The following is a 60,948-nucleotide window of genomic DNA, read 5'->3' on the forward strand; positions in this document are numbered from 1 at the left end:
CCCCGCGACCCTGAAAAGGATAAGCGGTAGCGAATGGATGGATGAATTGAATTGAACGCCCTTCTGGCAGCTGCCAATAAATGTTGATTAGTGGGTCCGATAGCACAGCAACTATGTAGTATTTTGGCTAAGATAAACTCGGTTGGAGGGCAAAGGGCTGCAGCTTTGTTTTTGCCCTCCAGGTGCGCATGTCCTAGTAGCTCTGATGTCACGTAAAAACTATGGATGGTTATTGTAGCAAAAGTTATTATAGATAATATCTCCATTGAGTTATGATGGTCAACCAAACTGTGATGTGAACGTGTGAAAATGTGTGTGTACATTTCTTTTTTTATACCAGTCAGAACTCAAGTTGACTGGGGCCGGCCTGACAAAAAAACAATTTGCCAGCACTGCTGATGAGAAGTTCCCAAATGATGGAAATTGCAGACAATTTTTTGAGCTATACAGAACTCTCACACATGTGCATGTGTAATTCAAAAATATGGCTTTTGATTCAAATGGTGAAATGAGTCAGATGAGATGAGCTCATGTTGCGCAGCTTGCTTGTAAAAATGAAAAAAGATAGGTCCCACTGTTTCATTCAAAAAGAGGACACAAATGAAGAAAAAACAAAACAGGCAATGAAAACCAATCCAAAAAAACACCTAAAGACCTACACATGAAAATGGACATGTGAGGGAAGAGGCGGTAAGCAGATAAATTTGACCAGGAAAGGTGACAGGGAAAACTGCAAATACACTCACATGTTAATGAGAGTGTGCAAACAAAAGAGAGGGAAACCAAAGAATGAAGTCCGGAAATAAAATGCAAAATAACTCATAAGGAAAGGACCTTTCAAAATAAGACAGACTGTAATGATTTTTCGAAAGTTAATTAAAAGAGGCATGAGAAGCACAGCAGGAATCACAAGAAGATTCAATAGATACCAGGACACAGCAGTACCTGTGAGTCTAGCGCTTTATTTTTAGCAAAACATGCACCTGTTAAACAGTTAGGATCACACACAGGAACACAGTAGAAGCTGAAATGTTGCTGAATCAGATGGGAATGCATTTATGTTTGATCAACGAGAATTTTAAATTTATTAGACTAGATTATGTGCGTGTTGTCATTGAGCTGAATGTGCAGCCTCTGATGCGATTGGCTACATCAACTATGTGATCTAAGGTCACGGAGAGTGTTTAGGGTCTTTTCAACATTAGACACACTCACCCATGCCTCGAGGCATAAATCGATCAGTTCCCAGCTTGTGTCCAAGTCTGGTCAGCGGCCTATGCATCAGCCTTCATCATCCATGGCCATCCTGAGGTTGTTTATATAATCTTGGATAGTATCAGTGGTAAATAAAGTAAATTCGAATTGCAGGTTTTGCCACCAACTCTCCTGGCTTCATGTCAATTTTTTTTAAAACCCACCAGTGTTCCAAAAATGAAGAATATTAAGATTTATCTGTATTTATTCATAAATTAAAACATGCAGATATTCATCTTATGATCAAATGCTAATAATACACACACATTCTCATATTATTTTTCTCTATGCTGAATACCACATTTGCATTTACCTTGTAGGCTAGAAAAGTATAAATCCCTGGGAAAATCACATCAACAAACATTAACTGAAGTCACAAGTTAGCAAACATGAGGTCTAATCAGTGAAACAAGATTGAAAGTGTGGGTCAGAGCTCATTTGACCTGTACAAAAATAAACATTTCAAGTTGTCTTATCACAACAGGCATCTGCTGATGTTAATTATGCCTGGAAAAAAAGAGTACCTCTGAAGACTTGGGGTCAAGAATTGATGAGTTGATTTACATAAAGCTGGAAAGGGTTACAAAGTCATCTCAAAGTTTAGATATTGATCTGTCTACAGTGGGACAAACTGTAAAATCTATATATGGAGATGATTAAGTACTGTGGTCATTCACCTTAGAAGTGGATGACTCCAAAAGCACAACACAGAATGCTCAGTGAGATTTCAAGAAGAGAGAGAAAGACTTTCCAAAAAGATGTCAGTAGAGCAATATCAGCTCCCAGTCATGGATTTCTACTGTTTGCAATGCAATAGGATTAAATGGCACCTCAGTGATTTGTGATGCTTTCTGATACGCCTTCAATTTCTTCGATCTGTTATTCAAACTGGATTTTCAAAACAGGGGCTTTTTTTTCTCATCCATAACATTGAGCACATCTGAAGCTCATGAGAATGTGATTCAGCTGAAGATAAATGAAAAAATGACTTCTTTTTTAATAAAATCTTGCAAAGGCTAACATTAAAACGCATTCAGATCTGCACCCTCCATTCAAAACCACACTTTTAAACTAAATTTAGTCCAGTTTTACAACCTTAAAATCATTTTAGCTGCATGATAATCAGAAATATTCACATAATCTTCAAATTGATACCAAATGCAACAGAACTTTTTCCTTAAGGCAAAAAAAAAATAAAAAAAAAATAAAAACACGACAAATGATTGAGCTCTGAAGATTGGCTGATGTCTCTAAAGCTGCACACAGGTACATTTTATTGAAAAATATGATGACTAATGTACAGAAAATGTCTCAATGCAGGCAAACTGGTTGGCAGTTTGCTCACATTGTTACAAAGAAAGACAAATTATAGGTTTAATTCTGACCTGAGAATTGAACAATTTTCAGCAATTCTTGTCTGTTTCCTACACCGATTACAAATCAATCATAAAAGTTTGCATGTTAAAGACAGCCCTTTGGTATTGAACTATTATCTACACATACCGTAATGCTTTTTTGAAAGGTGAATTTGTCAAAGTGTACATTTATGTGCTTTTATACTGAATGCATGAATCAGGAAATAAAACAGTCTAACAAACCGGTAACTGACCCGCGAAAAGTTGGCTCTTCCTCCTGAACAGAAAACCCAGAGTTGCCCTTATCATGATTAATAGATTAATCATATGACCAGTCACAAACATGTCTACAAGCATGGACTGTGGACTGTGATTTGAAATTGCATGCATTTTGCAGTTGTGGAGAGAAATCTCTCCGGTGGATGTGTCACCTTAAATCAAAATTTTCCCTGCTAGAAACATTTTGTCCTGCTTAAACATCTATGCTATTTAAAATGCTGTATGCAGTATATTTTCTGATGGCCCTGACAAGGGCTGGAACCTATTGGTCAAGTAATAAAGTTGTTCTTCATATTACAAGTGTTTCTGCACCTTTCATCTCTTCAGATATTTCCTCTCCTCCATGCACCTTGAGCCTTTGCCAGAAAGCTTTATTCTGTTTCTGCAAACAAAAGAAAATGCCAACTGCATTAGGTATAGACTTATACGTATCGTGACCCCACCATTACAAAAGAATGTTTTGACTGTAATTATATTCCATTAAATTAAGGTGTTGCTAAAGATTAACAAGGGAACAAATATTAAAACATAATTCAAACCAGTAAATGTACTTAACTGTGTTTTTATAGTTCTATCACTATACTAATGGTTATAAACCAATGAAAAGATTTTCCCAGCAGGGGAAAAGGACAATGCATGAAGTTGATTCTAAAAATTATACATTTTTTATTGACACTTGTCAGGAGAAAGGTAATCTATAGACTCCCTTACTGTCTGTGCACCAGAATGACCTTAATCTTCCAAGAATGGTAACATTATTTTCAAGAGAAATGATTGGTCTGTCATGGTCCTGTACTGGTCAAGGTTTTTTTCCCCTGTGCTATTTATTAAGACTGCTCTCCTGCAGGCAGAGTCTCCTGTTCCCACTCTTCAGCCGCCTCACCTGTTCCTCAAGGCCATCACTAAAAGACCAGTGTAAGCATCCACTCTCCACCAGATTGTCTTCAATCTATAGTTTTCAGTCACGTCACTATTCTGGCAGGCAAAGCATCACTCCATTGTGATGGTCAATAGTGGAGAGGGGGTTGTATCTGTCTTGAGCCAAGACTACTTGGATCATTTATCTATAGAGCAAAAACAAAGATATGAAGAGAGACTACAAGTATTGGAGACTTGTAATCCATATTCTGCCTTTCATCTTTATTTGAATCCCTCAAAGTGGTGACGTCTTTTCAGTGATATCTAGCGGTGTCTTATAGAGAACCCCTCACCTTACACTGCCAGTTTGTGGCAAGTGAAAAACAAGCAATTATTCATCGTTAAAGGAAAAGAAAGTAGTACATAGCTAGCTTAAACGAACTACCACATGTAAATCTTGTGTTTTGTTGACTTGGACTTTTACAGTTTATGGCCAGGACAGTTCTGGCTGACAGCCAGGGTTGCTGTGGAGAAGCAGTGATTGGTGCAATTTGGCCTGTAAAGCAGGGTTAGGAGAGGTGTGTTCACAAGTTGGTGCCATATTAAAAGCCCTTCTGGCTGATGTCAATAAATGTTGGTTAATGTATCAATAGCACAGAAACTCCTCCTCTCCCTTGGCTTCCCTGCTTAGCCTCTTGTGTCCTTGTCTAGTCTCGTGTTTTTTGTATTACTTTTCCCTGGAACACTCTCTCACAGTCTGTTTTCTAAAACCCAAAGAGGAATTATGGATTTGATCAGCTGGTCCCTAAATGCAATTGACACCCTTTTCTCAACGAGAAGTCTGGGCTCGGGTGAGCCTGAGTGCTGAAGATATCTACCTATTCGGAACAATGATAACAGGGTTCTTGCTGATCTGAGCTGGCTTGGCCCTGACTTATCGAAGAATCAAGAAAGCGGAACCGGCTGCTCAAACCCCCACAAGGCTGCCCGCTGGGATTGAAACGATGGAACGAGGCGTGAGTTTCTCAAAATGGGCTCATTGAGTGCAGCACGGATAAGATCTTGGAGAAGCTTACGGCTGCCGTGAATACTCAGAACAAGACCTCTGAGTGCAAACTGGATTACATCTTGGAGGGGCTCGCTCAGAATAACACCTCTGAGCGCACACTGGATTACATCTTGGAGAAGCTCACTGCGGACGTGAGTTCTCAGAATCGGCTCTTTGAGCACAAGAATGACAACATCACGGAGCGTATGTTTGATAACATCATGGAGAAGCTCACGGCTCTCCAACGGGAGATTGAGAGACCAGTGTCGAACTGTTAGAACAGCTTTGAAATTCTCATGAGTTGTTCGCACTAAAGTAAAATCCACCATCACTTCATGCGGATACCCCTTCTGCGCCAGCTGCGGTCTCAAGGCTGGAGCTGAACAACAACACCCTGATAACGACTGTGTTTAGACTGTTCTTCCCATTCTATGCAAGGCCACCTCGGTTGGCTGGAAGACTGTTTACTTAGCCTGGCAGGGCGAAGGACACTGTCTCAGCTGAACTCTGGACACATAAACACACACACAAACACAGACATATATACACATGCAGATGTACACTCATCCCCCCTTCCCCTCCAAACGCCTTCGACGCTTATTCCCCTCCGATGCTGACGGTGGATCAAGGAGACCAGCGCTTATGCTGCAGGCCCGGATGCACTGTCTACACTGGCTGTCTCTCACCCTTTACCCACCCCTGTTGCTTGTCATGTGTTTCTTTGGTGTATTAAGAGTTTTTTTCATGTGCTTTGTGCAGAGGTGTTTTTTTCTGTTCTCAAACTGATCTCCCTGTTGGAGCTCAGTCTGGGGGGAGTTATTTTTTTCTCCTTATCTTTCCTCATGTTTTGCATTTTCCATTGTTATACCTCTCTGACCTGTCTTCCCCATGTGATGTTTGTGTCATGTATGTATGGTCAGAAGGGTGAGATGGTGCTGGCAAAGGTCGGCAGCCTTAACCCAATTTCCTTCGGGGGTCAACCTTCAGGATCAATAAAGTTTTATTGAATTGAATTGAATTGAATTGAATTGAATTGAATTGAAACTATGTGGCATTTTGGCTAAAGGGCAAAGGACCACAGTACTGTTTTGTCCTTCCATACCCCAGTAGCTCTGATGTCACATAAAAACTATTGATTGTTAAAAAACTGATTGGTAATCCAGCTGCTCTGTGGATCTTGTGTTTTCCATCTTTGGTTTCTTGTCTTCTTGTCTTCTTATTACCAACAAGACTCACTTACCCTGTCCTTGAAAGAACTGGGATCTTTGACCAGTCAAGCCCTTAGGTTCTCTCATGATTCTTCGAGTGAGAAAACACTCCAGTAATAATCCAGTGTCTGCTGCAAAACCTGCCTGGACTAATTTCCTTCTCCTGTCTCACAGAGTTACTCATCCAAACTGTGATTGCAGTTGCAAGTTTCTTCGTCATTCCTGGGTCTTTGCTGATTAATGAATGTAAGAAAACATGTGTTTTGTCTTGTGTTGGATTCTGCTTCAGAGTTCTCAGACTTCTTAAACTTAGACTTACCTTTAATGGTTATGCCATGACCAGACTCTTCTCCCAAACATAATGTGGCAGGTTAGAATTGCAGCATATGGCACTACGCCTCAGTAAAAAGTCCACCATCCCTACACTGACACCCTGAAACCGAAAGGACTGCAAAGAATAAAGGGTGACTGACTGACTGACTGACTGACTGACTGATAGACATTGCTGTGCCTAGAGTCACACTGCCAGTGGGTCTAAAAATCTCGGATAAGAGTCGAACTGAGCTGTTCTCGATCCAAAAGTTCTTCACATCAGACCAACTTCACCAGAAGTTGTGCACATTGTGTCACTGTCCAAATAATTCCTGTCACATATTATGTGCTGCCCTGTTCTGACAGACAGACGTAATCAAATCCAATTATTCCACTTCTCCCTTTGCTCCCCATTAGTGATCATCTCCCATTCTCCTCTCAATTTCCCTTCCTGCAACAAAACATTTGAATGACAATGGCATAGTCCAAACACCAGCGACAGACACAGTGCTCCTGCTCTTCTCCTATGCCTCTCTCACCCTCTCTCCTTTCCACACGTTCTCCTTTCTGAAATCGATAGAAAGGAAAACAAAATGACAGGGTTTCATATCACTGCTGTGATACCCCGAGACTACACAGGGAAATGACTATTTCCACACACAAAAGGCTCCATTACTGCCAGGTGACCTCTCGTCATTGTGTTCCTTAACCTCCGAGTTAGACACCCCAGAATCGGCACGTCGGTGTGTGTGTTGGCAGGCGTGTTTGTGTGTGTTTATGTGTGACTGAGCGATGTAATTGTGTCTGTACCAGAGCTCCTCATGCAGTGAGGAGGAATTCATCCTGTCATTCATCCTCAGGTTTTTTTTCCTCACCCTCTTTTTGCTGTCATGTTTGCAATGACTGCGTGGCCTTCTATTTTTAGTCGTAAGACTTCCAGCTTTAAAAAAAAAGGTGCCAGAGGCAGTGCTAATTATATTTTCCTTTGTCCATTGAAACATAGGTGCAATTATTTAGGAAAAAAACATCCTATTGGTAGTTAAGACACTTTATTCTGTATATCCACAATGGACAAATTATTGAAGTGCTTCCACAACCCACTGCCTCTGTGTGCATTAACATATAAACAAGTAATCTTGGTATCTGTGAATACACACAAAGATTTAATAGATGTATTGTAACAATACTGATTAATTCTTTTGCAGCATATTTTTCTTTCTGTTCCCCACATTTATCCCCATTTCTTCCTCTGTTACGGCTTCGCTATCTTTGTTTTTCTTCGATTGTCCTCCAAGTCTAAGTGGATTTATAATGTACATTAAGGACAGTATTAGCATCCACCCACTGTATATTATACATTCATATTCACATTATGCATGTTTAAAGTTTAAAAAATTCAAATAGTAAGTCAGAGTATGTTCAAGTAATCCCTGTGGGCCAAAAGCTCAGGCTTTCTGCTTATAACTCTTGGTCTTAACGCATGATGTAAAAGCAGCTATCCCAAATATGTAATCTCAAGTACACAGCTCTGCCTGAGATTACAGAAATCTCACCTACCTGTTGTTCATACCTCTGCATACGAGGGGCAGCCAATCAGAAGAAAGTTGGCATTAAAACATGTTGGAGGAGAGCTCAAACCAGTCTGTTTTATACACTAAAGATTATTAGAATGATCGTAAACTGTGAATCATAAAAAGCTATATTCATTATGTGACGTAGATTTCCTGGAAATTGTAACTACCCATCGGGGTTGCAGTGGCTGAGGAGATACCACAGGAAGATTTCTGCCAGATTGGTTCCACCTTCTAGGTTCCCACTCTAATGGAGATTGTTGATAATGGAGATGTCATGCACCAAGCTGCTGAAAGACTCAGTGTCAATAATAATACATGTGTTGTCAATTTGCTCATCAGAATTATCATGTTCTCAGTAAAAGAAATAACTGCAACACATTCATTGTTTAGAAACAGTTATTTCTCACGAAACTAGTGTCCCGTGGTGTTTGGAGCCAAAGCAAATAAGTGTAATTTCTCTGAAACAGGGGTGTCAGTAATGAGGTGAGGTAAAATACATTGTAGGCAATTCAACTGAGCCTGGTATTCTGATTAGAATTGGTTTAAAGCCCCAAAGAGGATTAAAAGCACTCCATATAAACACCTCAATCAGGCCAAAATCGACCAAGCAGATTCAGAGAGGTGAAATAAACATTTTCATAAACAATTTTCCAAAAATGGCAGCTTCAAAGTTGAACCGGTGCTTTGCAAAGAGCAAACTCTTAAAGACTGGAGAACAACACATGATGGTAGCTACTGTGCTGAAGAGACGATAGATAACCATAATCAGGTAGCTGATAGCTGTTAAAGACAAATGAATGACATTTTCATCACTATTTTGCATGTCACACTGTTACGATTAAATGTGCCGGATCACCTGTTTAAATGTAAACAGAATCTTCAATCAGAGGATTATAAATCAGAAGGAAAAATGATGTATGTGCGTTCACACTGTGTGCGTACTAGTACACTGTCTCTTTTCATGACAAAGGAAATCCCATCCAGCCATTGATTCATCATCCATCATCCATCCATTTTCTTGTGCTCATTAAATGCTAAAAAAAAGTCTAATAAGAGCAAATAAGTAACATGCAATACATTAATCCAGTGTACACTTTAACACATGAATTTACCCATTCTACAACAAGATTCCCTCTAATATAAATCCAGCTTTTTTTTCTTAGCTTCATCCCTTCCTCTTCCTTGAGATATTGCATCCTTCCTTCCCACCCTCTGCTCCTCCTCCTCCCTGTTGTCCATCTTTCCCTCTGTCCCTTTTCCCCACCACTGCCTATTCTTCTTGGCCTTCCACTTCTGCTTTTCCTTGGATTCTAATCCTGCTTCCACTACCTGCTTTCTCCTCCTCCGTCATACTCGCACCATTGTCCTCCTCTCTTATCCCTCTTTACCACCTTCTCTCATCCTCCACCTGGCTTAAGCTCAATCCATCAAAGAGCTTTAACGATAAAACGTGACCATTTTCCTACTCTTAAGTCTTCACTGTAATCTGTTTTCTTTAATGATACGTGTTTGTTAATTTGTTTGCGAACGCGGCGATGATAAACACGAGCAGCCTTTAAGTGTGCAGTTTTAGAAATGATGAAACTTTCTCCTGACATCTTGGGAGGCAAAAGAGGAATAATGATGCGGGGATGATATTTGTGAAAGTAGATGCACTCGGCTCTTGCTCGGAGCATGTTCATTCATTTACTATAACCATGCAGCGACTGAGTGACTCGGAATAGTAGTGTCGCTGCTAAGTGGAACAGAGAAGGGGAGCAGCTGGGCGAAATTCACCTGCCACTTCCAATGTGGATCAGAAATTGCACTCACACCAGCAAGTTCTTCTCCAGCAGTGGGAAGAAAAAAATTAAGGGAAACAGAAGGACAGAGCATGCTGTAGCCATACAAATCACAGACAGTAGATTGAATGGGGGCAGTGATGGAAATGGGAAATGGTCACATTCTTTGAGACCCGCTGTGTTTGATAGACAGCGTTTCATGGTCTGCTGAAGATGAAGCAATGGGTGTAACACACTGATTTACAGCAGCCGTAACACTGACAGAAGCCATAAGAGAAACTTAGTCTGCTGGAAGTAGTTTATTCTTTAAAATCGATGAATTACGAAGTAGAAGTGCAGTTTCATTATGTTCCAAATTGTTTAGCCAAACATCATGCAATATTTATTTGTATATTTTGAGAGAAATAAATGTTTTTACAATATATTTTATGAAAAAGTTAGTCAGGTTGGATGATCGGTGCCCAGCGTCCATAACTTTGACACTGACTTTGACTTTGTGCTTGCGTCCTCAGTGCCTGTGTGCACTTGGGTGCATGCAACAAAAACTTTGGTTTGAAAAAAGAATTTTCTATTCAGTTTGATACTACTAGAGAAAGCACACAGCAAGTGGTTGGATTTCCCAAAATGTACTGAAATTCTGAGTTTCCTAAATTCCAAAAACAAGCTGGATTTAGCTTCAGTTCCGCAGCAGATATTGTTTAAAGTAACAGTTGGCAGCAAAAACATGGAGATAAATCCACAATAAGCATTTTATTGTAAAAATTACATTTCCAAACTGATATTGTTTTAAAATACTCTCAATTTACTGTGTTATGATATATTTAGCTGTAGATCACTGTAATTTTAAAGTGTCACTTCCCCTGGCATTATCTGTTGGTAACCCACAGATGACTGAACAAGATTTTTTAATAATAGAATATTTGGTCTTGATTTTTGTTCTAGTTTCCAGGATTGTACTGTTGAAATGATTAGCAGTCATTATAATCGTTGTGCCACTGCATTTCCTCAGCACTGTTTGTGTCTTCTCAGCTGATTTCAGTGTTTGCCCCCAGTGTGCAGTGACGCTTTCCTTCGCAGGGAGGCAGTGCTGTGTTATTCACACATTGATGGGAGCTACAATCAGGCTGAAAAGAGCCTGCATCCCAAAGACTGACAACAGATTGCTAATATACAATATATAAACTCACAGATAATCACAAAGCTCCAAATTTTTACAGAGCACCTCCTCTCCATCTGTGACCGACCAGCCCTACTTTGCAACCTCTGAGCCCATCAACATGGCTGCTGAAGCGGTCCCAGTAGCTGGCCTTGTCAGCACAAGACTAGAAGTATAATGGCATGCTACAGGTGAAATATGCTGTATCTGAAGAAGAAAGTAGTTGATCTGCAGACTTATATCCCCGGCTGTTGTTTCTCTTCATGTGCAGAAAATAAAATCTGCAATATTGTAGATGAGGAATGTGGAGAGAAGATCAGAGAAGAACATCAGTAATTTCTTTTGGGAGACACAGGGAAAAAGAAAAGTTGGTATACTGGATAAGAACCTCATAGTATAAATGTTGTAAATATTGGGTCAAGCTACTGACAGAAAAACAGGTTGAAAAACAACAAATCAGACACAGAAAAATAGACAGCTGGTCAGTCATTCAGACAGACAGTTATACAGGAGGGACATGCTTCATCATACGCCGACAGAAAGTCAAGACAGCCATTATGCTTATACTGAAGAGCCCGTCGCTCAGTCGCTGACAGCAGTATATAATGCCACGCAGACAGAAACAATTCAGCAGGCCAACACACTGATCTCTGCACAAACTTGCAAGACAGGCAAGTAAACACTGTGCATCCCAGATCAGCTCATTTTAAAGGTGGCACAATCAGGCAAGCGGCAGCTGGGACTGGCCATCAGGGAGAAATGTGGGGCCGCGCTGCCCCAATATATCCATGCAACATTAATATTTCAAAATTGTTTTTCTGGGAATTTATAGTCTGGCTAGCTTGGGTTGTTGCCCTCCATCACACACAGTCACCTAAATGTAGCAGTGGAGGTTTGAGATTTTTGTGTAAGATAATGATTGTTTAGCAGTCACGAAAAGGAGACAATGGCATACATTAGTGTTAGACAGTGTCTGTCTGTCTGTCTATCTATCTATTAAAATGCAAGTTGATTCCATCCATGTTAATAAATCCTGCATTACAGCCAAACAAACTAAGAACAAACTATATGAAGATGTCATATAGGAGGAAGTATCACACAAGACTTGTGCTAAAATTCCCTGCAATCTATGTGTTGATTAGTGTATAACATATCTCCTCAACTAACGTCAAAAACAAAAGCAGTCAAAGCAACGGGGGACGTTTTTTCAAACTGACTGATTTGTCCAACTAATGAGTCAAAAATATTCAATTTGCTGTCGCATATAACAAAGAAAGGGGAAAAACAACTTTGGAAACTTAAAAAAGAGACGTTACGCTTAAAAATCAGTCCAGCATAAATAAATATCCAACAAAAGCATCCTGTTTGACGAACAGAGCGTCAGATAGTGTCAGCAGTCACCTCTCGGTGTAAACACTGACTGGACAACATAATCTACATGCAGTTGTGGTCAGTGCGGTTTCCAATAAAGGAGAAGCAGCTGTGCGCCGTGACGCCCGCGCGAAAACAGGGAGAGAAAGACAGAGGGGGTGGGGGGAGGAGAAGGAGAGATAGGGCGCGCGACAGATCTCATCTCTCAAAATCAGCCAGTTAGTATCACAAAACACAAGAAGCGCAGGTGATCTTCAAACGTTCCGCTGTTTGCCTCCACCTTCCAAACTGACTTTCGCACCAAACTTCCGTCAGACGTCCAGCATGAGCGGAGGCAAACACCATGGATGTGCCACATGAGGCGGACCGGAGAAACTGAAACCACCGCTCAAAGTTTGTCTGTAGAAATCACTGTGACTCCGACTAAACAAACAAACAACTTTATCCGTGTTTTTCTCAAAAACATCACTTGTCGCCTGCCACTTGGGATTGCTTGGATTCCGCGGTGTGTCTTTATATGTTCAGCTGGGGAGACGCGTAGCTTTTCGGCGTGGTCCGCTAAAAGGAAGGTGACATGCAGGTTCTCAGCTGGACCATAGTTCTCCTGAGCCAGTGGATCCTACGGAAGGTGAGTTAACTGTCATATCGAGAAAAGGGAATTAAATGTGTGTTGGTCCACGGAGATTTGGATGATTTCGTAGAGAATCGTCTTCCTTCTTCCTTTAGAGGTTTAGTTTCCTAGAGATCACTCACCTGAGAAAATGATGCAAGCAATAACCTTTTACTATTTCCTCGTAAGAAATCGCATTTTAACTGCGTAAATCCTCCAATTAGTCTAACTTGGCTTAAAGTTATATCTTCAAAACACCAGTTTAACCACGAAACAGACAACAACACGCCTGTTTGGAGGCTTAATTTTGCTTTATTTGACTGCAGAAAGGGTATGGTGACTTTTGCCCGTCTCCAAAAGGCGCAGATTTCTGCTGTCTGAGCATTTCCCCTATTAAGAAGCCCCCTCCTTATCTAGTTATCTATTTGTGCTCTTAGCAACTTCCTCTAATTTTCCTTCTGAAGTTAAACGCGCCCGTGGCTTCTTTTATTATCTCGTCATCGCTATGGCAAAGAGTTTGTGCGCCTAGTTTGGCTGCTGCAGCTGCAGCTGTGTGTGGATGAATATGCGCGTGCACGCACACGCGTGCTCAGTCGGCTGTGCACATTATATTAGAGTTTCTTCTTTTTTATTCTTTACACTGACTGTAATAATGCACAGACTTCCACACATGACAGAGTACAATACAGTACAACAGAATACAATAGAAGGCTGGCTGTCCCAGCAGATACACAGCATCTGTGCTCAGTGTGTCTTTGGCCTTAGCTAAATAACAGAGAATAAAAACATGACCTTTCACCATATTCTTCCTCTTCTCCCTTTTCCGTACCTGTGACTCCTTCATCTTCCTCTTCATCTTTTCTCAATTTAGTTTTTCTCCAGTTTAGATCTCTTTATCACTATAATACGCCGTTTAATGCGTCTGCAAATAGAGTTTTGGGGGGTTTTTTAAAATAAAAAACTGTGAAACTGTTTAATAATTCTTGAATTTTGACAAAACATTTTAATTTGCTTTTTTTTTTTTTAAAGTGAAGACTGTGAAGTCTTATTAACAAGCAAATGCTGCTTGATTTAAGTGACAAAGTGTATGAAAAGATGGCAGCTGGGCGAAAAACCTTGAGTTCCAACAGATTTGCCTCGTGGCCGACAATAACCAATATTCTCTCCAAGCAAAAAAACAAAAAGTGACTCAAAAATGACTTGTCTGTTTTGCAATTTTTTTAAAGACTTTTTGCTGCTGGCAGATTGGGGTTAGGTTGTATTGTGACAGGTAAAAGCCCCTGCACTTCTTTTGAAGATTGAATGCAAATCATTTCACCTGCCAAGTAGGACCGCTAAGGCTCATCGTGAGAGTGCCACTAGATTCAAGTATTAGGATTGACTTGGTAATAGATTGAATCAACCATGCTTTTCTGTAATGTGCCATTTGAAATTGTTGCGATAGAGATGAAGGAGGACAGAATCTTGTTTGTTTTCACCAACTATGCCGTGTAGATGATACAGTGATTTGGCTGGCATAATATGACAAGTTGCCTCCTTGGGAGCACTATTAGGTTGAGGGATTAAGGAGTGACGAGCTAAAGGAGGCAGTGAAGAAGTGAAGGCAGGTGAAAAATTGGGTAAACAGCGAGGAGGCATGAGGGAAAAGACAAGTCAGCAGAAGGAAAGAGAGGGCTACGCTAACCACACCTCTAACTTAATTTGACCACCTTTAATGGTCTATTAGAGTAACTTAAAGGGCTGTTTAAGTACACGTGTAAGTGCATAAGTGAGTTTGCAAGGGAAGACGGGGAGACAGAGCGAGAGAGAATCGGAATTCTCGCAGGATACCTTAAACTCATTTTATGGTTTTTGACAGCATTTAAAATGTAAAACCTATTTTGTAGATCATTTCCATAATATCTTTAAAATGAATTTACTTTAATGTATTTGAATGGGTGGTTTTCATATTCATGCAAAAAAAGAAGAAGAGAGAAACCTAATAAAACAGTTGGACTTCCTTCATAATATGTCCTCTGCTGCGATATTATAATTTTTTCCACCTTGTGCTTTGAAATGATAGCTACAGTAACAGTACTACAAAAGAAGGAAAGACGTGTGAAAAGCTTCTTTGCTGTTTTATGCTCCCTGTAGAAACAATAGCATTAGCCAGCATCTCAGCCTGACAAAATCCTCTTATCTCCCCCCATAAAACAACTAGCTATATACCCCAGGGATATTTCAGAAACTGAGTTGCTTTAATTTCATTATATATAGTCCTACTTCCTTTGCAATCATGTCTCATGTATTCTGCATAGCTTTGCGTTTCCATAGTCTCCGTAAACGTGTGTGAGAAATGCAGCCGAGTATGTTTCCATGCCTCAAGTGCGTGCCTACATATTATTCACTTATTCGCGCCATTGTGGGGGAAAAAATCTGGGCTATCAGAAACAGCAGGATCAGATGATTTTCCATCAGGGATTAAAGCAGGTGGTTGGTGGTTTCCTTCCCACTTGCTGTCTTTTTGCCCATCCTTCTGGCTGTCTGCGGATCATGTGAACTGTCAAGCAGACAGGAGCCACCACTGGCCTGTAATCTGCACAAATTATACTCTCCATTTACAAAGCGATTAGATATGTAATCTGATAAAACATGATGACTGAAGCAATCACATTACTGCTGTATGTGTTGCCTCTGAAATTATTCCCTGAGATCAAAGAATTAACCTACAAAAATAGCACAGATTCATACTGTATTTTAATTTTTTTTAATTTCAGTTCTAAGACAGTTTGCTTAAGGTCAACCAATGATCCATTTTATTTAATTTGATTTCTCCTTTTTCGACAGCACCATGCCCCATTTTTGACAAACCATTACTTGTGAAATGAGTCATCCCTTGCTTGATGCAGTGAACACCTCAGGCTTTGTATTAGCCTTAAGGAGAGGGAATTTAAATGTGCGAAGATTGATGTAAAATAAAACATTACATAGATTCTGCTTTGCATAAAACCACAATCATCATTGTTTAGTTGTTGGAGTGCACGTAAGACAGTAAATGCAAGCTTGATTGTATTTTGATCATTGAATTATTGCACTGTTTTTAAAATTTTGCAGAGGTAAAGTTGGGTACTAACAACCTTAAAATCCCACTAGTGTTATGAAAACTCTAGATGATCCACTTATAACAAATGGAGGCAAGCAGCAGGCAGAAAATCACTATAATGGTGCCAAAATTAAATTACAAACAAAGTGTACAACCCTCTGTTTGGCAGACAGCTCAGATACATGTGGAGTTGCAAGAAAGGAAGCATTATGTGTGAAATTATTGATAAGGCAATGGTATTATTTTTAAGATGCATGGAAAGAGAAAGCCAGAACATGCTGCAGATTCTGGAAAGAGCTGCTGCTCTTCTCACGGCTGAACAGGCCTTTGCGGGTGTTTGCTTCTTTCCCTGTCAGAGCTTTCAGTTTCTGTTTGACATGCAGATAGAAAAGATGACCCTGGGTCAGGCTTTCAGTTACCTTTCATGCACTGTGAATTTATTTTTCCAAAGTTTTATGTAGTTTAATCCAATTTTCTTTATATAATGCAAAAATTATAACAACAGCTACCTCGACGTGCTTGCAACCTTTGAAGCCAAAGCATAACACAATCTTTAATATAATATTCAACTCTCAATGCTGATAATTATTAGTTATAGGGAAATGGATGCAAACTGCATTTCGTTGCCTTGTACCTGTGACATGTGCAATGACAATAAAGTTGAATTCTATTCTATTCTATTCTATTCTATTCTATTCTATTCTATATGTTCAGTTGCTTAAGTAAGAGTTGTGATACTGACAACAGTCATGCATGCATGTAATGAGCTTCAAATAAAGTATTCACTAAAAGTGCTCATAAAAACGAAAAAGGATCCCAATCTTTTTTATATTATTCTACTAGATTATTGTTGCGCATGCATTAGTATTTAAGCAGGATTTTACTTTTGGCCAAACCAGTTTAATCTATACAATCAGTTAGTTTAATCAGTATCAGTTAATCCTATCTTTATTAACTGATCAGTTGTAGCCTCCAACTTTAAAGTAACTACAGCTGTAAGTTATTTATAATCAAGCAAGTTGCAAAAAATGGAAATACTACAGTGCAAGTGAATCACAGAACAGCCCTGAAGTGAAAATACTCAGTTATATATCATGTAATTCTGATTTTACTTCACAATTTCTATTTTTGTGTTGCTTCATGTAATGGTAGTGTCATCACAGCTGGTGAATTTGCATTCAAACTTTGTAATACAAGATTTCTAAGACTTAATTAATTTTGCTGGTTCTATATTTTCTGCCAGTTTTAATTCTGAGGATAAAAGTATGGTCATGCTGCTAGTAGTTGATGCTATTTCTAAACGCTCTAAGTTACCCAAGAATAAAAACACCAGGGGGAACTGATCCAGGTGAATTTCCTTAAATTCATATATACAACAAAAGCACGGGTCTTAAAAAGCCCAGGTTTTGTGTAAGTGTGAAAAAATCTAGTATGGAAGCTGTTGTTGATGTATATTGGGCTGTAAATGGCACGTCAGCTCATTTCCTTACTTCATTCTGCCAGTCTGAAGCAGAACATGCAAACAGACTTTTTCAGTTGAAGAGAAATATCAGGGAAGCAAAATTCAGGGTTCCCTTAAAGTTCTAAAAACTATTTTTAAATAAATTTTAAATATGAATATTTTGCATGTGTCAGTCCTCTTTTACATGTCCTGTTTTACACCTACTTAAAACCAAACTATATTTGTGTTACTTTGTGAATTAAACACATTTTCAAAATTCACAGTTTTTTTTAATAGTTATTAAACTCTCACTCTGATTGACACCATCATAGTACAATCTGTTCAACGATCAGTAACAAGGTAAAAAGGTTTAGTCATTAAGAGTGAAAAACTGTGAATACGTTGGAGTGCTATTTGAATGAAACGTGAAACAATTTTCCTTTTTGTTTAGTTGTTGCTCATTTTTTCTATTGTAGGTGAAACATTTAAAAAATTTTGCCTCATCATTATCAGTAAAATGATCAGTACCATGCAGTCGTGTATCACTTTACTGCATTGATGGTGCTAATTCTGTTAGCACTGTTAGCTTTTCTCTGCAGAAAAGAGAGAGGAAGAAAATAATATAGCATGTAGGTATTGGTAATTAAATACAAATAAAGCTAAACTTTAATTATTAATAAAGTGGAACACATTTTCAGTCATATTTTAACAAATTGATAAGTTAATAAATAAAAAAACAATTAAAAACACATAAAATGGGCTGAAAAATGTACATTTTATATGCTGCATCTTGAACCAAATGCTGGCGTATTAGGCTGACCGGTTTCCTTAAAGCTAAAAATACCAGCAAAGTGAAAATCCAGAACCCATCACCTGAAATATTTGAACGTTTATAAGACTAATTCATGCTGATGCAGTGACGTTAGTTGGGCTGTTTGTGTGTTCTTGTATCAAATTGAGGGCTTGTGCAACAACTGCACGTGTAAACTCGCTAAAATCATCGGTTCACCCTTTTAACAGTACCATCCCCTGTAAAGGATCAGATGAAATTTAACTTAACTCTTAGTGTTTATTCCATGTCTGCTGTTTTCTATAAATATTCCAGAAAAACAAAATTTTAATTAAATTAACTAGGACAAGCTACTTATAGTAAGAAACAAAAGCAGTTTTGCATGAAATAAGCCGGTTTCTCTGTTGAATTTTGCAAACTAGCCCGCAGCTGTCAGAGGAGTCTTGCTTTGGTTTAGACTGACTGGGCTGTGAGTGCCAGATGGTGGGCTTTCACATTACTGCAAATAACACTGGCAATCGGTTGAAGCTTTTATGTTGGAAAGAAACACATGGAAATCAGAGCGGCAGAAGCAGACAACTTGAATAAATTCCCCTTTTCGTGTCTCGTCTGGTCTCTATTGGTGCTTCAGGAAGCTCAAGTTAATAGAAAATGGTAAACACAATGTCTTTTGTTTGGTAACAGTTTAAAGCATCATGGGAGATATGGCAAAATGTGTTTTCATTGGTTTAATGTTTGGTGATTCATCTTTACTGGCTCAATGAAACATATCTTACTGTGTTCCTGTGTCAATCTGAATTCAGCAAATGAGAGTTTAATAACTGAAAAAGGCTTTAGTGCTGCTGATTGCATGTACAGTTTTCTCTTTCATAAAACACTAATGGGGAGTTTGGGGAGTTTATTCACTAATGATTCACATCATTCTTTTGTATATAACATCATAATCTGCAAATTAACACAGTTGTTAAAAATACTGTCCTTAAATTATAGAAACTGTGTTGTAGGGTGTATTTATGTAAAACACACACACACACACACACACACACACACACACACACACACACACACACACACACACACACACACACACACACACACAAGACCATTCAGTTACTAGTAAAAAAACATGAAGTTAAAATAGGTTGAAAAATGAAAATTAATAAAATGTTATTTATATTGCATATTTAAGGGAAAAATAGCAAAAATACTTTAAAACAAAGCTTAATAAGATGAGTTTTAGTTGGTTTTTAAATAGGCTGTCATTTTAAAATAAAATGCTATAGAGATGATTTTTGCTACCTCATAAATTTAATAGACACAGCAGGACACAAGCGGTTTTAATGTGTCAAATTACAAGTTCAGTGCAGTACATATACTTTACATATAGGTTAGACTGGCGCATCCATTGATTCAGAGTGGTATGTGTACTTGCATTCTAACTATATCCAAAATGAAGGTTGACATATAACATGGATTAGAGTAGCAAAGGCATTCCTTTATTCATTCAGACCCTGGTGAGACAAACACACAGCAAGCCAGTAAGTGTTCCAACCAACATGTCACAGTGTAAGCTTTAAAATTAGCACAAAACATCCCTGACCTGTTGCTGGAAAAGTGAGTTCTTGAGCTTCAGTGAAAACGCGGCCAAACAGAGAGAGGCAGAACACTGGGCTGCACATCAGACCATGCGACCCAGGTTTCACTGCCAGGATAATCTGGAAAAGAAGGCCTGTGGACAGCTGCTGCCTTAGCCTCAAGAGGGTCTCACGTCTCCCGGCCCAAGCTACCGTCCAGCCTCCGATGCTGATCTTTGTGTAACTGCCAGCTTGAGTGGTGGAGGATGTGGCAATAATGGAGATAGCTAGAGGTTTTTGGTATGAAACTGTGTTTCTTGTTCTATTTTCTGTCATTATCATTTTTGTTTTCTCACAGCCTTTTATAGTGGCTCAAAGTTTGTTTGGTCTGTATCTCTCGAGTGAAGGTGAGAAGGATGAGGGCAGAGCGGGCAAAGCACATATGGAGGTCCGGGTCAAGATAACCACACCTGAACTGTCTTGAACTGATCTCTAGGCACACTGCAGAACACACACTCACACAGCATTTTAATGCATCCCCGCCTATCTCAATGGAAGGTCTACCATTATTACAATAGTACTGTGTATGACTCACCAAGTCATATAGAGCAACAGTGGAAAATTGCTCCTCCAGAGGAGTTGGTTGGTAGCTTAGAAAAAAGGGGGTGGGGGTTCTGAGGAGCTGATAACATCAATTTGAAAATATGCCTCGTAATCTGTTGGCTGTAAATATGTGCGACACAGACGTGCATGCAATGAATGGACCTGCGATAAAATGAATTATCCCCAAACACTCGCATTTACAGCTGAGAGATGAAATTAAGGAATGCAGGGAATAAGGCTTCGTGATTGTTCCGTGTTGTCATCACCAACGTGGGCTTACACAAAGCTTATTTATCACACAGCAATTACCACTGAGGTGTTACAGCTATGATGGCAGGGAGGAGAAAATGAACACTTAGCTGACGCCGATAAAGGGACACTACAGCTGGGTGTGTCGTGACCCTGTAACGCATCTGCCAAGAGGGCAGACATCCATCACTGCGTGGTGTCCTGACCAGAGGAGAAGGGCAGCTGGAACTCCATCACTTTATCCATCACCTCCTTTTTTTCTAATGGCAACTTTAATTCAGAGTGAGACCCAAACGTTTGAGTGCATTCTTTTAAATATTCAGGTTGATTTATTTAGGAGTTGCTTTTTTTCTGGTGCACTTTAAACATGCTGTCTGGTCAGGTATATATTCTAATTATTTCGCAGTTTAAAACATCTCCCAGTTTTATGACGGGTTATAAAGACAAAGTCTTTGTTTGTCTTGCTTGTTTTTAGCCATGCTAGCAGTCAATCCACCACTTTGCTGCAAACTAAAATATCTCAGCAACTATTAGATGGATTGCTATGACATTTCGTACAGACATTTGTGGTCCCGATAGGATGTATCTTAAAGACTTTGTTGATCCCCTGACCTTTCTTTAAGCACTGTCATGAGGCTGACATTTTCCTCTTTAATGCAATATCTCAACTATAGGATGGATTACCATGAAAGACACACACTAATATCATTATAAAGATGAAATATTATCACTTTGGTGACTATATAACGTCCTTTAAAGCTCCACATCAGGTCAATAAGTTATTTTGATCAACGCTTTGAATTATGACCAGGTGAAACTAGTCCCAACTGTGTCTTGTATTTATAGTGAGAAAAAGCATGTTGCTAATATTCTAACATGGAAATAGTCAATATTTTAGCTTTGAAGCATCATAATCTTATTGTTGTATTTTATAAGTTAAACCCATAGATACAAAAGATGGATTTAAATCAGAAACGTTCTTTTTAATGGTCAGCAGGGGGCGACTCTACTGGTTGCAAAAAGATGCTTGGTTGTAAAGAAAGCTACAGGAAAACGACCCTTAGTTCTTTCAGTCAATGACCTCACTAAACGCTTTGCTGATGAGTTTATCAGTGATTGATGCATATTTTTGTTTGTTTGCTGTAATGTATTCTGCTGTTGTTTTTCCTGAATCTCCGCTGGGGTTTAGTTGTTGTTGCCCTCTTTTGCGTGACTTAATAAAATAAAGCAGCAGAGGGAGATTCTAGGTGAAGTGGTCAGCCCTACTTTGGATTGGTCTACTCGCGTTGCTCCACTTTGAGAGGTCCCCAGCCATCTTTGTGATGTGAGCAGCGTGTTAATCTCTCTCTCCCTCGCTCTCTTTTTCCTGGCTGCAAGGAGCAGAGTCGAGCTTTGGAAATAGATCACATCAGAAGGGACGCTTGGCTCCTGATGATGGGCACTGTGTTTGTTTCATACATGCATGATGAGTAGCTCAGCTCTCGGCGGGGGCCACCAGTTATGGCATAACGCTCAGCTCCCCCTGGGAGAAAACACATGCTGTGCTTCATACTTTTGCTATTTGATACAGCAGTGTGTGTTCACGTGTGTTTACTGGTGCGAGAAACAACCATGTGAACTGAACCCGAGCTCACACGGAGCAGTGAGACAACACGCAGAATCTTAAGACGATGACAGATTGTGCAAGTGTGTGTGTGTCATTGTGTGGCGGTTTGCATGCACAATTTCCAACTACCTTTATTAATACACTAAACAAGCACTTTAGTGGGAACACCTGTGCTGCATTATGCAATGACAGTTTACAATCAGGTCTTATACATTTTCAGAAACGTGATAATTCTAGGTTGTGCTTATTATTAAGGTCATAAAGGGTGGACGTGGACTTTCATTGAAAAGTATTGCGTATAGTTTGCTCCTCTTGCAATCTCTTGTGAAGTGAACAAAATATCTATATAATGCAGCTGAGTGCTCGCAAAGTGTGCACCTTATTTTTCCACCTTTTTTTATACATGTGCAAAATATTTGTTTATGAATATCACGCACCTGTAGCAGTTAGGTGGTATGATTGAGCCCTGGGTATTCACAGCATCTTATGATTAATAGTAACACACCTGGGGGAGATATATAGAATAGGATTTTGTAATGAAATATTAAAGCGTAATCCAAGCGACACCAAATATCATAACTCATGGTGCAGATGGCAGAGAATGCTCAGGGTCAGCTCAGTGTGAGGACCCTGCCTCACATGAGACCGTGGAGGAGGGATTCGTTTTTTATCATTTTTTAATATCGCAAGCACAGCTTGTAATGCATTAATTCAGACAAGCATTGAATTTATTGGAGAAGGGAGGGAGGATGAGATGGGGGAAAAAGACATAGGTAACCCAGCTGGATTGGTGACTCTTTTGGTAAGCCTCAGTATGCATCGAGACTCACAGTATCTTAATAAATAAAAGATCACGCAGCGGACATATGAAGGGTTTCATGTTATGTTTTTTAAGCAGATGTGTAATAATATAGTCTTGTCATCTTGCATTCTTTTTTTAGTCTGTGCAGGATTTCAGAAGCTACACAGGATGTATTATTCGATACACTTTCACGTTTTTGTTTGTTTTTTGTTCTTTGGGGTTTTTATTTTTATTTGTTTCCTGCACATTGTTCTCCCATGTCAAAACTTTCTTTATATATTGTTCCCTGGACTCAAGCTTAATGGAGAGTGGTCAGGAGATTTCAGTGGAGAAGCGAGCACTCCGCAAAGACCATTTGGTCACAGATCCCTCGCGCCTCGCACAGTCCATTTCCCTGTCTTTCGCTCTGGCTGTCTTTCATCTTACAGCTCTCTCACCTGCACCTGTCAAAACCTTCACAATTGAGCTTCTATCTTCCACTTCATTGTGCCATTTCTCCTCTTGCAAGCTCTTTCCACTTCCTTGTCTTCCCTGCTCCAACACCTTGATACTGGTCATGCCCGGCCTGCGACTAATTTTCCCAGTGTGTCTGATTAAAACGTAGCCATGGAAGAAATAAAATATGTCGAGAGAATTTCATAGTTTTGGCTTCCAGGTTCTCGTGTTCTGATATTTTTGTGCTAGGGAGACAAAATTTGGCCTTTACTTTTTCCTTTTTCCTCTCCTGGTGGTTTTTGGCTTCAGTCACCACTTTTTTCTCTGTGTGTTTCTGGATCGAGACGTGGCAGTTCTTGCTGCTGAATTATATAAAATCTCTGCTTGGTTTTTAGTTAATTAGCCCGAGCAACGAAGAAGCAGGGGGCACGGGGAGATTGATGGCAAGAGGAAAGAAATGGTCTGTGTGGAGGCGGCGAGGGTAGACTTTCCCTCCTTTAACTTAGTCCAAGTTGGCCCAAAGGAGGCTGCTGTGGAGGGAGTCTAGGTCAGGGGTAAAGAAGGAGAGGAGTGAAGAGCAAACTGAACTTGAGGCTGTGTGGGCAGAAGGAAACATCAGAAAAACATCTCACATCTTAACTGCCCTCACAAAATTGTAATATACTCCTTATGCAGAGCTTAACTGTCAGCATGTGTTGGAGGACCTTGACATGCATTTTACCACTCTGTGCTTTTAATGCTATTATAGGTTCTGAACGAGAGAACGATGCATAATGTAGCTCTGAGTGAGGAAGTAACCTCGTAGAACCAGTCAGCACATATTGTTCTCATAAAGCTTGTGGTATGTTTGTTTTCGCTATTAGCTGGGGTGCAACATTTTCTTGGTAAGAATAAAATCCACTTTTAAAAATGCCTGAGAGGAGAAATGCCTGACACAGTAGGCTGCGATTATTTCTTCATTAATCTGAAGTTAATTGCAGACATCTTGAATTTGTGTATCTGGAATGATCGCTAGATTTTTTTTTCCAGGAAAAATTGCATGGGCATCAGATTTATAGTGCGTGCCTTTTGACTTCTTTAGCGGTTCCTACACATTTTCATCCCAGGCTGTAATATATTGCTGTCCTGTCCCCTCTGTTATGTGCAAAATGTCCTTTGGCATTGATGCTTAGACACACAGCCCACTGCAATATTAGTGGCCAGAGATAATGGTTCTATTTTAGAGACCTGCAAAGTTCACCTTTGGATGTTGGAGGGAAGGTACTGGCATAAGTAGGAGGTTTGTCAACCAGGAAACAGATGTTTTTTATCATGTTTTAATGTGGTTTTTTTTTTATTTATATATATATATATATATATATATATATATATATATATATATATATATATATATATTTAAAATTTTTACCTTCTAATGTCACTCCATTTTTTTTCCTTTGTGCTTTGGCTTCCATTTGCCGGTTAGTTTTAGGCACTAAGAACTAATTGGTTGGGTTTGAGAAAAAAACTGGACCTCTTATGAATAAATGAACCACGCCGGCAGCTTTGACAAAACTGCTTTACTTTACAGAATAACAATGGACTGGTATTTCTAAAGCAGGGGTATTCAATCTAATTTAAGTAGATCCAGTCAGGCTTGGGTCCTGGTTGGTGTGCTGCCGGGGTTGTGGGCGGGTGGGTGCATGGGGGCCCGGCCCTGGAGCAGGGTGCCGCCGGTGCGTCGAGCCGCCTGGGGGGCTCTTCAACTGGTGGGGGGGGATGGTCACATCTTGCAGGAGCTTTCTTCTCTTCAGGAACTCTCTGCAGGAGGGGGAGATACAGGAGAGGTGGAGGAAGATCTCAGCCTGGGCGTTTACCGTCTTATGTAGTCTGGAAGATGTGTGGATGGTGGGGTGGGTGCAGTTTTCTCTGTGGTGGGGTTGGGTGGACTGTCCAGGGCTCTGTGGAGCCGGAGGGCGCTACTGCACTGGGCCCCGGTCTGATGGGCCTGGGCCCCCCTTCCCTGGCGGGTCGCGGAGGGTGGGAGTGCCTACTGGGGTCAGCGGGGGAGCTGGCCCCAGGGAGGGGTTACCTGCCCCTCCCTTCCTTCCCTCCCCATCTCCAGCTGCCTCCCTCTTCCCGCTCCTCCACAACCACCCACACATGCAGGGCCTTGGAGTAGGGGACAACTTAGACATTCACATTATTCACACTCTCATTACACATACATATAGGATCTTGGGGGTGGGCACAATCACGGAGTCCAAATTACCATCAGGGTGTATACCTCACCCCTGACGTCGTTGCCCACCTCTCAATTTTAAATACACTTAGTCATTGAGGGCTAGCAGGAGGGACTATGCGCTTACCTGCTGCTCCTTGGCAGGTAGCTCCATGCCCTCCTGGGTTTTAATTACACCTTAGAACACATATGCATCAACACTACAATGAGCGGGTGGAGGGAGGTTTGGAGTCTTCTCCCACTCCCATTCTCTGCGGCCTGCTGGAGCGGGAGGGCTAGTGGGAGGAGTTGGCCGTCCGACTGCGGTCTGGGGTGTGGGGCCTCCCTGCTGCTGCGGAGTCGGGGTGGTCTGCCTCTCCCCACCGCAGGGAAAAGGGTAACACCACCTGGGTCTGGGTGCAATTCCCCCCTCCAGGGGCAAGGGTACCTAGACCCGGTTTGTAGAGTACGCTTGGGGAGTGTGATTGTGTGTACAGCGTCTCTTTATGTCTGTCTCCACGTTGGTTGAGTGTGGAGTGAGTGCATATGAGAGCATGAGGGTGGGAATGGATGTTTGTGTCTGTGGGTGCCTGTATGTCTGTGTCTATATGTCAGGTTGGGTATCAGACGCCACCTCTCTGGGGACACCTCAGGCCCTCCAAGGTTTGGAGGCCTATCTCCACCCACCACCACTTCCCCTGCCGGTGGCGGACTCCCTCAGGTGTCGGTGTGTTGGTGGTTCTTTGTGTCTGGGGGTGGGCGTCCGGGTACACACCGGCTCACTCCTTGGCGGCCGCTTGTCGGGGCCTGGGGCCTGGGGCTCGCTCGGGCCCCTTTGGAGGTGGGGTGCCCCCGGCCTCTCGGCCTGGGGCTTGGTCACTCAGGCACAGCTGGGGGCCGGCGGAGCTCACGGGCGCGTCACTGCAACTCCCCCTGACTTCTGCTCCGCGGCTGCTGGGCGAGCCCTCATCTGGGACTCTCCTCAGCTCTTACTGGAACAGTGGCGCGGCTGCCCCTCTGTTGGTCTTCCATGGTCTCTTGTATTCTGGGGGCCTCTGGATGTCTGGAGTTTTGATCTCCTCCATACCCACTTCACACCCTGGAGGACGGGGCTGTGGCCCCCCCACACTCCCTAGCAGATCATTACATGGAGAAACCTTTGGAATGCAAGCATGCTGATCCACACAGGTACGCACACATGGGTATTCACAGACGCGGACTAAAGCTTTCTTGGCTGCTGCCTCAAAGCACATTGTGCGCTGTCTATCTTGCGTGCTGCACAATATCGTTTATTATTTAGTAAATATTGATATCTATGACTAGCTAGTTTATTGTGATGGTGCTTTGTTTTCTCTATTATTATGTTGCTCTTTGTTGTTTGCTGTCTCCTCTGTTTGTTTTTTTTGTTTGTTTTTTTTTTCTCCATACAGGTGACCCAGGAGTTCTTTTTTTTTTTCTCTCTCTTCCCCCCCCCCTCTCACCGTCTCTTCTCCCCTTTGGTTTTCTTTCTTTCTCTCCCCCTCTTTCTCTCATTCATTCCCCCTGTCCTATTTATAAAAAAAAAAAAAAAAAAAAAATGACAAAGGATGAACTGAAGCTCTGCCATCACGTAATGTCGCATACTGCTGTTTCTGATGTCATTTAGAAAAAAAAAAGAAAAAAAAAAAAAAAAAGTAGATCCAGTCAGAGAAAATTTTCTCAAACAAATGTCTGGAATATCATTCATGTCCTTTTATATTTATGTATATTTATATTTATACGTTTATCTCTATATTTATTTATCTTAATATTTATCTATCAATATCTCTTTTTCTACACTCAGTTTATATGAGTGTTTGATGTTTGTTGTATATTTGCTGCTATGACAACTCAGTTTCTCTCTGGGATTAATAAAGTTTCTCCGATTCCTATTCAGTGGCTCTTCTGTGTACATACATTACAATGACAACAATAAAGAAAAAGGAAAACACTGCACCAATTAAAATAACTCTACTGTAAATATGAAAAAAATAGAAATGTTCCGTCAAAATCAAATAATAGTTCTGTGTTTGTAAACGTGGGCCTCTGGGTACAGCTCTAAGTTCTAAGGTAATAAGAGATGTTATTTAAATTTTGCTGAGTCGTAAATGTTTTAGCAGATTATCTTTCATGTAAATCCTTTAAATCTTTGTGATGTTTAAAGGCTTATATAGGAAACTGTCCAGTCGTATTACACCAGACTACGCTGGTTGATAAGCACTTAAAATATCCATGCTTTACACTGTAATATTAAAAGCAACCTTTTGTATAACCACAAAAGGTCAGTATATTTAAACAAACATGGATAAAGCTCCTAATGGGAATAAATGTTCCAGGACAGTTATCAACTTGCAGGGAGACTGGTTTTTCATCATAATCAATTAGTTCCTACAAAATCACAATTGTTCCCCATCAGTAATCAAGTGTCTGAGCATATAAACTTACCAAACCTAACACATAAGTGATATATTAAGAATAACAGCAATGCTATTGTTGTCCACATTAGCTGTGCAACTTGCTAATGTGCTTTCCTGTTGTCATAGGAATGTTGCTATAAAAAAATGAACACACTTTATTTATGTTTAGCAGAGCTTTGACACTTTTGCTCACTTGTGCAGCCAGTAAGAGATAATTTGGTGCACTTGACTCATCAATGAGACATTGTGAAGTTAACCGAAGCAGCTCTAGGAAGTAGATATAAATACACATGCTTTGTTTTAGGCCAGCTTGGCAGGACTTATGCTAAATGTTTTACACGGTGACGTAGATAAGCAATGAGAGGAATCTCTGGCCTGCCAAAACGTTTACTGTAGGTGTTTTCTGTGGGAGAGAATAACTGCATGGACTTTGTGCTTTGTAACACTGCAGACATTTGACATGCTGAAACAGCTTGATATGTCTGCTTTAACACTAGAACCAATTAGGTGACAACAAACACATCAACACTTTAGATTTAGATTCAGTAGAGGGAACCTCAGATTCTGGCATTAATGGAAGCAAGTGGGACTGCAGCACCCATCACTCACAGCTGGAGCAAAACCACTCATAAAGAAAATCTCGTTTCTTCTGTTTCCTGATCAAAAAGGTGCAGATGGAACCAGTTTCCTAAAGCCTCAGTTCACTCTGCTCAGCAGATGTCACCCTCCCCTCAGCAAACACTTGGACAAACCCCAACCTGCTTGTAGCGACATGACCAGTCAGTGACAGTGACATAATATGGCACCTAGAGAACCAGACAGACAGAGAATGAGTTCTAGGAAGTGATAGAGAGACAAATGAAGAAACAGAATCATATGTCCCACCAGTGAGAGGCTGGGCATCTCTCTGCAGAGAGCTGTGCTTCAATAAGTTCAGCTGAGGAGAGCATGAACAATACGATGCAGCAACAACAAGGAGAACAACAGCAGGATGCTATCCCTGAAGGACCGAGCAGGAGATTGCTGACCATACTCTTCTTTCTCTGCCTCTGACTTTGGGAAAATAAGTTGCAAACAGCATAACCTTAAACTCCCAGTGCATGTCTGCTGTAGGGAAATATGTTGCATCATAGAATGCATGAAGTGCAACTGACTAGAGTTTAGGGATGAAAACACAGTCATGGGTGAGCTGAGCTAATATGCAAGTTCTTTGATGCAGCTGGTCCATCCTGTTTTCAGTGCAGGACTTTAGACTTTGGAATTCATATTTGCGTGGGTTCTCTCCGGGTACTCCGGCTTCCTCCCACTGTCCAAAGACATGCACTTAGTGGGGATAGGTTAATTGGTTAATCCAAATTGCCCATAGGTGTGAATGTGCGAGTGAATGTGAGTGCGAATGGTTGTCTGTCTCTGTGTGTTGGCTCTGCGACAGACTGGCGACCTGTCCAGGGTGTACTCCGCCTCTCGCCCTATGACAGCTGGGATAGACTCCAGCGCCCCCCGCGACCCTGAAAAGGATAAGCAGACGCGAATGGATGGATGAATTCATATTTATTTATTATTCATATTTATTAACTGAATAGCTGCCGACCTCCATCAGGTAGTCTACATAACAAATTATAAGACGACTGCATTTGCACAAAGAAAATTTCTCACATGAAATAGCAACCCATTTTTAAAAATAAGAAGATATAAATAGCTTTGAAAGCTTTGCTTAAACACCTCTGTTCAGCTCATTCATCACTGTTCATGAACAAGTTTTTTTTCTGGCCAATATAAACTCCTCGTGCCTTAAAATGGATTGGATGGCACTGCACACCTTTACCTTAAGCATGCACAGGTCTATGAACATTCATATTGTTCCCCACCCTTGTTTTCACCAACCATTCCACTGTAAAACACCCAGAAAGTGATACTGAAGAAGCATGCCAGTGTGTCAGACTGGAAATGTATTTAATGTAACCCTCTTTAACATGGTGAACACAGCAAAGTCACGTCCAGCTTGATAACACAAGTCTTCTGCTTGATTACATTTTCAAACAGCGAATGTTATTTTACTAGTCTTTAATCAACACTTCTGATCGACAGCTACACCCCACACGTTTTCAAGTTGTCTCTTTAGGTGTGTAATTAGCAAGATTTTTGAGATTTGAGTGGGTGAGATTGTGTGAGATTTGCCACTGTCGCCCTTGAGATCGGCGGTCCACACCAAAAGCGGTGTCACAGCTAGGGATGTTTCTGGCTACTGGCTGTTTAAACGAGAGAGACAAAATTAGGCTAGGCCTCGTCTGAAAGACAGAAACACCTCAGAAAACATTTAACACTGAGCACACTTCAAATGGACAATGTTCAACACTGGCCAGACAAATATTTAGGAGCTATATGAAATTGGTAATCATGCTACACGTTAATCAAGTGTTGCTGAAACATGCACAAACTTGCGCCATGTGTAACATTGCAAACACACGATGTCTGATTAGTTTGGCTAACGACAGCAACAGCATGGCCTTGGTTTCTGAGGGTGTTTTCACACCTGTAGGTTGTTTTCTTTGGTCCAAATCAGTTTAAGTGTTTGTAAACTTGTAGCTTTTCCTTGTGGTTTGGTTGTGAAGTGAAATCCAAGCGAACCAAACTGCGTCACTGCGGGAACGACAAAAGTAAATACACGAAGAAGCTGCTGTGTTCAAAGACTGTTCGAGAATCTACAGTCATATCACAGCTAGTTGTTAGCACATACAGACATTTATAGTGCCTTGCCACATTGACAATACGAAGCTTAAACGGCTATGTGACATTTTTAGCTCAAACTTACATTGTACGCCTGATTTGGTTCAGATTGAGGTCAATCATAGACCAGCGTAAGTCTAAGGTTGTTACACTATTAGAATTTCAAACTCAGTACCTATACTCGATACCATTTTCAATACCATTAAAAGACAATGGCAATACAAACAATAACATTAAGAACAAAACTACTTTTAACTTGTCTGAAGCAGGGCAATATTATAGATTAAGATAACTAAATAAGTGAATTTTTCCCAGAGATAGTGTTAAAATGCAATATTTGTAGGTTGACTGAGGGAGTGTTTTATACTACAGTTCATTGCTGATCAAACAGAGTTGGCAAGCTAAACGGCAACTGTTTTGTTTAATTGTTGGCAGAGTTTTCTCAACCTTAATCTGGAACGTAACACTTGTTAGAAACAAATGACTGGGCTCTTTAGTCAAACTAATGCTGTCTATTAACATTAAAGATGGGCAGGATGGATAATGTTTGCTATCTAGCTCCTGTATTAACAATATTCTTTTACTATTGGTCATTCGTGCTAGCTGCTACCTAAACAATAACTTAACAGATAGTGGATGTTGCTGGCATTAATGTGGTAGATGGGTTAATATTCATATTAACTCTTTAATACATGAACCAAACTCTCAAAATTCCTCATGAAATGTTGTTCGGGGTTCTGAATCTGCTCCAATTCATTTGTTATCCCGCTAGTGAGGGTTGTGTGAAGTTGTGCATCAGCTGGAGGAGGCATGTATTGTTGGCATCGATACTGTTACAATTTTTTAGTATCCATTAGTGAATATTTAAAAAAAAAATTGAAACCTTATTTAGGTCAGAGCAGCGCTGCATAAACATGCGGTCTCATGTATCCCTGCTGTCCTTTACCACTTCTCTTACCTCCTCCTCTCAACTTCGGTGTCATCCCAACTCTACTCGTTTTGTAGGTATTCATTTCCTTTACATTTTTTTCTCTGTCACTCTGTGCTAGGATGTTTTTGCACACTAGAGATAAGGAGGCCAGGGTGAACTCATGTCTTGCTACATCAGACACCAAAGTACTGTGAGGCCAGCAGTGTGCCCTGATGGCCTGCTGAACCACATAAATCACACGCATGCACACACAAGGACAGAAAGAAATTGATTAAAAAGATATCTGTGAGAGATTGACTGCCCTGTTGCCTTGTAAAGCAAAGTGTACATTAAAAAAAAGAAAGGGAAAAAAAACATAGTATTTCATATACGTACCTGTGCAGTAGTCTGGTATCAAAAAGTGCTGTGTGAGACCTTGAATGAGTAAAACCCTGACTTCTGGAGCACCACAATTTACGACGGGGTTTAGTAGATGAACATCATTCTTATGATGAGGACTTAACCTTAAAGTAACATCAAAAATGACACATCCACAAATTTTGCTCTGGTGTAATTGTGCACCTCAAGGTTTATAACATCTAACAAAATCTCATCAGGCAAAGCAATTTCTGTTGAACTAGATGGACATTATTTGAAGATAGCAACATCCACTAAATAGAGATTAAAATGAGATTTACAAATGAATGCTGCTGATGAATGTTTTTGTGTAATTTCCTCGGATGTTTAATCCATGAGGTCAGTGCTTCTCGCTAGCCCCTGCTGCACCACCATTTCAATTGTATAAATCACATTCCTCCCCCATCTTTTTTCCATTTTTATACCAGATGCACTCCCAGGTCTAGTTATGATCTTTCACAGGGTGCGGCATTAAAATTTTATGCGTTCTTAAATAATCCGTGTGTTGTAGACCATGTTAACATTTTTCCGCAGCACCTAACTAAACACCTCTGCTGCCTTTACGCCGATTGCATGCACAGTGATTTCTATTTTTGCAAGAATTGATTTTCATCTGTGATAACAAATGTTCTTTGTTGAGATATCTACCCACCCTCCTATTTTCATTTAGAACGTCTGATGTAGCAAAGATTAGATTCTGTTGCCAAACGGTTTAGTTAATGATTTCATTCTTGTTTCTTTATTGAGATATCAGACCCCACTGTCTCCTTTCCATTCACATTTCCCGTGTTGCAGAGATTACATTCTGTTGCCAAATAATTTCATACTTGTTTTATAGATCAGATTGAATGTCATGTCAGATAAAGAGATGTCAATTCTTAAAGTCTTAGTATTGTATGTCCAACCAACATTGAATGTGTGCTGTGCTATTTATTCATATTTATATTTTCTTCCTTCTTTTACCACAAGCTAGGAAATTATTTGTCGTTCAGCTGATCAAATGAAAAGAGTTCCACTACTTTGGAGAAATCCATCTGATTAGAGTTAAAATAAGATGTGTTGATGCGTGGAAACATAAAAAACATAGAAATGGGTGAACCCCCGTTCATAATGTAATTTGTTAAATTGTTATGAAACTCTTCCCCAATAACCTACCTATTTGAGGGTTTTTTGTTTGTTTTTTTGTTTCAATATTTGCAAAAAGAATGTGTTTTATTTTGTTGGAAGCTTTTAAAATGAGTAGAGATGCTGTTAAATATCAACCTCCTCATTGCTTTATTCAAAGTCTCTGTGGTGCTGCTTAGATAAAATCCTCTGTATAAAAATTACTGGTTCTCAGTTGATCGGCAGTGACTCACTTTGCTGACGGTTTTATCTGTGATACGTGTCTTTAATTTAAATTCAGTCTTTTTCTCTGTATTCCTCATGACTGTACTTTGTTTTATTGATGCTATTTGCTTTGTGCCCTCCGAATGAGTCATGAAGAAATATACACTCACCTGCCACTTTATTAGGCACACCTGTTCAACCGCTCGTTAACAAAAATATCTAATCAGCTAATCACACCGCAGCAACTTGGTGAATTCGCAAATTGCCAAGACCCCTGCTGAAGTTCAAATTGAGCCTCAGAATGGGGAAAAAAGGTGATTTAAGTGACTCAGAACATGGTGCTGCTAGACAAGCTGGTCTGAATTCAGAAAATGTTGATTTTTCTAGGATTTTCTGGCACAATTTCTGTCAGCTAAGAACTGAAATCTGAGGCTACAGTTTGCACAGGTTCATTAAATTGGACAATAGAAGATTGGAAAAATGTTACTTGGTTTGGTAAGTCTCGATTTCTGCTGTGAGATTGGCCGTGTGGCATAAACCACATGACAGCATGGATCCGTCCTGCCCTGTATCAACAGTTGAGACTGCTGCGCTGGTGTATTTGTGTGGGAGATGTTTTCTTTTTGCCCCCTGAGCCCCTCAGGTGGAGCTACAGTCTACATGAGGATTGTAGTTGGCCATGTCAATCCCTGTAACACACACATCTCCTGATGGCTGCTTCCAGCAAGATAACACAACATATCACAAATCTCAGATCATCTCAAACTTGTTTCTCAAAATGAATCAATTGTACTTGAATGGTCTCCACAGATCTAAATCCAATAAAGCATCTTGTGGAGCCTTTGGTGGAATGGGAGATTCACATCATTCACATCATGGATGTACAGCCAGCAAATCTACAGCAGCCCTGTCATGTTGTCATGTCAATATGGATCAAAAACTCTGACAATGTTTTCAGCGCCTTCTTCAATCCCTGCCATGAAGAATTAAGGCAATTCTGAAGGCAATAGAGGTATTACTGTACCAAGGTGTAAAACAGGTAGCGGTGACTGTATATATTTAAATATATTTTAAATCACAAGGTTGAAAAATGTATGCCATTTATCGTCTTCATCTAATTTGAAATATTAAAAAAATACAAATTGTTAAAGGAAACCTTTCCTGGAACTTTTTTCTTTTTTGTCTTTGTTATTATGACGTTAAAGTCAGCGTAACTGAGGCTTTGCTTTACTTTTTACAGTGTAACTATTCCCTTACAGGAGAGGGAAAAAAGTAACCATAATCATAGATAGCATTACTTCCTACTGACAGTTAATTACTAGATCTTATTTTAACACACAAATTTTAGAAGAACTGAAAATCAAAGTATATACTTCAAAAAGCGAGAAAAAGAAGCAGGTTCAAGTTTGACATATTTTTTTGCATCAAAGAAAAAGGTTGAGATGGTGCACCAGCAGTAGTGTTCCCTGTTAGAAAAAAAAACCCCTCCACACTCAATTTTATTTTGAAGAATTCTCACTGCTTCACACTATTCTGGTATGATCCATGCAGCAGTTTGTAAACACCACTGTATGAATTTAAGTTGGCTCCACTTTTGTTGTCATTTAAATTGATCTGGATTTATTATAATTCTAGCACTCTCAAGAAGGCTCACTTTCAGTCTAGTTTCCCATTACCAGTTAATTGGGATGGCCCAACAGGGATGTGAACAGCTTTACCAAGACCACAAACAAATGTGTAAATAAAGAACGGCTGGCGGGCTGTATTGACTTGAGGATGTATTGGCAAAGCTAACAGACTGTGTTAGATTGGTTTGTTTGTGGGTTAAACGCTCCCTTGACATCAAACCAACTGAAATGAGACAATCTTAAAATTGTTGTTGCCTTTTAGAGCTGTTCCAAGGACACTGTAAAGGTTTATAGCTAGGAATTGTACAAGATAGTCCATATCTGCACTGGGGAGAAGACATTCATTCTTATTACAGGTGAAGTTTACGCAAGAGAGAGAAAAATATAGTCTTCATGTCTGATTTCACTTTGTACTTTTACCTACTTTACTTAAGTATTTATACTAGTTTGTTTTTGTGCCTCACTGAATTTAAGTGGAAGTACTTACTAACAACATTACACATTGCTGATTTAAAAACTGAGAACAAATGAATAAAGTTTATTCTAAACAAGTGAAATTATCCATTTATAAATGAGATCAGCAGAAAGTTTCCATTGTATAGTAATAAAGCTTGCTTCCCTTGCAGGTACCTTTATTTAGTGCAATGCTCACTGTCATATAAATAAGGAATCATAAGAGTTCTTTGACTAGTCTTACATTTTTCACCATGCCCACTTTGAGTCTGGTTGGACTCCTGTGTTGCATCTTTCTTTCTTCTTATCAGTTCTGGATGTCTGTAATAAAGGCTTAAAAATATAACCTGGAGGATGGCTCTTGTCAGCGAAGGAAATAGAAACTGCAGCATTGATTTTGAAAAATTCACCTTTGTATTTTCTTCACAGTGTAAGCATGTCAATCTTAATTTCACTCATTTCCTTTGTCTCAATTAACCCTTTAAGACCTACAGAACCAAGTGCGCCAGAGCTTATATTATATTTTTACATGCTGTGGAGCCGTTTTTGGGAGCATTTCAAGTTGATATACATCAAATCAACCATTAAAGCCCATATTTTAATAATATGTCTGCATTAAGTGCATAGTAATTACATAAATTGCAAAAAAGTGCAATAAACTACAAAAAAATTTTAAATCGTTTTTGTTTTTTTAACATATATTTCTAGTTAGAGAAATTTAAGAGGCTTATCCCTCAAAACTGTAAATACAAAAAAGTTGCACAAAATAGTTTCCCACCACAGGAAATTTATTTTGAGTGTCTTCATAGTTTTATTTTTGAAATACACCAATTTTTATATACTGCAGGAAAAACAAAAATAAATATTATAATGCAAATTTGCAAAAAAAACAGCATATGCATCAAAATAAACTATTTCCAGCAGTGCAATATGAGTCCTAAGCATCCCAGAAACGACACAGAAAGTCATAAAGTCAAACATAACTTTTAAAAACACCAGTATAGGCTCATAAGGCCCTGATGGTAATAAAATACATTTCCGCAAAATGAAATCACTTTCGGTTTCGGGCAGGACATGGCAGACATGCGATAGTTGATGAACGTAGGAAGTGTTACAAACAGCTGATCGGATTGGCAAAGCGTGTTTCTGGAATATTATGTTTTTGTTGCCATAAGTGCTTTTTATGCAGTTTTTGCAAAGCTATATGTGGAAGGAAACTGTGACCTAGGACAAGCTGATGGCACATGTATGTATGGATGTAAGTACGACTCCTCCGATTTCATATGCAAAAAAAATTATTGTGCTAGCTTACGTGGTTGCAGTGCTACCGGGATTTTACAAAAGTTATGCAAAACGGAGCGTGCCGCTCCGACCGGCTTTAAAGGGTTAACTGAGGACACCTCACTCCCGGAAATCTCTAAGTTTAAGAAAATGAAACAAAAATTATCTGCGGGATTAAACTATGTACAAAAAATATATATATATGTTTACGTTTGTTTGTTTTTTCATTTGATTGGTTGGTCAGTTGTTTTGGTTTGGGTTTTTTCTTCTGGATCTGTATGTGCTCACAGAGTGGCAATCGCCTCAGCATGCTACACACCTGGGTGTGAGCACTGAGCTCAGAAGCCCCTCCCACATGTTTGCAACGAACAGCCAGTCAGAGTTGGGTCATGGCCAGTTTATGCTTGCTGTTGTCATCACCATTAGTGAGGGCCCGTGTGTGTCACGCTATGTATCAGTTTGGCACAGCTGGGTTGGAGAAATCAGGTTGGTGACAAGTGACTTAGTCTTTACTACCAATGGCACATCGATGCAGGAGCTCAGATATGGAGAAGAAGATGCTTCAGCATCTTGAAAGGATCAGGCTTTCTGGAAAAACCCAGCACTGAAGGAAGGATTTTTTTCTTAGACTTTTTCTTAGCGATGACAGAATAAAAAGATGATTCTATAAATGTCCATAATAGATTCACGTGAATTTTCCATTAGAATGAAATTAATCTATTGTAACTGTACATTAATGTGATAAAGTTGTAACACTGAGCCAGACAAAAAAACCCTTAATATGAGTACAGTGCAGATCTCACCCTTTTCCAGTCTAGGTGCAGTAAGGGCAGAAATTGAATTGCTGAAAGTTACTGTTTGTTTTGGTGAAAGTTTTATAGTGCAAGATGCATTATGCCATTACTGATTCAGTCAGCAGAGGGGGTTGTCAGGAAGGATGGAGGGAGGGAGAGGAGGAGGAGGAGAGTGCAAAAAACTCTGGCTAAAATTAAAAAACGCCACAAAATGAAATAAAGATGAGTGCTCCACTGAGCCACAGACTGAATATAAAAGACAATCCTGTGAAATATACATGGCTGACAGGAGAGATGAGCAGAATGCTAAGCTTCAAACCTGTAACCCACAACACAGGCCCTGATCCTGAGCCTGTTGATCACCCAGGAACATTAAGGGATCATGCCAACAGCAATGATCTGTCCAACGTAGTGGTTTCCTGATCACCTAGGCAACAAGAGACAGGAAGACATGCAGTAGAAAGGACGAGACTATCTCCCATATTTAATAAGATTTGATGTTATTTTTCCCTGTCTGTAATGCTTTTATTATTGCAGATTGGCTTAGCTGTGAAAGGTATTGATTGTGAGCCAGAGCCCCAACCGGGACTGAAGGAAACAGAGATGGAAGGTGTGAGCTGTCAACTGCAGGTGATTTGTATTTATTAAAAAACAAAACAAAAGAAACTCTTTCCCTCAGTTCTGTATATGGTGATATTTTCCAGCGTACTTTACTCTAAAGCAGAGAATGGATCATTTATTAATTTAAATCAAAGCCGTTGGAACTTCAGGGCCTGAAACACTACCTTAGGGAGATTTAACCGTAATAACAGGTGTGTGTGCATGTAGCAACATGTCCATGCTCTGTTCATGTAAGGGCTAAATAAGTATATGCTTCTGCCTACTCCTTTTCAAACAACTGCATGGAAAGATTTTTATGACATGTTGGTGAATGTATATGTTTGAAATAAAAATGAACTGAACTGAAAACTGAAAAAAAAAAAAGATTAAAAAAAGGAGAAAAGGAATTTGATTAGATTTGATCATCAGAAAAAATACAGACATTAAAGACATACTGATTCCATATTGGGCTGGCTGTACAGATAATATTAATAGTTTAACTACGCTTAATCAGAGCTTTATGGTCTAATTCTGATTTAATCCCACTTATGCTCATATGAGGTACAGCAAGATGTTTAATTGTTTTAGTCGCTCCAGCAAACCCTGATCTAAAAAAGAAGAAGAGAACTGTGTGAAAAAACAAAGATGATGACTGAGTGATTGTGTTCACGTTCCTATTCTTAGCCCTGCAGTGGGGAAACAGAACTAATGATGCTTCCTGACCTTAATACCAAGAGCTCAAGGTCAGTCTCCACTGATGCATCATAGGCAAGGTGTCCTGGACGCCGAAGACTGCTGCCGGATTGAGTCTGTATAGCTGTTGTTGTGGTTGACTGTGACTTTGCCCCAGAATTTATCACTGTTCTTCCTGAAGGAATACAAACAGATACAATCAAAGAACAAGCAATCTATTCAGCGGTGGAGCTCTGAGGGAATTAGCAGCAATTCTTTGGCAAGTTTACAGACCATTTTTCACTGTGGCTTCAAGTTATGCGCTGATTATTTCACAATAATGCAAGTGGAAAATTAATGTAAGAGAGAGAAAAGCTGCAGGATTCAGAGATGGGGGAAGATTTTGATTTTAACGTGTGACAAGTTTTATTAAAACTTTCTTTTTATCTGGCAGCGTCAAAAAAGAAAAAAATCTCTAAATGTATAGGCAATTCAAGCTTTCAAGTGCTGCTGCTGCTAAAGTGAACCCTTTTATCCACATACTGAAACCAGCTCCATTTGGTATAATAATAGCGGATGGGAATTTAAAATGACTAAAAACATGCATTAAAGTGTTGCGTGGAGGAGATAGTTGAACACAGCAGGGATCGTATGTTCAGGTTTCATGTATGCCTTTGCATAGTCAGATTTCTTCCATTATGAGAAGAAGAAAACGACCATTTATCATAAATAAGAAGCAAACAACACTGGGATATACAGCAAAAAATATAAGCTTGCAAGATTGGCCACTCGCCTCCTATGTTTAACAAGCTTTTCCATAATGCTAATAAACAGATTTGTTGTAGTTGTTTTTTTTTTTTTTGTTGATGGCACAGCCGATAACGACGCAAAACCTGAAAGAAACTCAGGTGTATAAGAAATATAATAACATTGGATGAGATTTAATATCAAAGCTACCAATTTACCTTGTTTACATATTTACTTGTTTAAACATTAGCAGAAGAAGTTCTACAGCCATCTTCCACCTGATTTTGTCAATAATCTCCCAGTGAAAGATCACAGAGTGTCTGTAAATAATCACACAAAGTCTGCTTTACTTAACTGATTAGAAACAGCTTGTTTCCACTCACCTGTTACAGAGAAACGAAAAAGGAGCACAGCGAGGCAATATGGAACATTATGAAAGAAAAAAAATAAAAGCGAAAGGGTGAATTGCAAAATAAAATGGAGGGAGCCAGCACAGAGGAAGTGGGAACTCAGAGGAAGGCTAAATGTTGACTAGAGGGAGGGAGAGCCAGCCTGTCTCACTTGCTTGGATCATTAATTTGTGTTCTAATTAGCAGGAATGCCACAGTTGGAATGTGATGCCTGCGTAAGGACGACGAGCGTGTGTGTATGTGTGTGTGACCTGCCCTGGCTCCGAGTCTCCTGGCTTGTTAGTAATGACAGATTGACGCTCTCCTGCACCCCCCACCCACCAGGCCCACCCCATACCCCTCACCCAACCCACCCATCTGCTCTGGAAAGACACCAGATCTTTAGACCTGTCTTGTGTTTGTGCCATGTGGGTGTTTGTGCGTGTGGGCGTGTCAGTCGGCTCAGTTTTTGTCATTCTTCAACTGGTCGGACCAGTAGGGAAGCTCAAGAAAATTCTAGTCATGCTTTGTAGCGACCATCAGTTTTTCTTCTGTAAATGCCAAGGCCGAAATGGCTTTACAGGCTCTTTTGCTTTTTAAGAATATACTGTTCAAAGTGAGGCTGTGCTACACGGATCGCAACATCACTGAAAATTTTCAGTTAATCAGGTTTGTTTGTTCAAGATGCGAAATATCACGAGTCCTTGGATTCAAAATTACAAAAGCCCGGCGAGTAGCTGAGTGAAAGGATGAATTCGCTTGAAACAACAGTCAAGAATTCCATCTGCTAAATCTGAACGAGTTCTGTGAAACGGCAGGAATTCGGCGGCATAGGTCACTGTTCATTTCCTGTGTTTTCTCACATTGTGGATAAACTGCATCGGCCAAGCTTTTCATCATCTGTCCCCTGATTTTTAAAGACCCAGACGGTGCAGCGAGCCTTTGCCTCCCCGGGGCCTGAAAACATTCATTTAGATAGTGCCAATATCCAATCTTCCAGTATGTTTCTTTTGGACATATCTTTAAGGAAGAAACGAGAGAAATGTATCAGCGCTGCTGTCCTTTGGTCAGTGACATCACATTTATAAAGTCTGTGTGTTTTTGCACTCTGGTGTGTGCTTCTGTATATGTTTGTATGTGTGTTAGTTATTCCAGTGAAGCATCTAGCCCAGGGACAGAGAAGAGCTGGTCCACAGTGTAATTGAACCACAGATCCTGCTAGACTATTAGTCACAAGACTTGTTCTGTCTATAGCCACTCTTGAATCCACATGAGTGAAGTGAATAGGCTGGTCAGTAATACAAATGCAGCTATCACAGTTAGCCAAATGTTAACTTTTTATAGGTTTTGTTTAGAGAACATAGTTAAACACCAAAATAAGCATCACAAATAAATGAAATCGGTGAGTAATTAGGTTCCAATATAGTTTGTAAACCATCTTTTTGGATCAATTTTAAGCTAGGTTAATTTGTTGGTAGCAAGTTTCAGAGATAAATAACCAGGCTTCTCATGTGTTTTGTTCTCTTGCACTTCTTTATTCCAATTACACTGCTTTTCAAATCTCTTATATATTGATATTTTGTTTAGGCTAGTGCCATAGTATATCACCTGTGATAATACCGCATACATTTTACATCAGCGGTCCCCAACCCCCGGGCCTCGGAACCAGTACTGGTCCGTGAGTCGTTTGGTACCAGGCCACAAGAGTAGAGGCTCAGGTGTGAAATGTATGGTTTTTAGGGGGTTTTTTGGTTTTCAGTGTTATTTTGTTATCATTTTTATCGTTAACTCGGTTTTCCTGGATCTTTTCACGTGTGTTATGAATAAATCTTCATTTTTTCGGTACCGGTACTAGTTTTATTTTGTTGTATTTTTCCGCGACACCTTAAAGGCCGGTCCGTGAAAATATTGTCGGGCATAAACCGGTCAGTGGTGCAAAAAAGGTTGGGGACCGCTGTTTTACATGATATAAAAATGTCATATCGCAATATCTTTGTATTTACATTTCCTAGTGAGGTCTATAACAAGAAAAGGCCAGGAATGTCTGAGAACAAGAGCCAGGAGTGAGCCTCCAATAACAATTTCGTTTCTAAAAGGGGAATTTCACCAATAACCTCCAATGAAATACAGCATTTTAAAAAATACAAAGTTTAATTTTAACTTGTAATGTAATAAAATTTAAAGAACAAAAATACAGTACTTTGTAAACTATGCAAAAAAACTGTTCCCACTTGAGGTGAAAACCAACCTGTGTTTTTACTTCCCCAGTGAGGTAAAAACACACTACTGAGCACAAACAGGCTGTGAAAGAAGAAGTGCTAACAGCTGGTGATGTGTGACTCAAATGTAGACTCAATCGAGCATCACTGGAGCTCTGGCTAACTGCACCTCACATGACAAGAAGAGCAAAGGTGGATGCAAATTACTGTTGTGGTTAGATCTTGAAAATATTTTGTTATTAAATTATATTTTATATTTTTTATTGTGTGATAATAATGTGCAGCTGCTGAAGAATAACAAGGTTGCATTGTATTCAATACCACACATCAGCAGTGCGCAAGCTGCTAGCATTAGACCTAGTACAGTATGAAGGAAGCTAACAGAAATCGTTTAGCATTTTGAAGGCATTTCGTGGCTAAGACGCCAGCATCTTTTATTTGTATGTTTGCAAAAGCGTTGTACTTCACCACAGACTGTGGTCAAAGTAAGCTGAGACAAATGACGAGCTCATTGATGACGACAGTGCTTTCCCTGTCAGCTGCTCTCTTTCTCTTACTCCCTCCCTCTCTCTCTCTCTCTCATCTTTGCTGTCACTCGTCACATTGTTGGGAAGATTTTATTGCACTTACACTAACATATAATCATCAGTTCAATTAATAATATTACACTTCATCTGTCCTTAGGTGCTCTGTGATTTTACAGCGAGCCGGAGAATGGGTAATATTTATGGTCACCGTATTGATCACGTTGCAAAATTATTTTCATTTGTTACATTTTATTTTGCAAAGTTTGGAAAAGAATGTTTAACTTAAGTGTGGTTTAACTTACACACATAGAAAAAATGATTCCCAGTCTCTTCTTCAGAGTCTTTTAATATTTTTAATGCTACATATAACCAAACCTCAGGTATCGGTATTGTATTGTAACTAGAGACAGTGTCATTAGTGCAACCCTAACTGATAATAGCTTCGACGCGTGTGTTGACTGACAGATACTCCCTAGCGACTGTCTTTTGTTGGGGGGTGGAGGGAGCTCAGTTATTTTCAGCCTGATGGAAAGACAGCAGACAGGTGGCTCACATATAGGCCTACTTACACCATTGGATACCATGACACAAATAAATGCAGTGGACACAATTGTCTGTGGAAAGACAATCCTGTGTTTCTCTGCTTCATATCTACTTTGATATTGAGCCTCAGAGTGTGAAACTAACTTGAATGATGGAAGACCGGGGTTTCTGGAGGAGGGCGAGCAAAGAGGGGGAAAAAGAAAAAGCGAGCGTGTGAACGAATGCTTCGGACAGTTCTGGATGAGCAGACACTGACAGGTTTTCTTTCTTTTTTTCTGTTCTGGCCCCTGTCTCTCTCTTTCTCATTCGCTCTCAAAATATCATTACTGCACAATTCGACTTCTCTACATCTTTAGAAAGGATTTTATATGAGCAGTTGTTGGATTGATTAGGTTTCTAGCTACAGTGTACACCCACCCCCCATCTCTTCCTGAGGAACAGAATGAGAGCAGGGCCGCTGGTCAGCACTCTGGTTTTCTGCATCCAGATGGTAGATGTGAAAGATCCCAGTTAGGGGTCCCAATGCTACGTCCTTGAAGCTGGGTGATTTATACACTGGCAAAGGCATCTAAAAGGCAACTAAGGAGAAAACTCCTATACATTGTGTGATAGTATAAGGATGTGCTGGATCGTATGTTTAATTATCTTTTCTGATATGGGAGTTTTTTTAGTTCTTTATATTCACAATCATATTTGATATATTTCATACCTTTGCACTCTTTGTGCTAATAATGCTACAGGATCCTTGTCACTTCATGCTCTGACGCAGGTGTGTGTGTGTGTGTGTGTGTGTGTGTGTGTGTGTGTGTGTGTGTGTGTGTGTGTGTGTGTGTGTGTGTGTGTGTGTGTGTGTGTGTGTGCTTAACCTTCAAGTGAACCTCACTTGAACCTCAGCGTTTCTGAGGAGTTTTATTCACTGGCACCTCCCACTGTTTTCTCTCCAATTAAGTCTGCCATCACCCTTGGTGAAGAGAGTCTGCCCCAAGCGCGAGAGCCATGTATCCCCCCACAGGTCTGAGCTTTGGCCCCACTCGTCCCCACTCAGCTTAGGTCCCAAATGCATGGAGAGCATCCTTCACACCAGGGAACGTCCAGATATGTATTAGTATTCCCTTTTGCCAGCAGTTCCGAAATGGGTCTCAGAAGTGTGAAAGAATAGAGGATAAAAGAATCGAAGTGTGAGGAAACATAGGAGAGAAGAAAGGACAGATTTATGGAGAAAGAGTGGAAGTAATTAAGTTAAATGGATCAATAGATCAATAGTTAGCTGTGTTCTCGCCATGGGGTGTAGATGTCGGAAAGCAGGAGGTGCTGGAATAAAAGGAAAAGAGATCAAGGTAAAAAAAAAATTAAAGAAATTGGAATATTGTGAAATTTACCTTGTTGTTAATTAAGAGACTGCCATATTTATTTAACTTTTTTTTTTGTTAAAAAATAAACATGACCAAATGGTATCTGAATCAGATCTTCCATGTTGTGTAAACCATCATCTTTGCTTGGTTGATTCAGTTTTGTTCATTTAACAAACTGCTTTGGTACTTGTTTGACTTGCAAATCTATTCCAGCTGAGTAAAATGGTCTGTTCGATAAACTTTTGTTTTGTTTATTTGATTTATTTATTTTTATCGCTCAAAATCCTGTAGTAGTTATTTGCACTTATGCACAATGTTTGAAAAGGACTGTAGCTCCTTTTTTAACATGAAGTATTTTTTTATCAGCAGCTCCTTCTGTTGCTGTCATTTTGTAACAGAATCCGTAGAAATCGTCATGGTGAGCATGATTTTATGATTATGAATCCGTGCTGTAATTTAACATTGTTCAAATCACAGAAAGAATTTCCATCATATTTTGTAATACGTTTGTTTTATTCAATACTTTAAATATACTTCAGGTTGAGTGATCTTTAGCAGTACATTCATTGATCACCATTTTGAGTCAAAAGGTAATGTTCAAATCGAGGGATGAGAAAAAGAAAAGGAGCAGGATGGAAAGATGGAACTGAGCAAGGATTGTGTTCATGTGTAGTCGATGATAAGTGGAAATGTATTGGGAAAAAAGCAGTTATGGAGAATGGAATGAGGAACTTTAGGAGGAATGAATGGATGGAAAAAAGGCGAGAGCTTAAGGAAATTAAGGATAATTCACAGATCTGATCATGAGCTTAATGATGAGTGATTGGATGAAAAGATAGAGGGTGTGATAAAGAAAAAGAAGAAAGTGAGGGCAAAAAAAGTGGCAAGGAAAACATTAAGGATAGAAGTGGAAAAAAAAGGAAAAATAAAGTACAGTACCAGAAGACTTTCATAATCTCATCATGGATAGATGGATGTAAATGATGAACTGTCAAAGAAGGAAAGCAGCAGTGTAAGGATAAGGAAAAAAAGAAATCAAGGAATATGAGAGGACTGTGGGCTGGTGGTAAAACAAGGCAAACGGTGACATGAACAAGGTTTGAATCAAAGATAAAATGACTAAAGGAACTAAAGAAAAAACTAGAAACTAAAGAATCAAATCAAAACTAGAGACATATGCTAAAGAAATTTTAATTTTATGATTTTCTTTAAATATTGAGGTAACAAAGGAATTTTTTTCAGATAGAAAAACAACCAAAAAATGAAACTGTAGCTAGCAGAAAGATGGCATAACAGAAATTAAGATCCATCCAGGTATAAATGAAAGAAAGGAAGCAGGTAGAAGGTAATGGATAAAAAAGAATAAGAACAAAAGAAGGGAGGAAATGATTGTGGCATTATATTTATTAGCAACCATGCGAATGTACCAACTTCAATACCCTAAATGCTGCAAATTAGTGGAAAAGCACATAGAACAAGCATAAGACACAAATGAAGGCAGCTTAAAATGAAATGAAATTGGTTGTAGGCAGCAGGACTGCAAAGGGATTGAGGGGAGAAAAAAAGGGAAGGCGAATGGAAAGGAAAAAGAGCAGGTCTTTATTATGGTGAGTAACTTTGACACGCTCGCGTTGCGCCCAGTGCCAGTCCATCCGTCATCCAGCTCTCCTACTGATGAGCATTGGAAACAAATCTGAGGAAGCCGGGCTTTATTTTGCCGCCTGGGTGACTTGTCGGAGTCGTCACAAGCCCATGTGTCCCTGTACCTCTTCCCAACTGACATCTCCCAAGCTCAGTTTCACCCGCTGGGAATCTCTGCCGCTCTTCTCTCTGTTTTCCTCCATCTCGTCTATTCATTATGCAGATAAGTTGTTTTTTTTTTTTCTTTGCCAGTCCCCTGTGTTCGTTTGATTCTTTATTTATCTCCGGTGTTTTTGCTGTTTATCTGTTTGCAGAGAGTGTGTGTATATGCGCTTGATAAGTTGTGAAACACAGAGGGCATCAATCACTGTCACTTAGCTGCTCAACATGTCGCTCGTTGCGACAGAGCCCTCCTCCGAACCTAATCTCGATGAATTTCAAACTCTTCCAATACATAAATCTGCAAGGGAGGGGAGGAGCGTGGGTGGGGGGGAACTTTAGTGCTTTTCCAATCTGAGTCAAATATATGTTTACACATTTACAAATGAGAAATCCAGGAGTACAACGTCAGTTCTCATATTCTCCACGCCCATGGCAGCCTGCTTGGCGATGCAGCCCCTCCTGCAGCAGACTTCTGCAACAGTTATTTAGATGAATGATTAAAGTTAAACCACAGCCAGCAAGAGTCTCACCATTCTTATTTAAGGAAGAATGGGGAAGCTGTCATCTTTTGATGCATTACCCAGCATCTTGCATGCAAACAAGGCACCCCTTCTCTGCTGATGACACCATGCTCTTCTGTCCCCCCCCCCCCCTTCCTTTAAGATGTGTCCCCAAAGACCTGCTTTGGGTGATTGATCAGGTGGTGCGGTTGCATCAGTGGAGACATGAAGGGAGTGTGCCCACCCAGCAAGCCAGACAAAAACACTTCAGCATGTTGATCTGATGTGATCAGTAAGATAGAGGGAACAAAAGTGGACAAATACGACTCCTGAAGTCTGGCCCTTCAGTGGGAAGTTTTCTAATGGCTTCATAGATAAATTGTGTTTCGTGTCATCTTCCTGCATTTTAACTTTTGGTAAACTTCGTAGAGCAATACTGTAAATATACTGAATGCAACAAATGGGACATTAGCAGTGTTTTCAGCATCCTGTTTTGTAAGTTAGTTTTAAAGGTATTGTAAGCTTGTGGTAAATTGCAAAAAGGAAAGATTTTAAGAAATCACAATTAGTTATCTTTGTCCAGTAAAGTTTGTTTTTGCTGTCTTAGGTCTTTTCTAACTAATCTATATTTTAGTTGTTTTGTAACGATTCTTATGCATTGACCAAGGAAGGTTTAAACACAATGAGTGACCTTAACCTCACTAAAATTCGTCATCATTGTCCAACAGACTGTGTAGAAAGAAGTAACCACAGCTGATATTTCTTTTTGTTCAATACTTCCAATATTTTTAATTTCTACTTCTTCTGTTAATAAAAGGAAAACTGCACATTAAAACATATAAACTGCCCTTTGAAGCAAATCAAATTAATTTTATTAATAATAAATAATAATACAGCTGTAATGCTTTCAAATCCCTTCAAGTTAGAGTAAAATTTCACCAAATCTTTTTAGTCTTTTCTTAAAAAGATTTGGTAGTTGTTTGAACTTGCTAGTCTCTCTATTTGGACGTTTCCCATAGTGCGCTAAATGCTTTTTGACATGTTCGTGCTGCCAAAAATTGAACACAGCAAGATGAAATAGAGATTTGACCGTGAGCGTTGCTCTGACTTGTCAATCCTCGGACCACACCGTGCTAAGTCCTTCTGCGGTGATGATGACTATTTTAACACATAAGATTAAAAAAGAAAAAGTTTAAAAAAACAGTGCTACAACATTCTGTAGATAGCATGCTAGCTATCATAGGAATCAAGAGTGAATTCTTCTCTTACTGTCTGGAAATTGTTTGGTGGCCTCTCTGCTTCCTCTCTGTAGCCAAGATGACAACCATAGATGGTAAGAAATGGCAGTTTTTTTGTTTGTTTTTACCATTATGAGTACACCATCCAATGAGCTTCATTTAGCCGCAGGTTTTTCCCTTTTTGTGCACTCAAAAAGTACTAAGTGTGGACTTGAGACACAGCATTCATCTTAAACTGTTGCTACTTGGATGTAAGATAAAAATGATAAGTTAAGCAAACGTTTTTGAAATGTTTCTGCTGCTTGCACAGCAGGTCGAGTTGAAGGTGGCAGAGTTGAAGATGTAAAGGTCTTCACTGGGATTGCCCAGGAGGAACAGGATTAAAAATGAGTGCATCAGCAGGACAGCTCAGGTCACACGTTTTGGAAAATAAGTTAGAGAGACAAGGTTGACGTGGTTTCGGCATATAGTGAAGTTAAGAAAAGTACAATTAGTTATCTTTTGTTCAGGAAAGTTCCTGACCTTTCTGAGGTGTAAGGTTAGTGGATATATCAGACAAAAGATCTTGAATTTTGTTATTTCTTTCCTCTGAGTTTTTCAAACTTTTAACTTTCATTTTCCTAACTCCTCCTTTACAGACCCCTGGTTACTTTTTAGTTTTTCATGTTTGTAATTATATATGTGGATGATTTTCTGAGTTTCTGAGCACTTGAAAGTAATTTACGTATCCACAAAACTTTTAATATTATAGTTGTATTAGCTAATCTTAACTAACCACAGAGAGAGCACAAAGCTCTGCCAAGGCAACTCACTCTCTGGGCAGTGTTTACGCTTAAGGGAGCAGTATCATATTTTGTACAGATTCAATTTGTTTTCTTTCTTCTTTTTAAATGTACTTTAAGAAGTTTATAGTGTGGTAAAAAAGAATGCATTTTTTGGGTTAACTTAAAAGAGAGGCAGGTGTAAAATGTAAAAGTGAGAGCAGAGGTCAAATGTAACATGATATTTGGATGCAAACTATAATGGGACATTTAGAATTGCTATATGCCTGAATGTACCTAAATCATTTCCTAAATGTTGCCAAGACAAACAAAGGCAGTAGAATTTTAAACATAGTTTTAAGGATGAAAGACATTTTATGAAAGTTTGACCTTATTCGACCTTAAAGAAGAGGCGAGCAGGACAAAGTAACGTATTATTTAGGATCCCATACATAGTTTTAAATAGTTCTATATAGCATTATTATCACTTTGACCTTCAGGTCAATCTATCGACCTTGAAGGAGAGGTCAGAGGTCATATTTGCTGTTATGTGAAATCTACTTTCTATATCCTGACAATACACACTACACTTGAAACAATCATGATTCTAAGTTGTAAGACTTTTTGTTTTCAACCAATAATTGTCCTTGATGTAAATATGTAAAAATTGCGTAGGTTTCTGTTGTGTGTCTTGTGTACTGTTTGTTTGTATACGTGTCTTTCTTGCTGCTTGTACACCCAAATTTCCCCTTGTGGCACAATTAAAGGATTATTCTAAATCATTAAGTTGACCTTTAAGACCTTGGAGGATGTAAGTCAAATTTTGGTAGATTGTTAACGCAACTCTACACCCCTACAAAGTTTTATCAGAATTCATTCAAAACTTTTTGAGCTATTGTGTTTACAGACAGATTGACAGGCACGCAGGAACGCACACAAACGCTACCAAAAACATAACCTCCTTGGCGGGGGTAATAAATAAAACAAATGTTTTCTGGAGGTCTACAGCAGCACATAGATTCTGTTTCCTGTGGGAGTAGTTACGTGATGAAGATTAAATGCAACTGAAAAACAACTAAAACCGATTTGGCTGTAGCAGCACTGCTTAAACATACTTGAATGAAAGCACTTACATACAATGCTGGCAGCGATGCCCAGTGTTTTCTTAGCATTGTATGTTTATTTGGCAGTGGCTGATACTTAGCCAGTCACTGTGGAGTCTCCTGATTTAATATAGTACCATAATGCGTTTTGCAAAAGACTGTGTTAACAAGAGCAACGTTGTTTATTTAATGTGGTAATCTCTGTGGTTGCAAAGGCTATTTTTAGTCCCATGTGCTATAACAAGAGGTATGTCGTTCCAAATGTAAGAAGAACATAATTATTTCAGTTTGTCGTTGTAGCCGGCCTTGCTGAATTTATAAATCACTGGACAGCAATATTTATCTTTGGAATACACAGATAAGAGTGACAGGTGGATTTAGATTATGATGCAAATAAAGAAGCTTCAGGTGAGGCTTTGCTGTTGCAGGTGTAATGTTTAACTGTATTGAACGAGTAATAGTCAAAAGGATCGTAAGCCAAATGGAGCCTCTTATTTACTGCAAAAATATGAGAATATGTTTGGCCTTGTAATCTCAGTCTTCAAAAACAAAAAATACAGCAATTTCTTTCCAAATAATGTTTCATTTGCTTGAATACATGCACATATTTGTACATGATGGGTCCACTGCAAGATATTTGATGTTCTGTTTATATTTTTTTATTTTCTCTGTTTGTTTTTATGCTTTTTTTTGTAAAGAAAAGTACATGCAGACACATGGATGTGTTGTCTAACAAGCTGCCTGACCTCTAATGACCTTTCTTTCACCGCTGGGTTTTTGTTGTAGATCTTCTGCTTGCTTGGTGAAAAAAAAAATGACTGGCCAGTTTTTCAAGCAATTGAACTCCCACTCACGCTGGCTGACTTGGTTAAATTAAAATGTTAATTAATTGTGTAAAAATATGTCTCAATATACAACAGTTGGAAGTTCTAAAGTTGCCTTGTTGTGCCAAGACAATAAAACAAACCTGAAATTCCCATAACTGTGAGACATTGTAGTTTTCTACATTTCCCCCTTAGTCTAATTTTAGCACATCTGCAATATTTTGCAATATTGTCGGCATATTACACTTAAGCCAGCATTCAATACCCTCATAAATCCTCTAATATAGACATCAAATGGTAGAGTAGCATCTCTTTCTTTCTTCCTTGAAACTAAACCTTGTTTTTATTTACCTTATTTTCTACACACTAAAAAATACAGATTCTTTAAAGCTGATGATGAACTAAAATGCTTATTAAATTTAGTCTGAAATATGGAAAAATACTTTATTTCTTCTTCAAGTGATTTTTTTCAGAACTGAGCTGGTCTTCTTGAAACAATATTACAGATATTACTTCTCAAGAAACCTCTGATTATTCTCTATGGGGTGAAGTGTTTCTCATTTTTGTCTTATTGCACTCATAATCTCACTCTGTGTCGTATATATATTGTCTTTTTACCTTTTCTCTCTTTGCACTTTCGCCTCATATTGTCTTACAGACCTCTCTGCTTTCTCTACACTCATTCTCTTATTCTTTTTCTTTTTCTCCCTTGCTGTGTTATCTGTCTCAGCTCCATTTCCTTGCTCCCTGATACTCCCTGACTCAGTAGCTTTCATTTTCATGATAATCCAACGACACCAGTGGACTGCAAAATCGCTTTTACTGCTTTTTTCCCCCTCTTCTTCCCCCCTCTTCCTCTCTGTCTCTCTCTCTCAACAGTCTCTTGCTCCATTTTTCCCCTACTGGTTTATCTTTTTTCCTCCTGGCTTTATTTTGCTTTTTGTAATTAAATGTCATTTTCAGCTCTCTCATTTTTTTGGAGGGGGGGGGGGCAGGGAGTGGGAGGCTAAAAGTTAAAAAGTTTCTTTTTTTGTAGTATGATTATTGTTAAAACAGTGCAGCGTGACTGCTGTTAAAAACTGAGCACGTCTGAGCTACAGTACCACACTACCACCATCGGATATGTTCAGTTCAGCTTTATTTTATTCTCAGTCTACACGTAGCTCAATTACTACTCTGTCATCAAACTTCCATCCGTTCTCAGAGATGTTTCTTTTTATCCACATCTTATATTTCTAAGCATCATATTCATAACAGATGCAAATTATAATTCCTGTCTTCCGGCAGGCATCTTTTATGTCATTTCAACGCACTGTAAATGCCCCAGACTCCACATCTTGCTCCTTTTACTAGAAGCAGCAACATCTAACACTGCACCACAGACTGGTTTATAAAATAAGGCATAATAATGCTACAAATATGACCTGAAAAATAACACAAGCTGTGAATAAGGACGAAAAGATGCAGTTACATAAGTTGACCTGCACAAAAGAATTCATCACATTTTTGTGATTTTTTTTATCCGAAAAAGTTGTAATAATGTTATTACTCGAATTCATGTGTAACCTTTTTTACTTTTTTTTTTTTAAATCAATTAAACGTCTGAGTTCATATTCATAAATATTCAGATGCATGACAAAAGCACAACACTGCAATGTGTGATGTTATCATATGTGCTCAGAACATTTCACTCAAAAACATCATAAACTATCAGTATATTGTGACATCCCTTGAGGGGATTTTTCCACATCAGTTTTTGATTTGTGTTTTTTTGATTATTATCTATCACTAAAAAAACATCACAGTAACTGGATAATTCTGAGGAGGCATAGTTGAAGGGAAGGATCCAGTCAGCCTTAAGTCAGTAATGTCCAAAATCAGTTTGTTATATCCTATGTTTTGTCAGTGACATTTAATTACTCCATCAGTCACAAAAACTTTCAAATTTAATCAAAGAATAACTCTTTATGTGAAGAAAGCACCTTAAAGTAATCATTAAATCACACAAGCACAAACGCTTGTGAATCTGCCTTTTTATATGCACAGCTGTATGAAATAACACCATACATGCATCAGGCAGGTGTATTTCTTAGGTTGCCTATATTAAAAAATAAATATTATTAAATCACATCAACTGAGTACAAAACTCTTCTCCAGTATTTAAACTGCTTTTGTCATTATTGTACAGATGTATCAGCTGAGAACACACACATCATCTTCCATTTAGTTGTGCTGTGTGTTCAGGTGTGTCTTGACTTCCTAAAGAATTTGTGCTAAGATACTGTCACCATCCATCACTGTGTTTGGTTCGGCTGATTCAGAGTTATGAGAGCGGCGATACGACTGTTTTGTTAAGTACTGCAACCTCTGAGCTATTTTCTCACCTCGCTTTGCAACGCAGCGAGGAGGAAAACAAAATGGCAGGGGTGCTGGGAGAATGCATGCTCTGATCACTTTGGACTTGTTACTGTTAAATGCATGCATTAGCACAGTAAAACGGGACAGTTCAAATACCGCCCTTCATTTTAAAGGCACAGCCTTCTTCAGATGAAGGTGTTCATACATCAGCTATGATGAAGCGAACCAAACTAATGTAACAGCTTATAATCTGTCGAGATTTTCCTAAACATGACTCTGACACTCAGATTTCCTTTTGCTTGAACTGTTTCAAAGATGTCAGGGTCATCTGAGAAATGAAAGGCCTTACCCTTTCAGGGTTTTCCGGCATATTTCAGAATGCAGTGGTGGATGAACAGAAATGTCTACAAATTTCATCTTTGAAGTTCGAAACTACAAAAAGAGAACTTTTTTACTGCAAGATCCTTCGCTTTCCACAAGCACAGATTGATGGCATTTGCCTTTTTCAGAAATGGTGAAGGTGCATTTAGGATAAATAGGAACTTCAAAGTTAAAAAAAAAAAAAAAGATCTGCATTCAGCTTTACATCTTATTGTCCTCAGTTAACATTTTGCAGCTTTTCCAAGTCTTCTTGAAGAAAAATGAGATAACTACTTTTAATCGCAAAGGCACTTGAAACAGAAAGTTAAGAAAAAACAATCAGTAGCTGGCATCAGAGCCTGTGGTTTGTAGTGCTGTGGGAGGGGAACTGTACATTTGACTCTCCTGTGTGACAGCAGATCAATGCAGCCTGGAGCGCAGATAGAAATGAATTGATTGTCACCAATAAAACTCCAATTAAACAAAGGAACAAGCCTGGGAGAGAGCTCAGAGACAAGCAGCTCTCATCTTCACATCTGTCCTCGGGGGAAGAATGGGAGAGCGTGAGGCAGGAGAGGGAGTCGGGTGTGGGCTGAGGAGCCGGGGAGCATGGTTCATTTCCTCTGAATACTCTTGCTATCAGGAAGGTGTGGAAGTTATGGATGAATGTGAGAGTGAGCAAACTGCAGACAGAAGATCAGATAACCGATAGACAGAGAGTGCAAAAGAAAGAGGGAGCAGAGGGAGAAGTGCTGGCATTGATCTAAAGCTTCCCTAATGATGAAAAGAGATCTTAATTGTGGTGACATGTAATATAACAGGTTTAAGCAGTCAATTGTAGAGCTCATCTGACCTTATTTAATAGGGTAGTGTGAAGCCTCTCATCACATAGTCTTTCTTTCCCTCACTACAGCCTTCTCTACCTGCCTGTAGATGTGTCTCATCGCTTTGTCTGTCAGTTTTGTCTCAGCCGCATTGATAATCTCCTCATTGAACAAATTCCTACATTTCATTCTTGTATGGACTTTAAGGTAGGTTGGAGGCCTTCCATCTACGCAGCAACTAAGGGTTGCTTTTTGCTCATATGAACCTCCAAATGAAATTTAAAGATGATTAATGTTCCCTATTCCTAGAAAATGTACAAGATCTTCTTACTCTCTCCTCTCCTCATCTCACTTCTCCACTAATAACATTTTCTTCACTATCTCCCTTTATCTCCCGAGCGCTGTAATCTGATTGTTCTTTCTGTGATTGTGCTGTTATTGAGTTGTCTGGATCATACATATGTATAAGCTCACCACAATACTTATGCTGTGCTCTGCTGTGATTTCCTGCAGCATACAACCAAACAGGAGTCCCATCCGTAATTGGAGGAAACACTAATGCCATGTTGAAGCGTGTAAAAGCTTCCCTCTGAAAAAGAGGGGACTCACACCAACCCCTGAGTCAGGTTTATACGGAAATGTTCCTTTTGAGTCATGTTAAGTTTGCTGGAAAGCTGTAAAAGTCCCCAAGTCTGACTGTGTGTGTTAATGGAGTTGTTTTTTCTTGACAACAGTGGCTCAGATATAACGTGAGAATAAGAAATACAACCTCGGAGTTATGTAGCTACTTTGGTAGACGAGTGATGCATGTGTTTCTTTTAAAGTACAACGTAAAACTAGCTCTCATCCACAATTTTGTGTTCTCCCAGCTAGCTGCACCTAGATTCATTTTTAGCCAGCTGTGGGGCTGTGGGGATGGCAGTCAGTCTCTTTAGTAGATGGCCACACTTTTTCATGCATACAAGCTTATATTTGATCAGATACAGTGCTTAACAAATTTACGAGTCCACCTGTCATATGCTCCAGTGCTTCAATTTGAGTCGGCACCCTGGACTTCTCTGAGAAGTCAGAAATTAATCAAGCATAACATTCAACCACTAAAACAAATTTTTCTGTTCAGGAATCCAAGTGAATGACTGTAATTTGGGATCTTAATCAAACAATAACTATTTTTTTCTGGGGTTTTTTGTTTTTTCTGTAAAACTGTACATTTGAAAATTCAAAGCTAAACACACTAATTATATTCTAGTATTAAAAATATAATTTGGATTAAAGAACTCATGCATTGTGGTGGATTTACCATTACTGTTGTATTTCGGTAATTACGAATACTGTTAATTTAGGGATGCTGTAGCATAACCCTTACATTGGGTGGTGGTTGTCGTTGCAATTGTTGGCAATCTTTAACAAGGAATTGTTAAAGAATGATTAACAAAACTTATAGATATATAAATAGATAGATATAGATAGATACACACACACATATGTAACTGGCTTAGAGTCATTCAGTTCTTGATTTAAGGAGTTTTCATCTTCTCGGTTTCAAGAGATATCTTTTCTGTCTTTCACAGAGTTCTTCCCACAGATTTTCAATCATGTTTAAGTCAGTTGACGCTGACGACCACTTCAAAAGCTTCAGCTTGCATTTCTTGAGGTATTTTTGGTGAATTTTCTAGTCTGCTAGGGGTTATTGTCTTCTTGTGGGAGTTTCACTTTCTTTTCTGACATTGAAATCCATAATTTGCTGATACCTGGTCAACCCACAAAGTTCTAAAATTGCCAGGTGGCTAATAATGCCATTCTCTGGCCTCACTTATGAGTTACTTATGACCTGACAACTATTTTGTGAGTTCCCGACAAAAAAAAAAGTTAAAGAAGAAAAGCTGATTTTCAAGGTCTGTCCACTGAAACATTTGCAAAAACGTCTTGTCAATGAAAAAATCACAAACTATATAATTTACCCAGGGTTGGCTACCACTTACAACTCTAAGTTCCATTCAAATCGAAATCATAAGCTGAAAGAGTGACTACTTTTTAGTTGTGTGTGCGCACCTGTGTGCTTTTAGCTTCAGCACCTCTTCATCACTTCAGCAGTGCCCCTCTGGCTATTGCTCTAAAAGTTACTTCTGACTCATTGTAACTTAACTGAATAGGCACTGAGGAGGAAGAAAAGCATGAAGGTTTATTTCTCAAATCTTTCACTGAGTGCGGCAGCCTGATATGACCTTATAGCAAACATCTGCTGTTTCAAAAAGTCTATAGCTTATGGATTTCATGTCAAGAGAAAATATCTGATATTTATTCTAACATATCCTCACCCTTTAAATTGATTTACTGTCAAGCACAAAAAATTTCATATTCATGCTAATAAAAAGTCCATCTATTTATTGGTTTGTGTTGGCATTTTATTATTTTCATGCCACAGAAGAAGAGGGCCTTTCTCTGTACTCATCTTTTTCACTCGATCGACACTTGTTAAAGTTGCTGACTATGTACAGTTGCTTTTCCCCCTTCAGAAGGACTTATGTCAGCCTCAGACCCCCCCCCCCCCCCCCCCCCCAGAATAAAATCACTTTAAAACTTCGTACAGCTGACCCTGAAGGTTAGGTTGAGGTTCATGGTGAGATGTTGCCGCTGAAGTTTCTGGATTATGATGATTGTGCTTGTTTAAACTCTGGGCCACAAGCTTGAGTAATGATTAGGACTGCACCAGCAGAGTGTTAGCCTGACAGATGGCAACACATGGAGTTAGCTGACAGCACTGCTGACAGCGCATTCACAGGAAGTCCCCATATTGCATGCACTGTACACAGGCTTTGTTGCTGTACATATTCTGATGTTTTTCTGCCATCAACTGTAGCTTGTTTCTACCTGTCAATGCCAAAGTCAGCTCACATCATCTATTCACAGACTTAAAATTGCAAGACCTCTGCACATGCCTGCTGTCAGTGCACCAGAGGGAATTGGGGTCTGTTGAAAATCTGCAGTTAGACATTATCCCAGTCACTGGTCATTCATCTAAAGCTTTCTTCTTTTATAAGTTCATCCTGGAGCAGTCGATACACTACCGTTTATTTGCTCTTCAATCAATCTACTTAAAAATCAGCTCTGCGGGCATGTTAATTAAATTCATTTCAGTTTAATTCAATTATATATATATCACCAAATCACAACAGCCTCAAGCATGGAATATATCAGAATCTATATAAGTGCTATTGTTTTGCATCTGCAGCAATATGTAGTTGTTTTTAGGTCGGAGGTTGATGAAAGATGAGGCAGGCATAAAGCTGCTGGTCCCACTGCATTGGATACGAATGAAGGAAGACAGAAAATGTCCCAACCTAACTAGACACAAAGATGTGATCCTGTACCTCTGTTTTTTGGGTTGGTGTTGTTTATCAACTGGGAGAATAGTTTTTTAAACTCCATCCAAATGCAGCCTCAGGGGAAGCGCATGTAACCCCTCTGAATAGTTGTAATACTTGGCACTGTCACTTCATGACAGCTTCAAGCTCAAAGTCTGTGTGTGTGTGTGTGTGTGTGTGTGTGTGTGTGTGTGTGTGTGTGTGTGTGTGTGTGTGTGTGTGTGTGTGTGTGTGTGTGTGTGTGTGTGTGTGTGTGTGTGTGTGTGTACATATGTGCATATGGATAGGAGCATGGCAGTGATGTGATTGATGAGACATATAAGAGAGCAGAGCAAGATTTCTAGTCAATCAGTCCTGTGAATAACCACCTAGGCTGTGGATTAAAGGCAGAAAGCTGTCTGCACAAACAAAGGCTCACATCCATTACCTTACATGTAGAGTTGTTTTGCTCTCTGTGGCAACACTGACAACAAAATTAAAGTGTGTTAACAAAAATAGATCTATTTTTTCTCTTGAATTCAGGACATGAAACGTAGCAACATCTAACAACTAGGATGCTCGTAGAAAAAGAAAACTTGTGGGAGGTAAACATGAATGCTACCAAAGAGTGACCTTTGAAATATTTATAATTTTAACAACGAGTGCAAATTGAAATTGGACACATTTGAATTATATCACATTATGTGTATTTACTTTTCATTTGACAGAACAAAGAATAAACTGTAGCACCTCTGATCTCTGTCTTTACCTCTTTAAAAATGAAGATACAAAGTCAGCCGAGGACTAGTTGCAAGCCGTTGGTTCCATACTTAGAGTTCTATATTGTAGCATTTAGCCAGCACAGGGAACAGGAGTGATGTGGCAGCCACTATTTAAGATTAAATACCTCTGAGAAATGCACCAAATCCAATAACTGCTCCAAGACTGTAAATACTTATCCTTCCCAGACTGAATCCCCTCCAAATCACTTTCAATTTGACATTTTTTAGTGGGGTCCTGACACTTGATCAGTTTCTCAGTCAATCAGCTGTTTGGCACTCATCTAATATGAATGGAGTCCTATTTTACAGGATGCTGTTCTTGACAAAGAATAGCTAAAAGGTTTTTGGTTTTTAGGCAAACATGCAGTAAAACTAAATCTAACTTAAAACTCAAAACATTCTCGGTATATGCGGAGCTTGGCATTATAGTTTGAGACATGAAAATATAGATATGAGTGAGTAGCATTTGTAAGAATGAATTACAATTCCTAAAAACTTGGAACTATGGTAGTAGGAGCTGGGTTAAATGGATGGATGGATGGATGCTGTTGTGTTTTTGAAAGGTCTGTCTGGTAGAAAAAGACATGAAAAGGCAAAGTGCAGCATTGTCAGTTACACTGTCAGTAAAATTTGATTGTTCTTTGTCTCTTCTGCAGGTCCAAGGGTTGGAGAGGCAAGTGGACTTCTCAGATCTGGGCCCAGTGGGGGCGGTGATGAAGACTCTTCCATACGGCATGGGCGGAGGCACCGTTGGAGGAGTAGTTAAGCCGCCGTACCAAACCATCTTCTCCACACCGATCGATCAGATACCGGTGAAATCCAAGCCACCCCCGTACAGTTCCTATAGCCCTTATGAGCTGGCCCGGAACCAGTCCCTGCTAGTGGATCAGACAGGCTACCGCTCCAAGCGTAAACCTGCACTAAAGACAGCCATGAAGACCAAGAAAATCTTTGGCTGGGGGGACTTCTACTTCAATGTCAAGACCGTGAAGTTCAGCCTGTTGGTGACAGGGAAGATTGTGGACCACATCAATGGGACTTTTACTGTTTATTTTCGCCACAACTCCTCCAGCCTGGGGAATGTGTCGGTCAGTATCGTGCCACCAACCAAAGTGGTTGAGTTTGAGGTCCTTCAGCAGCATCATCTGCACCCCCACACCCAGCAGGACGTCCAGATCCAGGAGACACAGCAGTCCACCATCGATCCAAAAGAGGCAAAGACCTTAAACTGTCGGGTCGAGTACGAGAAAACCAACAGATCCAAGAAATCCAAACCCTGCCTGTATGATCCGTCTCAGACCTGCTTCACAGAGCACACCCAGTCCCACGCTGCTTGGCTTTGTGCTAAACCTTTCAAGGTGATCTGCATCTTCATCTCTTTCTTCAGCATTGATTATAAGCTGGTTCAGAAAGTGTGTCCAGACTACAACTTCCAAAGCGATCACCCTTACTTTGGATAAAGTAAACGAGACTAAATAGAGAATAAAAGAGACACTGATGAGTAAAATGATAATGATGGAAATGATAGTCATACTGATCCTGTTAAAAAAAGCAGGGGACAGTTTTTTTGCCTCTAAACAGCTGTGAATTGTGGATTTAAATCATGTATATTCAGACTTATGGATGATTAGGATGTGGCTGATTTCACTGACGTCTTTTCCAACTTTGTATTTGTTCTGTTTTTCTTTGTTTTCTTTTGTTTTCTGTAAATATTGTACTCAACCCCAGCAGACTTATTGTTTTTAGATATTTGTTTCTTAGTGTCATTTCTTTCTGAAGTTGGAGGCTTGGTTACAAACAGCTGGAATCAGTATTATGCCCTTCGAGTACAAAGTAAGCCTCTGAGGCAGCCGAACAGTGCCATCGCTGTATGGCAAACGTAATGTTATGGTAGACTGACTGTTAATCATCCTCTCAGCTCTACATTTAAACCCTGGATATAAGAGAGTTATATGTATGAGAAATGCCATGCTGGATATGCATACAATATACTGTATGAAAAAGCACATTAAAATCTCTTAAACTGTCTGCCTTTTACTGAGTGAATGTTTTGGTTCAGAGCTTGAAGCAAATTTGCAAGGCGCAAGCTGTGCAGCGTTTTCATGTTATCTAACTCAGCAAGGACACTATTATGAATTAAGCTACATTTTACTCTGATTAGGAATTCATGTTCCAGCTTTCAGCTAAGATATGTAATTTTAATTTTCTCAAATATATCGAAGGAAAGTTTGTTATGGATTGAATTTTAACATGAAAACCAACCGTGAAACATTCTTTAGATGATAAAGTTTGACTTTTTGAAGGAGTTGATATGTACAGTAATAGAATCCAGCAGCCTTATCTGATGTGATTTTTAATTACATATATCCTGGAAATGGAAAAGAATAACTATTGTACTGAAGGTAACATGACTGACAGATTTATGTTTGTTTGATCATGC

The 60,948-nt window shown here is 39.5% G+C and overlaps 1 protein-coding gene across 1 annotated transcript; it reads left to right on the forward strand.

Moving 5' to 3' along the window:
• Positions 1-12,423: 12,423 nt before the first annotated feature.
• nxph4 (neurexophilin 4) lies at positions 12,424-60,536 on the forward strand. The gene is made up of 2 exons (XM_026166811.2): positions 12,424-12,824; positions 59,165-60,536. The coding sequence occupies exons 1-2, from the start codon at positions 12,771-12,773 to the stop codon at positions 59,966-59,968; spliced, it is 858 nt and encodes a 285-aa protein (XP_026022596.1). The 5' UTR covers positions 12,424-12,770; the 3' UTR covers positions 59,969-60,536.
• Positions 60,537-60,948: the final 412 nt, after the last annotated feature.

The sequence above is a fragment of the Astatotilapia calliptera genome, chromosome 5, assembly GCF_964374335.1.
Source record: "Astatotilapia calliptera chromosome 5, fAstCal68.1, whole genome shotgun sequence".
Lineage (NCBI taxonomy): Eukaryota > Metazoa > Chordata > Actinopteri > Cichliformes > Cichlidae > Astatotilapia > Astatotilapia calliptera.

Bases quoted from the DNA above. Each gene is read 5' to 3' on its own strand.
- nxph4 (XM_026166811.2), top strand. From the start codon at position 12,771: ATGCAGGTTCTCAGCTGGACCATAGTTCTCCTGAGCCAGTGGATCCTA. The intron at 12,825-59,164 runs GTGAGTTAACTG...TCTCTTCTGCAG, and splicing joins GCCAGTGGATCCTACGGAAG to GTCCAAGGGTTGGAGAGGCA.